Here is a 67,660-nt window from a genome sequence, read left to right as displayed (position 1 = left end):
ACTATATGTGACAACTATTTTAGGATGGAGTTAGTACATGTAACCACAGGGGAAAAAAAATAAGTTGGGCTGGGCCCATTCTTGGCCCAAAAAAGTGTTCATTCTGTCATCCATAGGTACTAATGAATTCTGCTGCGCTCTATTGTTGTTCTGGTCTCTCTAGATCAGCTTATCTTCCGTAATTCCGTAAAGCAGTCAGTCATTCAGCCCCATTGATTTTCCTTGATCAGAACTGATTTGCATCATCTTTCTTCTTTTTTTCTGGGAACATCTTTCTTTCTTTCTTTCTTTCTTTTGACAAACAAGATGAACTATTCTGAAATTAATGGAGGATGAAAAGGGCTTGTCAGTGGCTGGCTCAGTTCAGGATGGCTGTCTTTGCTTCATATTGTTGCAAAGTGTTTGTATAGTCTTCACCTGTGCTATCAATGTATTCATTCTGCCACGGAATCGTATGCTGACCAATTACCGGTGTCGGATGAAATGAAGGGCACATGATTTGTTCAAGGACCACAAGCAAAACAACGTGCAGAAAAAAGTGTTTGTTAGGAAATTATGTGGTTGTGGCTAACTGGTGCCTTTGTAGTTTCTAGTTGCACACTTAGCACAATTGTACTAATTCATTAACTACATCACCAGTCAAAAGCACATGCGCTTCGTCGATGACTGAATGATTCTATGTGAAACCGTTCACAGACCATCATAATAAAATAAAGAGACAATTAGCACCGAGGGTCCAGCCACCAATAGCATGTCTTATAAAATGGAGTAAATTTCACAAAACTACAAAACTACAAAACTACAGATACTTAGATCAAATTATCATAAAACTATAGATTTAAGAATGTATTACAAAACTACAGATTTAGCGTCAAATTTTTCACGGAACTACAGATTTAATGCACCATATCACAAAACTATAGATTTAGTGATGAAGTAATCAAAGAACTACATATTCTAGAGTTTAGATCATAGCACTATTATTTATTTAAAGTTATAAAAATATGTAGTTTTATGATAAAATAGTTTTAAAATGTGTAGTTTTGTGATAAAATAGTTGTTAAATCAATAGTTTTGTGATATAATATCTTAAATCTGTAGTTCCGTGATAAATTTGACTCTAAATCTGTAGTTTTGTGAAATACATTCTTAAATCTGTAGTTTTGTGATAATTTAATCAAAGTATCTGTAGTTTTGTGAAATTTACTCTATAAGATACCGTCTCTCTTTAAATATAGAATAAATTTTAGAAAATCCTATATTTATAAGTTAAAGTTGTAGAACATCATCTCTCTCGTTTTCTATGCGCACGCTTTTCAAACTGCTATACGGTGTGTTTTTTTGCATAAGTATAAGTATTACTATGACCCATGGTACATAGTATTATGATTATAAAGCTTCACAAAATCTCACCTTTGTGTATGTTGAGTCTGATTTACTTACAATTCTAAAATATATAGTGCATATAATTCTTTTAACTATTAAGTTCTTGAATAAAGATGATAATAAGGTTGTTAGTTTAACTCTTCTTTACTTAAAAAAAATTATTTCAAATATACTGAAACTAATCAAGATTTTAATAACGGTGGAGTTCTATGAAACATATATACCATAAAACTTGTGGTCATGTGCTACACGTCATAATACTTGTGGCTTTGTACAACTTTAATTTTCTAAAATTTGCTTTTAAACATTGACTTTTTGACATGTTTGACTACTTATCTTATGAAAAATAAACATGAGAAGAAATCATGTTTTAAGTATATTTAATAATAAAATAATTCGTAGTATATTTAGGAATACATAGTTTTTTTAAAAAAAATGATTAAACGTCATATCAAAAGTCTATGGTGACTTTATTTTTCAATTTTTATATAACGTTTGACTCCTCGTCTTATTTAAAAATTTTCTATGATTAATAGTTTTATTGTTATTACATGATAAAACATAAATAGTACTTTATGCGTCATAGTTTATTTAAATAAGACGGACAATCAAACGGTGTACACAAACCTAAAAATGAAGGTTTTTTTTTGGGCTGGGGGAGTACAAGACAATGTTGTTTACAAATTGTACTAGTACTGATATGATTTGATACATAGTATAATGAATTTGGCCAGAGGTATGTCTAAATTCGTAGTACTATGATGTGTCACATTCAATTTTAGATTGGTTTTTTATGGAACTGCGAGAGGAGTACAAAACAACAGAGGAAGTAGTACAATTATTTATGCTGAACCAGCTTCAGTAATAATCATGCAGTAATCCCCAGAAGCAGTTATTCCAAACAGGCACCAGCAACAAATAAACACATCCAGTCATGGGGGTCAGAACCACCACCCTGATGGATCTTGGCTCTAGCTCCTGGTTTTCTTTCTTTGCTCCCTCCCTGCCTGTCACCCAGTCTTGGGATCCTCCCTGTTCTTCTCTCCCTCTTGAATCCCCCAAGAGCAGATAAAGAGAACTAGTACTAATACCACTACAGTTAATCCTTAAGCACACTGTCATTTGCACTAATAAAAATCTCATTCTTGTCAGGCTAATAATCACAGTGGAGCTAGATCATCTCGTTTTCAACGGTTGGTAGACTGTAAACAAAGTGCAAGGCCGAGCTGAGCTGAGCTGAGCTGCAGCGAGTGACAGCTCCACAGAAAAGCAAAGCAAGCAAGCTACCTCTCTCTCTCTCTCTCTCTCTCTCGGTAGCTTCTCTCTCTTGCTGGCTGGCTCTCTGCGCGTGGTGTGTACTCCTGCTGTCCCTGCTGCGGCTACAGCTACTGTTGCAGCTCGAGCACCCAGAAGGCCAGAAACCCAGAACAAGTCTCACACCCTCCTCCTCCTCTCGTCCATACTAGCACCACCGCTGCTGCTGTTGCTCCTGCTGCTGTGCTGCCGCCGCCTGCTCGTCCAAGAATCTTCCAGCTTTCCCCAATACTGAGCAGCCAACTCCTGCTACCGCTTCTTGATCTGTGGGATTTTCTTCTTGTTTCGAATCCAAGATCACTTCCAATCCATAGTTTTGGCTTTTGGCTTCCCTCCAGCATCAGTGAAAATTGGTTCTTTGGAGGGGAAGAAATGGATAGCGGCTGGATATGCTTCTTGAGCCAGATTGCTGATTTGATGCAATAAGGTAAACTTCCTCCTTTTTTTTTCTTTTTCTCTTCTCACCTCTATTGGATGGTTCATCTCTTGAATTAGTTTCTCTCTGTCTCTCTCTTTTATTGATGAAATGAATTAGTTTCTTGTTTTTGTTCCTATCTTTTGTGGGTTAGTATATTGGTTGATGTATTCCAACCTGAGTTTAATGGGGATATTTGTTGTCTGAACTTGTCAAGTTCTATGGATCTCAATATGAGACACTTCATTTATGCTTAATAAATCGATTCCCCCAGAGATATCTGATAATCTGAAATATACTGTTCCAATAGCTTGTTACAGTAAGAGTAAGTTCTTGTATGCTTTTCTTGCAGATTTCTATCTTATTTCTTGCTGCAGTATCACAAATCAAACTAGGAGAACTGACTGAGAAGTGAAATATTCTGCTTCCAAGAATCAATCAGATAAACTGATTCCAAGAAAATAACAAGAAGTAATCAGATAACAGAAGCAGCTGCAGCTGCAGCAGTAGCATCTTTCTGTTCCCAGTAATTGCCCAATCCAACTCCAGCTAGATTTAATCAGATAGAGAAGTAATCTGCTGGATTGAAATCCATGGGTAGGGGAAGAGGCAGAGGGAGGAAGCTCACCAATGGCAGGAGCCATGAGGACAAGGGCAGCAGCGGCGAGGAGGTTGTGCCTGCGAGGAAGAGGAGGGGAAGGCCGCAGAAGCGCATTGTCGACAAGGTGGTGGATCAAGCAGAGGCCAAGAATCTAACCGAGGGCGACGACGGTGATGCTGACTACCAACAAGGCGAAGGAGAAGACGGCGGTGCGAAGCCGAAGGTGTCAAGAACGGAGAAGAGCTCTGCAGGGAAGGGCAACAAGAGGAACAGGCTGCCCAAGGAGGAAGAAAGCTCAAACCTTGACCTTGAGGAGAACAGCTCAAGCACCCGGTCCAGCAACGATGAATCCACCAGGTCCAATGGCTTCCGGCAGAATGGCAGCCGGCGTAAGAGCACGCCGCGGCGAGCCGCGGAGGCGGGGATATAGCTTGGAAACTTTGGAATAGGGTGGGGAGGACAGTTTCATCAGGGATTGGTTCTTGGGTTATATCATCAGTTAGGCAAGCTGCTCTTCAGTTTTGTCATCTTCAGATTCGGCAAGTTTTCCTTCAAAATTTTGTCATGTTCATGTTTGCTAGGCACCAACATGAATGTAATGTAAACATATACTAATCCGCGAGACATCGGAGTTTTGCTTCTGGTGATGAAAATTGTATGAACTAGCATCGGCTTATGGTACTACTATAGCTAGCATCACCAATCTTGTTGCAACTTTGTTTCATCTCATCTGCTTTACTTTTGCCATTTCAGAGATACATCCATCGGAGTTTTGCTTCTGGTGATGAAAATTGTATGAACTAGCATCGGCTTATGGTACTACTATAGTCTATAGCTAGCATCACCAATCTTCTTGCAACTTTGTTTCATCTCATCTGCTTTACTTTTGCCATTTCAGAGATACATCCATAGCTTTTTTTTTTTAGATAAGAGTATTTTTACCTGGCCTCTACATTCAACTGGATATATGCAGTTTTTTTAAATTAGGAACTTAGCCCTCAAATAACTCAATCTAAAATTCGCTCCTGTGAAGATTTGAACTCAGAACCTTGGGGTGTTACTCAGGTCACTGCAATCATTAGGCTATATGCCCTTTCATCAGTGTTGGCTGTTACTCCTTGTTCTTGCCAGATCAAGATAGGTTGACTGTTGATCGATTGCTGCACTTTGTCTTGCTCTAATCAAGATAGCTTGATTGCTGATCTATATTGCAAAGGCCAAATGACTATAACATGTTCATTCTGTTCACTGGTGAAGTGCAGACTTCATGGAATTCAGATGTCATAATATCTTTTTGCTGGGCATCTAGGGTTCCTTTTGCTGGATTCAGGATACACTATAAATAGTGAAGCATAGTATCCTGTCTTAGATTGGTGAAGAAACAGTGCTTTTGTGGACAATTTGCACACCATGATGGATGTTTTCAAATGATGTCAAATTATCAATCTAGCATACAATAAAGGAAGATTTTCAGGGTATTTGATTCTGCAGTGATGATGCTGTCGAACCATATTTCTGCCCTAGCATTTTTTTGGCAACTGGCCTTGAACCATTATCGACCATATTGTAACACAAATTGTTGCCTCCTGTCTGGATCAACAGTAAGTCTAACCACACTAAAACCTAATCTACCACTCCTAGTATTTATCATCATGGAACAAAAAGATTCAGACACCATGATAGTATCTCCACTGAGCCATGTAAGAGCAAGTTTAATAGTATAGCCAACTATTGGCTCTAAAATCAATTATAGTTAATTTAATAGCTAATTCATACAATAGTTACCTATAAACATGTACTATATAATTAATATCTGGTCCCACCTATCATGCACACATGCATATTGGAGTCTGTGCTACAGCTGGCTACAAATGTGTAGCTCGCTGCTTTTATCTCTCATCTTTTATCTTCTTAAAATATGTTTATAGCTGACTTATAGTATGCTACTGTACTTGCTCTAAATGTGATCCCTCTGCATTGTTGGCTGCACTTGTCAGAATTCGTTTTTTGTGTAGATTGCTTCTCTGACGACCATCTAGAAAGCGTTTCAAGTGGAGACTGAACTTTCAATTTTGCCATTTCAATTTCAGGTTTCAACAAGGCTTAACAAAAAATTCAGTGCCTATTGCCGGATTTGGCATGTACGATGGGCCTAGGTACACTCGGACCGTTGAAATTGGTGGTTTGTGGATGAGCATTTTGTTTTGTGGTTCCTTGCTAGTTGCTCCGGCAAGCCGTAGTGGTAGTGCCGGTGACCTAATCTAGAACCAAAGATGGGTCCTCCTGTTTTTGGAATTTGTGTAGGTTTAGTTTATCATGTATATATATGGGAAGGATAAGTTCATGGGTGAGAAAGTTGAATCTTGCACTTTCTGCCAGCACAAATAGTAGATGATTCCGATTTTCTAGTATTTTCCTTTTAAATAGAAGTTGTTTCGATATTGGGCTTTTGATATTGTAGAGAATTGTATCGACTATCATCCCATGTAATCGGATAAGAGATGTAAAACAATCTTATTATGATTTTTATAACGTGCATGAGCGAGAAACAATCGGAGATAGAAACTGTTAAGGCCCTATTTGGTTCAAAGTATTTTTCAAAGAAATTGTAAGGTTCCATTTCCTTCAAGGAAAAACCGTTGTAGCAGCGTTTGGATTAAGGTTTCATTTTCTTCGAGGATAATGTTTGGTGAAGCACTAGGGTTATGTGAAAAGACAAATGATTAAAAGTCATGGTAATTAATATATTTTTCTCAAATTCCTCCATTTCAAACACAAATATGCCTATATTGCCTATGTTTTTTCATTCCTTTGTTTTGCAATTATGCATTCCTAAGTTCTTTCCTATGCTTAATTCATGTGGTTTGTTTTTCTTAGTTTCATACAGGCATGCAAGCGATGGGCTTGGTATGTGTTTTATGATCTAACCTCAATAAAGTATTGTATGGTACTTTTCAAGAGATACCACCGAAAAAAAAACATGGTAATAAAAAGGTAGAGAAATTCTGTTATTTGTAGCTGTTGAAGCAAGAGTAAGGACTCTGCCTATAATTTTTTTTTTGGATGGTAATCCCCAGCTCTCAGCATCAAGCGTAGATTCTCAAGCATCGGTCTTGAGTTAGAATGGGTTTAGTGACGTGGCGATAATGTGACACCGTATCCCAGGGTGTTTTCCATGGATGAAATAATTTTTGAATTTTCCAAATTAGTAAACAGCTTTAAAAATCATGAATTCCACTATAGAGTATTTCTAATATAGATTAGTTTGTAGGTACAAAATAAAACATAATTTGTCTGCAAAATATAATTTAAATGTACTAAAAACCATTTTCGTGCGACCAATTTTTTTCACTACACCTAAATTTATTTAGGTTTAAATCAAATGTGCAAATGAAGTGGGAATTGTTCCATAATGTTTTGAGTTTATTACTAACTTTTAAAATTCACATTATTAAACAAACTATTTAAAAAAAACTAAGTCGCATATTGTGGGTTTTAGAACCTAGATATTTTGTCTACAATAGACTAGGTTGTCATCTATAAGATATTCCACTCTAAAGAATAAAACTATTCTAATGCCACTCAAAAAGATGTAATGCTGTTTTTCCACTTTGAAACCTTTTGTATTAGTTAGTATGGATTCACCATTTATTGACCATTTTGCCCCTGTGCTTTTAAAAAAAATCCCCCGTGTGCATTCCCTCTTCATCTAACAGAATATGGCAAAGCTCAGAAGCTTGGAGTGGCAAAAACAGAATTACAACTTTTGAAAATAGCATGATAACAATTACATTGGAGTGGAACTCTTGAAAATGATAAATGTTCAATTTTCTCTTAGAATGAAGGTTACTTGCATAAACAAAATCATAAAGAAAAAAAGAGTTGGATCCATAATCAACTTACCTCCCAAAGGGTATGTTTCTTGTAGGAAGCAATTCCCAGTCCTACTTTAGCCACATTTTTTCACTAGAACCAAACACAGTTTTACGGGGGATTTACAATTATGACATTGCAATTTTTTACATAAACAACCAATACTTAAATTGAAAAGCTCCACACTTTGCCCTGATAGCAAAGCCTGATATATGACACCTGGAAGTACACCTGAAGCACTAAACAGCAGACAAATTATGCCCTTTTTTATTTGTAATCAGAAGGATAAGCCTTCACATGGATTTTGTATCAGCAAATGCCAAGATCTCGCTGTTCCCCGGTGGCATCACGGGCAGCACGACTTGTAAAGCAACTGGACATAATGAATTCTGTTTTTTTTTTCTTTCTCCAAGCACCAAATCTGCCTATAAATACACAAACCTTAGTGAGAACAGCAGCAGGAGAAGAGTCAGTGGAGAAAGATCTACTGCTGCAACAAAGAACAGCCATGGAGCTTCTCTGGCTGCTGCTGTTGCTGCTCATGGCTTCCTCAACATCGTCGCGGTCCGAAATGAAGGCGGGAGAGGTGATCAGGAGAAGCCAATTCCCTGAGGACTTCTTCTTCGGCACAGCTTCTTCGGCATACCAGGTATGTTCTAGAAGCTTCTGGAGAGTACTGGAAGATGTGTGTATCTGTGTGTGCATCACTTGGCCCTTTGTTACAAACTTTTTGATGTTGCAGTATGAAGGTGCTGTGAGGGAAGGTGGCAGAGGGCCCAGCATCTGGGACACCTTCACCCACAATCATCCAGGTCTCCTTGCTCCTATGATCCTATCCAAGATTATGTTTTTTACTGTAATCTTAACCCTTATCTATTCTTAAGCATATCAAATTTATCAATCTGACTGTTACATACTAGGATATTTAATGTGATTTAATGTGTCGACAATAGTAAGATTTGAAACAGGACTATGCAAAATTTTAACCTGTTGTCAACTTGGTGAATGACAGGGAATTACTTTGAACAATATCATAGCAGCCTTCTGACTAAGGAAAAGGCAAGCAAAGCTAGACAAGATCAAGTCAACTGAGTTATAACACAGACACACAGTAGCCAGTAGGACCTTCAACCTTAGAAGTCAAAACCCTCTCTGAATTATGAATTATGACAAAACTTCGTACACAATATTTATGCTTTTTAAGCAGTTGCAAATGTGTGAATCACGCAAAAGTTTCTATTTGAAAAGGAGGTATAGGAGATCTGCGCCCTTGATTAATAGTGGAAGAAAGGATAGAAATTACATACTCCTTCTGTCACAAGATAAGTTGACTATTGGAGTTCAAACTTTGTCCCAAAATAAATTGATTGTTACCTTCTTGCCTACCACGGTCCACAAATCAAAGACAGTCAGACTAAACATTTCCAAACTGGCAAAACAAAAAAGGAGAAAAAAATGGTTACCAAACTTCCAAACAAGCAAGCACAGACAATCCTGTGATCTTCTGGTTGTCATAAAGTAATACCACTTGAAAGATGCCAAGATCAGAGGCCACTCCAGAAAGAGAACCTAGTTAAGTGCATTCCTTCCATAGCATGTTAGACATTGGTTAATTTAGTGAAACACAACATCAATGTACCAACCTGTACCACAAAACCTCCTACACTAGACATTGTATATTCTTTAGTCTTTTGACCCTTAAAACAATTAGGGTAGAAGGCACATAAAACACCAATCTAATGCTTGATTGGGACTTTAAAGCACTTCAGTCATATGGTCAATTTGACCTACGAGAAACCAAAAGTAGTAAATTTGTTATGTAGGTACTATAAATCTTCATTCTAACCTACTAACAAGATCAATTTTACGGTCCTTGAGGAGGTACCATGAGGTACAAAAAATTTAGTGTAAAATTTGGTATCTCATAGTATCTAGGTACCAAGAGGTACCAAATTTACAATAGAAAAAGGCGGTACCTCATAGTATCTCCTCAAGGACCGTAAAATTACTATACTAACAAAGGAAGGGGAGAAAGAAGAAGCAAAAGGCTAGTGAAAACAAATTTTCAAGCATCTGATGATAGATTGGAACTTTTCTTAAGTAGTTTAATTTTTGTTAGATGATGGCTTAAGTAGTTCAATGACCGCTATTAGCTATCACTACTTTATTACTCCATGTAACCACAAGCAAATAAACAGCTTAGTTTTCGTGTACTTAAGTTACAGTCCACATGGTTCAAAAGATGTCTATAGAGAACCTAATTAATAAGCTACTGGCTATTTATTTTTCCTTATATACCTCAAGCACTTGGTTATTAGACAACTCAAGGATGTCATGCATGAAAGAAGCATGTCTAAATCATGTTTAATTAACTGACATTCAGATACGGTGCTTCATAATCAAACTACCAATAATTTGTTCATGCAGAGAAGATAGCAAATGGAAGCAATGGTGATATAGCAATAGATTCCTACCACCGGTACAAGGTAATGCTTTTAAGATAACATGATCAACTTGTAATATTCTCTACACAAGACCTAATGTTTAGAATATGCTAATATGTTATTCACTAAGTGCAGGAGGATGTTGGAATCATGAAGGGTTTGGGCTTGAACGCGTATAGATTTTCAGTTTCCTGGCCGAGAATTCTTCCTAGTAAGTGATTCCTCCTTTATTTTACTCTATTTTTCGTTGAGGCTTGGAGCATATTCCAGGTACCACTTATCATTATAGCTGCTCAAACTAATATTTTTCCATTGATCTGCAATTGAACACTATTGTAACTTAATTTGATAGCTGTATAGATTAAGGAAAGAAAAAGAGTAAAATAAGTTGATCGCAGGTCAGTACCTTATGCAATGATGATATTTATATAGATGGAAAACTGAGTGGAGGGGTTAACCTAGAAGGAATCAAATACTACAATAATCTCATCGACGAGCTAATTTCAAAAGGTAGAGATTACATATTTCCGCAGTGTAAATTCAAAACAAATTGCTCTTATTACTATATGTTTACATCTTAATAATGCCTAACAAGCAAATACAGGTGTTGAACCGTTTGTGACCCTTTTTCACTGGGACTCTCCACAAGCTTTAGAACAACAGTACGGTGGATTCTTGAGTAACCTCATTGTGTAAGTAAAGCATATGACTCTTCCTATATGTACCCGAAATTTACTGATACTCCAATTACTAATAAGAACCATGATGAAATGACAAAACAAAACTGGAATCCCCTCCCTGTGTGTATCTTCTTATTACTAATGAAATGATGCGCTCTCATGCGTGTTCGGAAGAAAAAAAGATATGACAAGAAAAATAAAGCATAGGAGTTAATTAACAGCTTGTGCCAACATTATCAGGGAAGACTTCAGGGACTATGCAGACATCTGCTTTAGGGAGTTTGGTGACAGGGTAAAATACTGGATTACATTCAATGAGCCTTGGAGTTTCAGTATTGGTGGCTATTCCAACGGCATATTAGCACCTGGAAGATGCTCCTCTCAGGGAAAGTCAGGTTGCAGCAAGGGAGACTCTGGGAGGGAGCCTTATATTGTAGCTCACAATCAACTTTTGGCTCATGCAGCAGTAGTTCAGATTTACAGAGAGAAATACCAAGTATGACCTAGTTTTCTTTACTGTGAATTTGTGGTTATTTTCAGTTAAAAAAACAGAGGTAAAGATCAATAATATAAAATGCATTTTTACAGACGAAGTATGTTAATAGATAAAGACCTTTTAGTTTTTTTTTTCTCGAACATGCAGACTTTTTACTAATGAAAACATTAGATATTAATGGTAAAAGAAAAGGCAGATGTAGATAGATAGTTCATTTCCGTAGTTTTTGCTAGCTTATTTGTTGAAACTTGAATGTGATAATCATGTAATCATGCAGGGGGGACAAAAAGGGAAAATCGGGATTGCTATTGTTAGCAATTGGATGATTCCCTATGAAGATTCTAAGGAAGACAAGCATGCTACCAAACGTGCATTGGATTTCATGTATGGATGGTGAGTTCTTGTTATGTGCAGTACGGCAAAGAGCTCAGCTTCATACTTGAATTTTCAGATCAATACATACAGTATTTTTTTTCTTTTTCTGATCATCAAATTGAATAGGTTCATGGATCCTTTAACCAAGGGAGATTATCCAGTCAGCATGAGAACATTGGTTGGTAACAGATTACCAAGATTCACAAAGGAGCAGTCAAAAGCTATAAATGGATCATTCGACTTCATCGGTCTCAATTACTATACAGCAAGATATATTCAGGGTACTAAACAAGATAGTAACAGTCACAAAAGTTACAGCACTGATTCACTGACTAATGAGAGAGGTAATCATTCAAGAACTCTGTTTTCTGTTCTCCAATTAATTGAATTACTTTGTTGAGCTAGCTAATGGTTTTCTGAACATGCAACCATAGTGGAAAGAAATGGAACAGATATTGGTCCAAAGGTATGATTTAAATCAGACATCATCATGTTCTTCATATGTACGAGCTAGTTCATATTATTACACATTCAATATATAATCCGTTGTGGTAATCAGTGGATAATAAAGAACACATATAGTTAATTAAACATAGAAGGAATAGAGTTAATAAATAACACATATATAGTTAATAAAAAAACATAAATATATTTAATTTGTATCCAGGCTGGTTCATCTTGGCTCTACATCTATCCAAAAGGAATAGAGGAACTATTGCTATACACCAAGAGGACATACAACAACCCTACTATCTACATCACAGAAAATGGTACGGCATTCTAACTGTTTACCAAAAGTTGTTCTGCTGCTTATCAAAAAATAAATAACACTCGTGTTACAGGTGTTGATGAGGTTAACAATGAAAATTTATCTCTTAAGGAGGCCTTAATTGACACTACCAGAATAGAGTTCTACCGGCAACACCTATTCCATGTTCAGAGAGCCCTAAGGTAATTTTGATGATCAATTAATTGCTTGACAATATAGTGGACGAAATCACAACAAATATCTCATTGTTTCAATATAATTTGGATCGAAATGGTTAAGTATCTGCGTCAAAATAAAAAAAATACTGTCATGGAATGTCAGGCAAGGAGTTGATGTACGAGGATACTTTGCATGGTCACTGTTCGACAATTTCGAGTGGATGGATGGTTACAGCGTTCGATTCGGCATTAACTACATCGACTACAAGGATGGACTGAAGAGATATCCAAAGCGATCCAGCCAATGGCTACAGAATTTCCTTCATAACTGAAGTGTGCGTTGTTAACAGTATGAATCTATACAGCTTTTGAGGGAGAAATATTCCTAGTGTAATGTATAAATTGGAGTAAATTTATGGTACTAAAAAGTTACCGGAAAATATCACAGATTGTAGTGTTAAACTGTTAATATGTGGTAGTACCTTGACACCGTAGAGGTGCCAGAAGGTATCAAAATTTACACTATATATATATAGATCGTGTTGTGTTGTCCAAGCTTCAGCAGTAGTACCAAAGTAACTCTCTTTGTGGTAAGATGCAGCAAACTGGACTGTAACATCGCAGAACTAGCTACTTTTTCTAACACAATACTGGAGCGGAACTTCATAGAATTCTAATTTTAAGATGTACAATACTAGTTTGAAGTATCAGATAACCACTTGCTATTGTACCGTGAAATTTATAGTAATTTTAAGATGTACAATACTAGTTTGAAGTATCAGATAACCACTTGCTATTGTACCGTGAAATTTATAGTAGCATGTATCTAATTAACCCCATAGGGGGGTATATTCTACACAAACTCGCTACATAGCACAGCAACAAACATAAACTATTCAAATCATTGATATTAAGATATCGATTATTTGATATTCAAACCATTGATATCTGCTTGTTAGCAATGGAATTTTTCTCCACAACATATTTAACTTCGCCATCTTCAGTCTTTATCACCCACTCCGGGGCAGCAATCATACACAAAAGAACATTTGATTCAGGCAGCAAAAATAACCCAAGTACAACCAGACAAGTTGTTAAAGTATGAACCTTGATGTAATCAACCAGCTTTCAATCTCATCTTATTTCAGGTACAGTCATCCGGCTAGTACAGTCATCCAGCTAATTGACTAACACTCGAACTTAGTAAAGTATTGATCTCTCCAATTATATGCACCGGCCTGCCATCAAATACAGTTGATAGCGTTGTCTCGCAGAGCTTCTTGAGTTCCCTGGTTTTTGTAATTGCTGCCTCCTGTCACATTACAAAGCTAATCACTACCAAATCTTTTTGGCTATAGAAAGCTTCTGAAGAATATTGGTGTTTTGCCTTATCACACATGATGGACAGTAAAGGAAAAAAAAAAGAACTAGTATCTCGGTATGTTGAGAGCACGAAAGGGAATGCCATTGTTCAAAAAAAGTGGTATTTTCACCCAATTACTGATATCATTTATAGTCCAGAATCTGTTTAGGATAAGCATATACATGTAACCAGACACTGATGGAGAAATAATAACTTACTTGCTTAGGCCAGGATGACGAAAGTGCATTTTGCAGCTCCATTCGCTTAACTGACAAATCACCTAAGCCTTCTCGTAGTTTCACCTCATGATGCTTCTTGTCTTCTAATGTTGATACTAATCTGTCTAAAAACCTTTGAAAGACAAAAGAAATATCCAGTTAAAGAAATGTTAAAAAAAATGCATATATTGATGGCATACAAAATTATGTACTATTTAAGTCTTCGAGTAAATGTTGTGGAATAACTCTTATACCTTTTTGAGTTGAGAATCATTATAAGGTCAAGAGTTTTCTGGTTACTGAGCAAAGATATAGCTGATGAGACCTCTGCAAGCATATTCTCTAAATTTTCAGGAGCATACTGCTGCAGAACAAAAGGTGAGACAGCTTGCACTTGATGCTGTAGAGATGATGTATCAGCATTCCTCATCTCCCCTAAGCGTTGGGTCAAAAATGCTCTTACCTGTTGAAGTGTCAGAAATTAATGGAAATGTAGTATTATTAAGTGAAAGAGGATAGGCTGGCCAAGCAGCCTAATGCAACATGCCACTCAAGTGTTCATATTAGTAAAAGAGAGACTTTGGCATAAAAACATAAGGATGTTCATATTAGTTAGTAATAATAGGTACAATTGTGCAACATGACACTCAAGTGTAGTTATAGTTGGAACTCACAGGATAATGCAACAATTAAAAACTGCACAAAAGCATACCTCAAGTAAATCATCAAGAATATTATTTCTATATTCCTTCTCTAGTAACTGGCTTCTTTCTTCAGCTAAACTTTGAGACTGTCCTGATTCAGGAGCATTCTGTATACTAGCATTTTCTTCAGGATTAACATCAGTGATGTCCCAGCAAATACCAGGCTCAGATGAACTAGACTTGTTCACAGATGGATCATCTGAAATACCAAAATTATAATTTTCAGAACCTGCCAACTCTACATTGGCATCAATAATTTCATACGATCCAAAACCATTGCCAGATTCTTCTACAGGTTGTTCAACAGCACCAATGTCCCAATCAATTCCATTATCATCCAAAGAGATGTCCCAATCAATGTCATCTGCAGATATATTTGAGTCAATGTTTTCTGCCCCAGTCACATTAGACTCCAGAGCTTTTGATGTCTCTCCAAGAGAAGATTCAACCTCATTGCATACTGAGATATGAAGGGAGGGAGGATTAGCCTGCAACTGTTTCAGATTCTGTAGCACAGATTTGCAGTTTTCCTGGATTCAGAAGAACAAAGCGTTAAGTTCACAAGAAGTTCATTTTGTATATTTATATATTCAATATCTGATATGTCCTGATTATACCTTATCCTCAGTATGGCATTCCCTTACGAAAGTTGTATAGTACTCGGTAGCTATTGAGACAGGATCACTGTTCAGAACCTCCAAGATTTTTGTAAACGTTGAAGGAAGTGTTTTTGCAGACTCTATCAGTTCTTGCCGCACATTAATTCCCTACGGCCAAGAAAAAGCAAAAGCGGCATGCGCACATCAGTATAACACCTCATACAGCATACTAGTCAGGAACACACAACTCGCACGGTGCTACATATAGATAGTGAAATGGAGAAGCTATAACCTGCAGACCAAGCTCCTGGCAAGCCTCTGCATATCTGGTTGCGGACAGAGCTGCAAGTCGCTTAATGTCAGCCTCCCTTCTATCCAGCTCTGCGAGCTGTTGTTGAGTCTTTTGCATCTGCTTCCTCTGATAAGGACTACATCCAGTCAGAACAGCAAGTAAAGTTAGCCATTGCAAAGCTAGTTCAAGCACAAATACAGTGAGCGAGTAGTCAAACCCATGAATGAGGAATGGGCACCGTACATACATGTCATAGTTCACATTCTGGACCATGATCTGAGCTGCCTCCCCGAGAAAAACATGGTCCTTCTCATAAGCTTTAACAATGGCCTCCCATTCACCCTGGATACAACATTTGCATAGATGTGTATTCAGTTCCATACACATACACACTAGTGTGCTACAACCTACATCTAATCTAACTCTCAGAAGAATAGCAGTTCTTGTTGCTTACCGCTGAGCCAGTCAGGCGGCCAAATATGTTCCTACTCTCCGGGTTGGATTCCAAGAGGATGCCGTATATTTTCTTTGCTTCAAGATACCCAATTTCTACTCCAAGAAAGTGATACACACAATTACATTCCACACAGGAACAACCAAATCGCACCAGCAGCAGCAGATAAAGGAATCTACAGGGGAAGGGCTCTATAGCCCCCAATTCGCCCAAATCTACACTGCGAGAGGAGCAGAGCGCGGAGGAGGAAGGGTGGGGGTTTAGGAAGCGGGGATGCGGGGGTTTTACCGTCCGGCTCGAGGGCGAGGAGGGAGGGGTCGAGGTCGCGAGGGAGGGAGGCGAAGGCGGCGGCGAGGCGGGCGCGGATGCCGGCGAGGCGCTTCCTCCAGTCCTGCGGCACCCGCTTGCGGTCCACCAGCCACTCCTGCAGGCGGCCGAAGGCGATGTCGATGGGGAGGCTGCAGATCTCCGCCTGGTCGTGCATGGCTGACGCCTTCCGGCCGCCGGATCGCGCGGCGGCGGAAACGAGCGGCGAGCGGCGGAGGCCGGAGGCGATCGGGGAGACGAAACCGTAGAGGCGTGTGCGTGGAGTGGAGTTATCGGGCCAGACTAGACTAGAGCACACACGCGTCTCACGTGGAGTTCGTGGGCCGCGATTAACCCAAATCGACGACTAATGACAGATATTAGGCCCAGCAGGCCAACACTGTGATCATGATTAGCCGTAAATGGAATGAATTAAAACTGGTGTAAAATAACTCTCTCGTTAGTTCTTCTAGAATGTAAGCGGTATTGCGGAGGCTAAAGGAAGGGAGACACTAGTGGTGTTCGTTGAACCTCTAAAGGAACAGCAAAGATGTGGAATGTTGCTCGCTTGTTGCCGCCACCACTTGTTGTTGCTCGCATCGCATACTCCCATAGCAACTCCCGCGGCGAGAGCCTGACCAGGTGTTGTCACTGTGAATGACAACACATCAAATACAATCTAACCAGATTTAGCCCAAGAACAACACAATACACAATCTAGTCAAATTATCAAACGAATTACTAGTGTTCTACATTAGAAGAAAATACAGAGGTAGATATTTCTTACGTAACCATATGTTGTCACCGTGCGTACAACCCTAAATTAAATCTGAAGAGAGATAAACAACTATAAAACATGAGAAAAAATGATCGATACAATAAGCTCAATCCACAACGAGAGAGAGCACTCACAGGAGAGATAGCAGATTAGCAGCATACCATGATACTGGTAGCGAAACCGACGATGCCAACTCCTACCCCCGCATCCTCTCTGACCCCTTTCACACAGCTCCAATCCACTTCCCTATTGCCCCTAGGAGCCTCACGAGTCGCAAAGGCTCGCAGGATGAAGGTCAAGATATGCTGCTCATCGGCGGCCGGGACGGTCCCCAGGGTGTCAACGATGGTCTCCGGCTCATCGTCATTCAGGTCTAGCTTGCTCCCGACCTCCTCACCCAAGCCACAGCTTTCCTAGAAACATCCAGATAGAGAGAAAGGAGTTGGTGAGGCTGAACTTAACGTTGGTCTGCTTCTATTCTTGATATCCATGCCACCGTCGCCGCCCCCTTCACCCCTCCCCCCTCCTCCTCCTTTCTCCCCGTGGTTCCGAAAAAGCATGACGACGATAGGCGTTGAGCTCTTGTTGGAGGACAAGGATATGGCTTGTGAAAGAATACTAGCTGACATGTAGGTCTAATCGATATTCTTTTTAGTTTTTCTCTGATATTACTGTCATGTATATGCCATATCAGTATAGATGGACTAAATCAACGTGCCACGTCAATGAAACTACTGAGGGAGTCATTTTGCGCTGGTTTTAATATTTACAGGGTCGAAAAAATATAGTATTATGGTTGAGGACACGAATCAGACCTATACTTGAGAGAGTCAAAATGGACTTATTTTTCCTTAAATCCACACTGGGCCCTTGCATGGAGCATGGGCCGAATAACGGATTCAAGGCCCAATTATGAAAGATGTGGATTCCCCGGCTCGCGCGGCACGCGCACCGAGCAACAGTGTGGGAAAGGAGAGAAGGGGAATAAAAAAAATCGAGCAAGGCATCGTGACGTCACGCACGCTCTCCCGTAATAACGGGGGCAGATAAAACGCGTCGCGGCGAGGTCGCCTTCTCTCCCCAATCTCCAATTAATCTGCTCCCCCTCCCGCCGCCGCCACCGCCACCGCCACCGCCACCGCCGAGGAAAGCGAGGAGACGAAGGGCGGACATGACGGTGGAGAAGGTGGACGCGACCGTCGCCGACTTCGACGCCCACTTCGACAAGCTCTTCGCCGCCGGGGACGACGCCGAGGGCAAGGTGAAGCTGCTCCTCTTCCTCGCCGACCGCGACGCCTCCTCCAACCAAACCTGGTGCCCCGGTAAGCAACTCAAACCCCCCCCCGGTGGTACTTCTCTTCTGGGATTCCGCCGGTGCTTCTTCTGATGGCGGCTGCGGCGGGCGGGTTCGATCGCGTGCAGACTGCAACGTGGCGGAGCCGGTGATCTACGACAGGGTGGAGGCGGCGGCGAAGGGGAAGGAGAAGGACGTGGTGCTGCTGCGCGCGTACGTCGGCGACAAGCCGACGTGGAGGGACCCGGCGCACCCGTGGAGGGCTGACCCGCGGTTCAGGCTCACCGGCGTCCCCACGCTCATCAGGTGGGAGAATGGCGCCGCGGCGGCGCGCCTCGGGGACGACGAGGCCCACCTCGCCGACAAGGTCGACGCCGTAGTCAACGCCGCCAATTGAAACCAAAGGCACAGCTTCTTGTATGATCTCTGCTAATATCTCTCTGATCTCGAGTGAATCCAAGTGATGAGAAAATGATGGTTATTGCGATGGATGAACTTGCTTGTAACTTGGAAATGGAAGAATAAAACAAAGTTTGGTGTTCAATTTCACATAAGTTAGTTCCAATTCCTTGTAAATTAGGAGATTTTCTCGAATGCCAACCAGGCCCCTTCAATTCAATTCAGAAGGTCACTGTGGTTAAACACGCGTTCTTTCCGGCGAATTTATTCTTTTTAAGGCTAGGAGGAAAATCAAAGGAAAAATGGAGGCGAATTTATTTTCCCCCTGGCGTAAAACATGCGTTCTTTTTAGGGCTAGGAGGAAAATCAAAAGAAAAATGAGGATCCGGTGATTGTAACACCGTTTGTTTCAACAGGATTTGATTAAATTTCCTTTAACGTGGTTTCTATATAGAAACAAAGGAAAATTTACATCGACCTCAACCTCTTTATTTTATATTTTACGTTTTTCCTTTGTCATGTTCGAACACATATTTTACAATCTTACATAAAGAATTCGGTGTTCCTGTGATTTTAGACTGTTTAGTCCGGAAATACGATATGCTGCTGAAAATTAAATGAACTCAGCAACATTTGCAAAATATTGTGCACGACGATTGAAAACGTCATTGTTAGGGCGCCTCCAACGCTAAGGGCTTAGGGAGGTGCTTAAAAACATGGTTAAACTAAGCACTGCACTTAGAGCCTGATGGTCCAATTCTGAAAAAATTTGACAACATTCATACAACACATATATACAACTCCACAAAATCTTAAGTCCAAACTCAACTCACACGTCGAGATATAAAAAAGACAAATTCAACGTATAAATACTAGCGTACTGTCTATATCTAAATTTGTCTTTTTTTTTTGTTTCTCAATGTGTAGATCAAATTTGAACTTAAATTTTGGTAGACTAGTAGGTATCATTATACTCTACATTGTCAATTTTTTTTTAGAAATTTTCACAAATGTTTGCATCGAATTTGGAAGAAAAAGGTATACGAGGGGATATCCTCGAGGGATTAGAATCCACTCGCGTTCCATCAATAGCATCCGTGCAAGTACATCCCAAGCATCGGCGCCGCACGAAGCAGCGGCTTCCTGCGCTAAGGGTCTCATTGATCTTACGTGGCAAAAAAAAGTCAGTTTTTTTATAAGCGTCTCCTTTCAACTGCGCGTTGGAGGTGCCCTTAAGTGGAACCGTGAGAAATTAAATCACAGTAATCGGCTGATGCTGCTGCTCATTTTGTGGCTTAGTGGCCGCTGCTGCACAGATCTTCAAAAAAATCCAAACCGTTCAAGATCGAATGACTCGATAACCAGCAAAAGATTCAGATCATTATAAAAAAAGAAAAAGACATGGCAAGTAAACGGCTCGCAGAGCATAGGAAACAGGGGAATTCTTTATTCAAAAAACTTCTTTAAACCATAAACGCAGCATAGTTTTTCCTCCTCTAGAACTGCAGGTGATTGAATTCCCCCCTAAACTGCACTGCATCCGATGTGAATCACCCGATCATCGGGACGGCAGTGACGCTGGCGTCGCCGCAGTCGCCGCCGCCGTCGCCGCAGTCGACGAGGATCCGAACGCGGTTGCAGCAGTAGTCGTCGGTGATGACGGCGTCCTGCGGCACAAGGATGGCCCTGGTGATGTCAGGCCTCTCCCTCAAGATCACCGCCATCGCCTCGCTGCCCTTCTTCCCCACCAGCTCCGACCACGACGACTTGCCATTCGCTGCAATGCGATTCACACATGAAATAATTCGAAAGCATTGTTTCATTATCAAATCTGATCGGTGAATGATCACACAATTTACGATAACGTAATTTCGGATAAAGAACTTACGGCAGTTAGGCAGGGAGCGACAGGCCCATGACATGGTTCTTTTTTGTTGTTGATGAATGCTGAACTTTGTGTATGTGTGTGTGTTGGTGTGGAGGATGACGGGGGTGGAAATCGTCGTATTTATATGCAGAAAATTGTGATTTTGAATCGCTAATGGCGGTACCGAGATTTATTATGATTGATTGACGGGATTAAATGGGATGCAATGAATCGAATTATATAAAATAGAAATGCGGATGTGTTTCTCCTGGCGTATGATCCGCCTCTGAATATAGAATTAAAATGCATCGAAAGGCAACTAATACAGGTGACAAAATGCAACGAATCGAATTAAGAGAGTAAATGTATCCTTCCTGCCATGCTAAGAGATGGAAACGATGCATATGTTTCCCTGTATATGATTTGTCATTCCAGCTATGAAGCTCTCATTCCGGCTTGACAAAGATGTGATATCCGATCGACAAAAATAACATATATGCATAATTTTGGCATGATGCAGACATGATATTTCAAAAACCGATGAAGCATATAACCCCAGAGAGATACTCTCTCCATCCCAAAATGTTTGACGCCGTTGACTTTTTTAAAAATGTTTGACCGTTAGTCTTATTCAAAAAATTTAAGTAATTATTAATTCTTTTTCTATCGCTTGATTTATTGTTAAATATACTTTTATGCATACATATAGTTTTACATATTTCACAAAAGTTTTTTGAATAAGACGAACGATCAAACATGTTTAAAAAAGTCAACGGCGTCAAACATTTAGGGAAGGAGAGAGTATTATCATTGCGATTTGGGCCTTTGGCCTAAGGCCATCTACGTAAGTAATATGTAGCCTTGCATTTAGCAGCGATCACCGACTTTACCAAATTTTGTACTCTAAAAATATGGCAACAATTAATTTGAATTATAAAATTTTGAATATGTGTAATAGACATGGTCCAAATATACAAATCAATATATTAAAACTAAAAGACCACTATTTTCTTTATAATGTGAAAACGATATAGGTCCTATTTTGAGTTTCTCCCTAAATTCCCTAAATTAAAAGCTCCCTTACATATTGATAAGCTCTAATTGCGTAATCCAAAAATAAAATATAAGCAAAAAGTTAGTTTTCCCAGCTTCTCCATATTTTCATCAGCTTAATTCCGACATTTTCATCAGCTTAATTCCTACCAGCAGAGGAATAGTTGCCTCTAAGGGCAACACAACATTAGACCAAACAATTGTATCCAAGTGCACATGCTTCATCAAAAACCATATTAAAAAGAGATAATCCAAGAATACTATTGACAAGCGTCCAGATCCAAAAAATACCATCGACAATTGTGAGTTCGAAGAAATGTCATCGTACAAATGATTTTATCCCAAAAATATCCTCACCGTTAGGGTTTCGTCCATCTCGCGCCGTTAAGTGCTATAGGATGAACAATGTATTTAACGACGCGGGATGAATTGAACCCTAACGGCGATAATATTTTTGGAACAAAATCGTTTGTACGATGTCATTTCTTAGAACTCACATTTGTCGATGGCATTTCTTGGATTAGACGCTTGTCAATGGCATTTCTTGGATTATCTCTATTAAAAATAGGGAAAAATTAGGCCATTTGCCCTTGTCTAATACTTCTTCCATCCTAATTTGATCATCCTCTAAGCAAATAGTACTAAGACCAAAAACACCAAGACATCCATCATTCTGAAATTAATCCTCATAAGGTGCTCCGTCGCTTCATGTCTAACAAAAATTAATTCACACTTTAAGTGTTGCATAGGTTGAACCAATAAAAATTATCTTTGATTGGTTGCATGCATGGCATTTCACGATGCACGTGTACTCTTTGCATAAATAATTAGAGGTACTTTGTTAGTGATGATTATTTTGGGAAAATCTCAAAAATCTTAGGTGATGATTAAATTGACATAGAGGGAGTATTTTATACCACTACACACCAACTTGATACAGAGGGGAAATCAAGCGAATATTTTTATTTCTTTTATATGCTACATATTCTCTCTTTGCTCATATTTGAAATTTCACTATTTGATCTTTACATGTTTTTTGAGTGAATTTTATAATGGACTAGTTATTATTACCTAAATTGTATGTTGGTCTAGGGTTAAACTAGCATTTTTCTCTTTGAACCATCTATATTTGTAAAAATGATTCACTTTGAGCCAACTCTTCTCCTCCCGCAGCGCCTTCTTTGAGAGGCAAGTAATTCGAGCTCAAGCTCTATCCCCACCCATGATCTGTTCACCCGGTGGTAATAAAAATGTGAAAGGGACATCTCCAAACTCTGCTCACTCACTAGGCCAACATGGACGAAAGAAAATCTGGACTCAAGCTCGAACTACTCCTCTACCCCCTAAAGCTCAAGCTCCAACCGCTTTGATCCCAACTTCTGAGCTCAACCTACATCCCATTCTCCGCTACTTTGATCTTGGACCCTATCTCTCTTTTTGTTTTGGCCTTGACGTCGTGTTCACCGCCTCTACATCGTCTCACATGGAGTGCACTCGAGCTCATTATGCTGCAGAGCGATGCAAGATAGTCACACTCACACGCGCGTATGGAACAAAACCTCATTGACATGGGGAGAAGTGCTGCTCGCCATCGTGGTGTGGACTAAGGAATGAGGATGGCACTTTGAGGAATAAGGGGGGTGTTTGGTTGCTCGCCAAAGTTTGCCTCAATTTGCCACAAGTATAGCAAATATGTTTGACCAATTTAGTGTAGTGTTTTGTTCTGGTCACAAGTTAGTCATGCCAAACTTTCCTTTAATTTGGTCCAATATTTCATAGAGACAATAATATGTGGCATAGAGGCTAAGGTGTGGCTTCATTTTTCTTGGCCATAACTTTGGCAACTTAGCCACAGATGGTTAGCTAACACTTACATATGGGTTTACAAATTTAACATGAAAACTTGGGTACAAAATATGGTGCAAAGTGAAAAGATTTATTTTTACCTAGTCCAATATATAATAAACGATAAAAACAAAGTGCTGTTCTCTCCATATAGAGTATTAACTTTTTTTTATTCGTGGCGACTTACTGGTGTAAAAATGAGTGGAAAAAAAAAAACCGGGTTGCACTTTGCAGCACCATCATACACTAGTGTCTGTCTCGATCCACAGCGTTAGAGATAAGATGACGCGCGCTCTCTAGTCGACTCCCAAACGTGGCTCTCGCCATGGAGCTGCCGCTCGGTCCAGCGCGCGCGCCCGCCGCCGCCGCTCTCCCATGCCGTTTCTCCCCGACGTTCCGGCCACACGCCCCTCCGCCCGCTCCGAGCAACAGCCGCGCGCACCCGCCGCTCCTCGCCCGCGCCCGCAGGAACAAGAGCTCCCGGATCGACGCGGACGCGGACGCGGAGCCCAAGGTCATCACCATCGGCCGCCCCGGGAAGAAGAGCAGGCGGCGCCGCGGACAGCCGCCGCCGTCCAAGGAGGAAGGCAGCGAGGAGGAGGACGAAGAGGAGGAGGAGGAGAGGGACGTGGCGATCCCGGAGGTGGTGACGAACCGGATGATGCGGCGGGTGGGGGTGTCGGTGGGGGCGCCGCTGGCGGTCGGGGTGGCGTTCCTCCCGGCGTTCTACTACCTCAAGAAGGCGGCGAAGGTGGACGTGCCGACGTGGATCCCCTTCGGCGTCTCCTTCCTCTTCTTCGGCGCCGCGCTGCTCGGCGTCAGCTACGGCATCGTCTCCGCCAGCTGGGACCCCGCCAGGGAGGGCTCCCTCCTCGGCTGGAACGAGGCGCGCCGCAACTGGCCCGTCTTCTGGGACTCGCTCCGCGGCGGCGGCGGCGGCCCCTCCTCTCCGCCGCCTCCTCGCCGGAGATAGCCTTGCTCATGCTTGGTTCTTGGCTAGAATTAGCTACAATTAGTGTTGTTTCGCGTTCATCTTGTATGTAAGAAAAAGCGCACCCAGAATCAGTAGTCAGTAGTTTGCCCATAAAGCAACGAGAAAATGTTTTGTCTCAGAATTTCGACATCTTTTGTTTTTGAGATTTTATTTAAATTGTTTCTTTTCATCTCAAAACTGGGGCTTAAGGCCAGTCACAATGGGTGTTTCATTTGAGTGTCATGCGCATTTAATACAGTGACAAGTCAGCAAAAGAGCAATATTTGCATGAAATGGGTAGGAGAGAGAGTAAACTCGTTTCACCATGGTGACACGAGATAGCGCCGTTTCCCAGGTCACTGAAACGGGGTGAAACAGCATTGAGAGTTCATCGTTTCACCTCCGGGATCCCGTGCGAGCGCTGCTCTTCGCCATCTTCGCGCGCATCGCCGGATTCTTCCCGCGCGAGTCCCCCATCTTCCCGCGCAGCACCTCCATGTTCCCGCCCCCAAAGCACTGGCTCGAAGCTTTTTTCCCCAATCTCACCTGCAACCCTAGCGCCAGACTCAGTCCCCATCGCCCCGTCCGTCCCATACCCTAGCGCAAGAACCACGAGCGGAGATTGCGGAGCTGGATCCACAAGTAGGTGGTGAATCCTGTCCATCTGCCGCCGTCCGCCGTCCAGCAGCCATGGATCCACAAGGAGGTGGTGGATCCCGTCTGAGCGCCGCCGGCAGAGGAGGGAATAAGCGTGGGGGCAAGCAGCTGGGCCTGAAGAGGTCGTCGGCGCCTGCTCCATCACCGGCAACAGCTCAGCCACCGCTGCCTGCAAGTTCCCCTCCTGAAGCTCCATCGCCGGCAACAGTTCAGCCGCCTACTCCATCGTCAAGTCCTGCTGTTGCTGCCCCCAGTTCATCCCCTGCTGTACCGATGTCAACCATGCCCCCATGGCCACCGCAAGGAGCAGGATGGGGCTCTGTACCCCCCAATTTTGCTTTTCTGCAAGGAAACCAACAAGGCCCAAGTTCATGGTATTTTCTCCTTGTCACAGATTATTCATTGTACACTATGATACATGATATGACTCTCTTCTTCATGCATTAGTAATTAGTTCCTGTTTATGCTCAATGAAATTTGTTAGAATCAGTATGTCAGTACATTGGTAATTTGATATATGCCTGAGTAATGAATAGAAAAAATGTAGTATTCAGTATGGATTGCAGTAATACTTTGTTAGTGAAAATTCAGTATTCAGTATGCAGTATGGATTGCGGCTTGTATAACAGAAATTGAAAGCAAAAGATTCAGTTTGCAATCTGGACAGTGTACTGTACAACATGTAATTCACATACGTAAAGCTTGTTAAATATCTCCTTGTCAGTACATTGGTAACAAATGCTTTGAGTGTAAATGCCAAGGGTATCATCCTAACATTGGTATATATTTTTAGCCTTCTGTATGGAATGCAGACATGGTCTTCTTTGCAACCACAGCAACAGCTTGCCCTACACTCTGTGCTGTCGTCATAGCTAACCAAATAACCTGTTAGTACTGATATATATGGTCTTCTTTGCAACCACAGCAACAGCTTGCCCTACATGGTCTTCTGTATGCTTGACTAAACTTGTTACTTGACATATATGCTTGACTGAACTTGTTGCTTGACTGAATTATTCCTTACACATACTGTAGTACTTGCTTGACTGAACTATGTCAGGATCTTATTAAAAAAAATCTATGTCAGCACTGCTACTATGTCAGGATCATCAGTATGATGCTTAAGTAACCTGTTAGTATGTCAGTACTTACTATGTCAGGATCATCTTCTGGAACTTACTATGTTTGATTTTCTTATGCTGCCATCGGTTTCAATTGGATTTGCTTCTTATGTTTTCAGGTTGTATCCTACAGAAGGCTTCGTAAATTTTCTCCAACAGAACTGTCTGCCGCAGCCACAAGAAGGTGAAAATTTTCACCTTGTTGGTCAGACTACCAACACAATGTCTACTCCACCACCAACACCCCAAGCTGCAGCTAACAATACAGTCCAAATTGATATTCATGAAGATGCAATCAATGATGCAAGTGCTAAAAAGAGAAGTTTGAGATATTGGACTCATGATGAGGAAGAGAGATTGGCTAGTGCTTGGTTGAATGCTTCTAAAGATCCCATTCATGGGAATGAAAAGAAAGGTGATACGTTTTGGAAAGAGGTTACTGATGAGTTCAACAGAAAAGGGAATGGGAAGCGTACAAGGGAAATAAATCAATTGAAGGTTCATTGGTCACGCCTCAAATCATCGATTGGAGAATTCAATGATTACTGGACTAAGGTAACTCAAATGAATACAAGCGGATATGACGATGACATGCTGGAGAAGGAGGCACAACAGATGTATGCAAATACATTTGGAAAGCCTTTTGCACTTGTGCATTGGTGGAAGATACTGAGAAAAGAGCCCAAGTGGTGTGCAATGATTGAGAAGGACAAAAACAAGGCTGAAGTGGTTGATATTCCAGATGAACAAAAGCGTCCCATTGGTAGAGAAGCAGCACAAGCCGAGCGCAATGGAAAACGCAAGAAGGACAGTATGTCAGAAGGAATTGTCATCCTAGGGGACAATATTGAAAAAATTATCAAAGTGACGCAAGATCGGAAGCTGGAGCGTGAGAAGGTCACTGAAGCACAGATTCACATTTCAAACGTAAATTTGAAGGCAGCAGAACAGCAAAAAGAAGCAAAGATGTTTGAGGTATACAATTCCCTGCTCACTCAAGATACAAGTAACATGTCTGAAGAACAGAAGGCTCGCCGAGACAAGGCATTACAAAAGCTGGAGGAAAAGTTATTTGCTGACTAAGGTTAGATATCTAATCTAATCTGAGCTGCACTATTATTTATAATAATTAAAGAATGCTGCAATATTTAGTTATATTGTCTGTATATCTGTGCTGCACTATGCAGTCAGCTGCATATCACGAATTTGTCAAATCTGAGCTGCATATCTGTGAATGGTGCAATATTTAGTTATATTAATTACCCAGTGTGAATGATGTATTGCTGTCAGTTTCACATATAGTATGAATGCTGCACTATGCAGTCAGTTTCACATGCAGTGTGAATGCTGCACTAGGCAGTCAGTTTCACATGCAGTGGGCGCCTATTTATGCAGAGTTTAGCCATCTCTCTACTCCTCTCAGAAACTCATTCCCTCTTTTCTCATACGAAGACCTCCTCCCTTTTATCTTTACTGTTTCTCTCTTCTTCAAAGATGTCTGAGCAAAATACTGATGGAAGTCAAGTTCCAGTGAACTTGTTGGATGAGTTCCTGGCTGAGGATGAGATCATAGATGATCTTCTCACTGAAGCCACGGTGGTAGTACAGTCCACTATAGAAGGTCTTCAAAACGAGGCTTCTGACCATCGACATCATCCGAGGAAGCACATCAAGAGGCCACGAGAGGAAGCACATCAGCAACTAGTGAATGATTACTTTTCAGAAAATCCTCTTTACCCTTCCAAAATTTTTCGTCGAAGATTTCGTATGTCTAGGCCACTTTTTCTTCGCATCGTTGAGGCATTAGGCCAGTGGTCAGTGTATTTCACACAAAGGGTGGATGCTGTTAATCGGAAAGGACTCAGTCCACTGCAAAAGTGTACTGCAGCTATTCGCCAGTTGGCTACTGGTAGTGGCGCAGATGAACTAGATGAATATCTGAAGATAGGAGAGACTACAGCAATGGAGGCAATGAAGAATTTTGTCAAAGGTCTTCAAGATGTGTTTGGTGAGAGGTATCTTAGGCGCCCCACCATGGAAGATACCGAACGGCTTCTCCAACTTGGTGAGAAACGTGGTTTTCCTGGAATGTTCGGCAGCATTGACTGCATGCACTGGCATTGGGAAAGATGCCCAGTAGCATGGAAGGGTCAGTTCACTCGTGGAGATCAGAAAGTGCCAACCCTGATTCTTGAGGCTGTGGCATCGCATGATCTTTGGATTTGGCATGCATTTTTTGGAGCAGCGGGTTCCAACAATGATATCAATGTATTGAACCAATCTACTGTATTTATCAAGGAGCTCAAAGGACAAGCTCCTAGAGTCCAGTACATGGTAAATGGGAATCAATACAATACTGGGTATTTTCTTGCTGATGGAATCTACCCTGAATGGGCAGTGTTTGTTAAGTCAATACGACTCCCAAACACTGAAAAGGAGAAATTGTATGCAGATATGCAAGAAGGGGCAAGAAAAGATATCGAGAGAGCCTTTGGTGTATTGCAGCGAAGATTTTGCATCTTAAAACGACCAGCTCGTCTATATGATCGAGGTGTACTGCGAGATGTTGTTCTAGCTTGCATCATACTTCACAATATGATAGTTGAAGATGAGAAGGAAACCAGAATTATTGAAGAAGATTTAGATCTAAATGTGCCTCCTAGTTCATCAACCGTTCAGGAACCTGAGTTCTCTCCTGAACAGAACACACCATTTGATAGAGTTTTAGAAAAAGATATTTCTATCCGAGATCGAGCGGCTCATAACCGACTTAAGAAAGATTTGGTGGAACACATTTGGAATAAGTTTGGTGGTGCTGCACATAGAACTGGAAATTGAGAATCAGTAAATGTAATTATTTTATTTTTCTTGTAATTTATATATCTATGGTCCACTTGTAAATTTCTGAATGCTCATCGCCATATTTTTTAATCTCTGCAGGTTCCAATCTATTTACAGGTTCCCTAAAAAAAAATCTATTTGCAGGTTCCAGTCTGTTGTCTTCACAATGTAAGTTCTGAGAATCAAATCACTATGTTTTTCTCTTTTTTGGTAGCTACAGGGTGTTAGAACATGTGTTATTTTCTTTACTATGCAATTGTGATCCTCCAATATTTATCTACTGCATGTGTAAACCTGTTTGTCATGTCTGAACTACTTTCATTTGTACAGGGTGAAAGAATCAATGAAATCTATGGGTGCATCGTCAATTTGCCTCCAGTTACCTGCTTGTCATCGTCATTTGTAGCTTAGTTCTGTCATATTTCACCTCGAGTTAACATCTATTCAGTTATCTAAACTTTGCTATGTAGTGAACTTGGTTGAATGGTCATTTAAATTTATCAAGTGAACAATCGTACCTATCTGTGCTGAATGCATGTATTTTGTTTTGTGTTCAAGTGGCTACACACGTTTGTGTTAGGCCATTCACAATGCAGTGTTTCATTACACTGTTTCCCAGACGCCACATCAGCTGAAACGAAGATGAAACAAGTTGAAACGTACAATGAAACAGACCTTCTCAATGCTGTGTTTCACTCTAGCGTTTCCAATGCAAATTCAAGGCATTTAATTCCAGCCACATAGTGGGATCGTATGTAACACAAACGTGTGTAGCCACTTGAACACAAAACAAAATACATGCATTCAGCACAGATAGGTACGATTGTTCACTTGATAAATTTAAATGACCATTCAACCAAGTTCACTACATAGCAAAGTTTAGATAACTGAATAGATGTTAACTCGAGGTGAAATATGACAGAACTAAGCTACAAATGACGATGACAAGCAGGTAACTGGAGGCAAATTGACGATGCACCCATAGATTTCATTGATTCTTTCACCCTGTACAAATGAAAGTAGTTCAGACATGACAAACAGGTTTACACATGCAGTAGATAAATATTGGAGGATCACAATTGCATAGTAAAGAAAATAACACATGTTCTAACACCCTGTAGCTACCAAAAAAGAGAAAAACATAGTGATTTGATTCTCAGAACTTACATTGTGAAGACAACAGACTGGAACCTGCAAATAGATTTTTTTTTAGGGAACCTGTAAATAGATTGGAACCTGCAGAGATTAAAAAATATGGCGATGAGCATTCAGAAATTTACAAGTGGACCATAGATATATAAATTACAAGAAAAATAAAATAATTACATTTACTGATTCTCAATTTCCAGTTCTATGTGCAGCACCACCAAACTTATTCCAAATGTGTTCCACCAAATCTTTCTTAAGTCGGTTATGAGCCGCTCGATCTCGGATAGAAATATCTTTTTCTAAAACTCTATCAAATGGTGTGTTCTGTTCAGGAGAGAACTCAGGTTCCTGAACGGTTGATGAACTAGGAGGCACATTTAGATCTAAATCTTCTTCAATAATTCTGGTTTCCTTCTCATCTTCAACTATCATATTGTGAAGTATGATGCAAGCTAGAACAACATCTCGCAGTACACCTCGATCATATAGACGAGCTGGTCGTTTTAAGATGCAAAATCTTCGCTGCAATACACCAAAGGCTCTCTCGATATCTTTTCTTGCCCCTTCTTGCATATCTGCATACAATTTCTCCTTTTCAGTGTTTGGGAGTCGTATTGACTTAACAAACACTGCCCATTCAGGGTAGATTCCATCAGCAAGAAAATACCCAGTATTGTATTGATTCCCATTTACCATGTACTGGACTCTAGGAGCTTGTCCTTTGAGCTCCTTGATAAATACAGTAGATTGGTTCAATACATTGATATCATTGTTGGAACCCGCTGCTCCAAAAAATGCATGCCAAATCCAAAGATCATGCGATGCCACAGCCTCAAGAATCAGGGTTGGCACTTTCTGATCTCCACGAGTGAACTGACCCTTCCATGCTACTGGGCATCTTTCCCAATGCCAGTGCATGCAGTCAATGCTGCCGAACATTCCAGGAAAACCACGTTTCTCACCAAGTTGGAGAAGCCGTTCGGTATCTTCCATGGTGGGGCGCCTAAGATACCTCTCACCAAACACATCTTGAAGACCTTTGACAAAATTCTTCATTGCCTCCATTGCTGTAGTCTCTCCTATCTTCAGATATTCATCTAGTTCATCTGCGCCACTACCAGTAGCCAACTGGCGAATAGCTGCAGTACACTTTTGCAGTGGACTGAGTCCTTTCCGATTAACAGCATCCACCCTTTGTGTGAAATACACTGACCACTGGCCTAATGCCTCAACGATGCGAAGAAAAAGTGGCCTAGACATACGAAATCTTCGACGAAAAATTTTGGAAGGGTAAAGAGGATTTTCTGAAAAGTAATCATTCACTAGTTGCTGATGTGCTTCCTCTCGTGGCCTCTTGATGTGCTTCCTCGGATGATGTCGATGGTCAGAAGCCTCGTTTTGAAGACCTTCTATAGTGGACTGTACTACCACCGTGGCTTCAGTGAGAAGATCATCTATGATCTCATCCTCAGCCAGGAACTCATCCAACAAGTTCACTGGAACTTGACTTCCATCAGTATTTTGCTCAGACATCTTTGAAGAAGAGAGAAACAGTAAAGATAAAAGGGAGGAGGTCTTCGTATGAGAAAAGAGGGAATGAGTTTCTGAGAGGAGTAGAGAGATGGCTAAACTCTGCATAAATAGGCGCCCACTGCATGTGAAACTGACTGCCTAGTGCAGCATTCACACTGCATGTGAAACTGACTGCATAGTGCAGCATTCATACTATATGTGAAACTGACAGCAATACATCATTCACACTGGGTAATTAATATAACTAAATATTGCACCATTCACAGATATGCAGCTCAGATTTGACAAATTCGTGATATGCAGCTGACTGCATAGTGCAGCACAGATATACAGACAATATAACTAAATATTGCAGCATTCTTTAATTATTATAAATAATAGTGCAGCTCAGATTAGATTAGATATCTAACCTTAGTCAGCAAATAACTTTTCCTCCAGCTTTTGTAATGCCTTGTCTCGGCGAGCCTTCTGTTCTTCAGACATGTTACTTGTATCTTGAGTGAGCAGGGAATTGTATACCTCAAACATCTTTGCTTCTTTTTGCTGTTCTGCTGCCTTCAAATTTACGTTTGAAATGTGAATCTGTGCTTCAGTGACCTTCTCACGCTCCAGCTTCCGATCTTGCGTCACTTTGATAATTTTTTCAATATTGTCCCCTAGGATGACAATTCCTTCTGACATACTGTCCTTCTTGCGTTTTCCATTGCGCTCGGCTTGTGCTGCTTCTCTACCAATGGGACGCTTTTGTTCATCTGGAATATCAACCACTTCAGCCTTGTTTTTGTCCTTCTCAATCATTGCACACCACTTGGGCTCTTTTCTCAGTATCTTCCACCAATGCACAAGTGCAAAAGGCTTTCCAAATGTATTTGCATACATCTGTTGTGCCTCCTTCTCCAGCATGTCATCGTCATATCCGCTTGTATTCATTTGAGTTACCTTAGTCCAGTAATCATTGAATTCTCCAATCGATGATTTGAGGCGTGACCAATGAACCTTCAATTGATTTATTTCCCTTGTACGCTTCCCATTCCCTTTTCTGTTGAACTCATCAGTAACCTCTTTCCAAAACGTATCACCTTTCTTTTCATTCCCATGAATGGGATCTTTAGAAGCATTCAACCAAGCACTAGCCAATCTCTCTTCCTCATCATGAGTCCAATATCTCAAACTTCTCTTTTTAGCACTTGCATCATTGATTGCATCTTCATGAATATCAATTTGGACTGTATTGTTAGCTGCAGCTTGGGGTGTTGGTGGTGGAGTAGACATTGTGTTGGTAGTCTGACCAACAAGGTGAAAATTTTCACCTTCTTGTGGCTGCGGCAGACAGTTCTGTTGGAGAAAATTTACGAAGCCTTCTGTAGGATACAACCTGAAAACATAAGAAGCAAATCCAATTGAAACCGATGGCAGCATAAGAAAATCAAACATAGTAAGTTCCAGAAGATGATCCTGACATAGTAAGTACTGACATACTAACAGGTTACTTAAGCATCATACTGATGATCCTGACATAGTAGCAGTGCTGACATAGATTTTTTTTAATAAGATCCTGACATAGTTCAGTCAAGCAAGTACTACAGTATGTGTAAGGAATAATTCAGTCAAGCAACAAGTTCAGTCAAGCATATATGTCAAGTAACAAGTTTAGTCAAGCATACAGAAGACCATGTAGGGCAAGCTGTTGCTGTGGTTGCAAAGAAGACCATATATATCAGTACTAACAGGTTATTTGGTTAGCTATGACGACAGCACAGAGTGTAGGGCAAGCTGTTGCTGTGGTTGCAAAGAAGACCATGTCTGCATTCCATACAGAAGGCTAAAAATATATACCAATGTTAGGATGATACCCTTGGCATTTACACTCAAAGCATTTGTTACCAATGTACTGACAAGGAGATATTTAACAAGCTTTACGTATGTGAATTACATGTTGTACAGTACACTGTCCAGATTGCAAACTGAATCTTTTGCTTTCAATTTCTGTTATACAAGCCGCAATCCATACTGCATACTGAATACTGAATTTTCACTAACAAAGTATTACTGCAATCCATACTGAATACTACATTTTTTCTATTCATTACTCAGGCATATATCAAATTACCAATGTACTGACATACTGATTCTAACAAATTTCATTGAGCATAAACAGGAACTAATTACTAATGCATGAAGAAGAGAGTCATATCATGTATCATAGTGTACAATGAATAATCTGTGACAAGGAGAAAATACCATGAACTTGGGCCTTGTTGGTTTCCTTGCAGAAAAGCAAAATTGGGGGGTACAGAGCCCCATCCTGCTCCTTGCGGTGGCCATGGGGGCATGGTTGACATCGGTACAGCAGGGGATGAACTGGGGGCAGCAACAGCAGGACTTGACGATGGAGTAGGCGGCTGAACTGTTGCCGGCGATGGAGCTTCAGGAGGGGAACTTGCAGGCAGCGGTGGCTGAGCTGTTGCCGGTGATGGAGCAGGCGCCGACGACCTCTTCAGGCCCAGCTGCTTGCCCCCACGCTTATTCCCTCCTCTGCCGGCGGCGCTCAGACGGGATCCACCACCTCCTTGTGGATCCATGGCTGCTGGACGGCGGACGGCGGCAGATGGACAGGATTCACCACCTACTTGTGGATCCAGCTCCGCAATCTCCGCTCGTGGTTCTTGCGCTAGGGTATGGGACGGACGGGGCGATGGGGACTGAGTCTGGCGCTAGGGTTGCAGGTGAGATTGGGGAAAAAAGCTTCGAGCCAGTGCTTTGGGGGCGGGAACATGGAGGTGCTGCGCGGGAAGATGGGGGACTCGCGCGGGAAGAATCCGGCGATGCGCGCGAAGATGGCGAAGAGCAGCGCTCGCACGGGATCCCGGAGGTGAAACGATGAACTCTCAATGCTGTTTCACCCCGTTTCAGTGACCTGGGAAACGGCGCTATCTCGTGTCACCATGGTGAAACGAGTTTACTCTCTCTCCTACCCATTTCATGCAAATATTGCTCTTTTGCTGACTTGTCACTGTATTAAATGCGCATGACACTCAAATGAAACACCCATTGTGACTGGCCTTACATACGATCCCACTATGTGGCTGGAATTAAATGCCTTGAATTTGCATTGGAAACGCTAGAGTGAAACACAGCATTGAGAAGGTCTGTTTCATTGTACGTTTCAACTTGTTTCATCTTCGTTTCAGCTGATGTGGCGTCTGGGAAACAGTGTAATGAAACACTGCATTGTGAATGGCCTAATGGTATGGATCTAATTAACCCAATAATAAAACCTTGCTCAGTTGTTTTCAATGTCTTTTATAATACGTATACTACGTCAATATGGAATTTCTTTCAACTATTGACAGCACTCCTTAGCATATTACCGATTAATCGAAGTGTTGTCGACTGAACTGTGAAATCTAATTGAACAAAGAGAAGCTTGATTACTTGCAATAGCGACCATTGATCTTATAGATCTGTACTCTTTTATCAACACAATTCAACATTATAAATTGCAAGAACTAATAATGTTCGTTATGAGTTGAATTTACTTGAACACTTAAAATTCTAGTAGTAGGCCTCCTGATGATTGCGACAACTATAGAGATAGTGGTCATGGACAATGAAATCAGACACAGCCACATTCGTTCGAGTTCTGATGTTTTTGCGGAGGTTTTGGTTGCCGCAATGAAATCATACCTGACTAAAGAGCAGCAACATCACTGATCAAACTAAGCACCTGACCTCAACAATATGGCAACCAGAAACAACTGCACTGAATAACTCATAGTTCAGTACCAAAAACCTCTGCTAGTTTACTAATCAAGATCATTCTAGTTCAAACAACTCGTGAACACAAAATTGCTTTGATGCAGGTAAGATCAAAACCTAGGCATATTTACTCATCGTCCTCGACAAGCTTGGTACCCAGGCCCTTCAACCCCTCTTGGGGAACCTCAGCAACAGTGACCAGAGAGTAGAGCTCCTCCTTCGCATCCTCCTCGTCGTTCCTCCTGCGGGCAATTCTGACACGGACACGCCTTGGAACGCTCCGGATACCGCTGCTCCAGATGTGCTTGTTGAGCTTCACATCAACCCTGACGTCAATGGTGCCCATGGCCTTCTGTGCAAACTTCCTGATCTCCTTGATGGCATTAGGAGCCTTCTTCTTGAAGGTGCTGTGGATTGGGTATGGACAAGTAAGTTACTGATTGTTGCATTAAACAAATATCTTAGTACTATGTAGTTAGCTGTCTACTTATTTAACTATGTAGGTGTCCTAATAACAATAATTTACACACTTCAAAACAAGAATATGTATAGGCCTACATGATGCTGAATTACAGTGTAAAATCAACCAGTAGGCCACAACAATGTACATTACAGACATTAACGAAACTGGTACTTGTATGTATGATATCACTTCAGATCTATTTGAACCAGCTTTGAAAGGGGGATATTAACATATGGCAGCATATTCTCCTGTTCTGAAGAAAAAAAACCATTTGGAGCAATCAAATCATTGCATCATCATCACTCAGAAGGAAAGTTCATTAAAATAAGGATGAAAATGGTTGTTTCTGCTGAGCAAGTGATCATAATGTGCATGGCATAAGTGACATGATGAATGTTATAAGTGATATAATGTGCATGTTATAACCACCTAAGTTCAAACCCCTAGTGAACATGGCACTATTATTGTGACATAATGTGCAGGCTATAACTGCACAAGTCCAATTCCAGTGATGAACATTCAATTTGTGATATAGTGTGCAAGTTATAAACACCTAGTTCAAACACAGTGGTGAACAGGCAGTTGCAACCTTGTGTCATCACAATGAGACAGCAATATGCTCAAGAATGAAAAGCATCGACATGCCAGGAATGTACCTTCATACATGGTGCATGAATATGACATCACACGGCACAAAGCACAACCTAAAAAAACATAGTTCTAAAAATCTGAAGGCACGCCGTGAAAAGTTGGAAGGCATGAACCCACATGAGGGCATCAAGTCGGATAAAATGTACCACCCAAATGGAACACAAGTTAGCACATCAAGAAGCAACACGTGTAACAATGAGAGGAATCCATCTCCCAGGCATGTAACTGTGCACAGCCACGATGTTCAACGACAGGCACCTGACTATACCCGGTTTGACAACATTGTCGGCAAGAATACCACCACGCTGATGATTGCAGCAACGGCGGCAGGTGATAGAAGCATGAATCGGTACTTGTATGTATGATAATCACTTCAGAACTATTTTGAATATTGAGCTTTGAAACGCAAAGATTAGCATATGCCAGCATATTCTCAATTCCAAAGAAAAAAAGAACATATGGAGCAATCAAATCATTGCACCATCATCACTATTAGGGAAGTTCATTAAAATAAGGATAAAAATGATTGTTTGTGCTGCATAAATGGTCACATACTCACATAGTGAACATGCCGTAAGTGAAATAATGTGCACGTTACAACCACCTACTTTCAAAGCCAGTATCTGTGAACATGCCACTATTACTAGTGATATATGCAAGTCGTAAATGCGTAGTTCAAACACAGTGGTGAACAGTCAACGAGTTGCAACCTTGCCTCATCTGCCTGCCAGGAGTGTACCTTCCTACGTAGCACATGAATCACAACCTAAAAACATGGCTCTAAACACTTGAAGGTAACAAGGCAAAAACCTGGAAGGCATGAACCAACACAAATGACATCAAGCCAGATCAAATGTACCACCCAAATGGAACACATGTTAGCACGTCAAGAAGCAACGCGTGTAACGATGAGCGGAATCCATCTCCCGGGCATGTAACTGTGCGCAGCCACGGTTTTCAACGACAGGCACCTGACTATACCCGGTTAGCTAACAATCTCACCAAGAATTCCACGACGCAGATAAACTACTGCAACAAGTACTTCTGCAATCCTAGGTTCCATGTGATCAGAAGAACGAAACAATCTCACCAAGAATCCCACAACGCAGACAAACTACTACAAGTACTACTGCAATTCTAGGTTCCACCGGATCGGCAGAACGAAATGCGGAACTAAGACATGGTAAATCAAAACCTACATGATCCCCACGCACAAATCGGCTACGATTCATTCATTCATCAATTCATCCATACGGGAGCAGCATACATTAGGGCGAGGGAGAGGGGCCGTTACCATCCGTGGAGGCGCTTGTGGAGGTTGATGGTGTACTCGCGGGTGACCACCTCGTCCTTCCTCGCGCCGCCGGGGCGCTGCTTCTTCTCCGCCATCCCTCCCTCTCTCTCCTCCTCCTACGGCTTCTCGCGGCGGCGGCGGCGGCGGCGGCGGCAGCGAGAGACGTGAGAAACCCTAGCCTACGACCACACAAGCCTCTTGTTGGATCGCGTCGTTATATGGGCGGCGCTCGTGGACTACACCGGGCCGGGCCATGTGTGGGGTAAGGGCTGGGCGTTGGGCCGGGCCTCGCGCAATGGATGCGTTTAGGAATAAGTCTATACTGTCTCCCTCATGTTTTGCAATGGGTCGTATGTGATGTCCCCTAACCTCAAAATAGTGTCTCCCTTGACTAACAAAATTTAATTTTATTTCGACTCTCGCAACAGTTTTGAGAGGGGTTTTGTCGTATGTGGCATACCAATTAGCAAGAATAAATAAAATATACAGTGGATCCTATATGTAAGTGATCTTTGTCTCCTCTCAAGCCATCGCGTTACGACTCACGCCGACGACAAGCACCGACACCAGCCTCCTCTTGTATGGTGTTAAATAGGCTGCAAACAACGTCGAGGAGGTGACGGTTGCGGCGGGCGGAGCTTGGGTACATGCGTAGATCGAGCAACTGCAGGCGGATCTCGGCGAACAAGCGGCTAGCCGTGGAGGCCGCAATGACGACCATGGTGATGGCAAGGCGGAAACGGAAAGGTGGCAATGGTAGGTGGCTGTGGTGGAAGTGTGTGTCGATTACGACGGAGTGGATGCCGCGCGTGGCTAGCGGTGAGGAAGATCTGGTAGCAAATGCAGCGGGAGGGAGAGGGAAGAGAAGAGAAAGAGAGAGAAAGGGGTGAGGAAAAAGATGAGGAGAACTCGTTGGCACGTGGGTTCCATCTGCTGACTCAGCGAGTTGACAGTGATCAATGTGTCATGCCAGTACAAACCGCTTCGCTAACCACTAAAGATGTCTATTTGCACTGGCTTTTAAAAATGAGAAATATGTTATACCCGATTTTGCGACAGGACCAAAATATGAGGGAGAGAAGTATACTTACTCCATGCGTTTAGGCTTTGGAGTTTGGACGCCCATCTTTCTCGTTTAGGCTTTGCGGCAAACGGTACTTAGTAAATGGGTTTTCTTTTATTAATATTTGGGGTATGTTTGTTTAGATTGTTGTTAGCATTTTAGTAAGTTAATAATATTATTAAATTTTGGTAGGAAAGATTAATATATTGTTGCCAAAATTTTCTAGACACCAATATTTGGTAACAAACTAAATGGTTCAACACTAATTTGAACGGGCCTTCCATTTGTTTATTTATAAAAGAAAAGTGAACTTCCATGCGCTGATATTATTTCAACAAAGTAATACTGCCGCCGCATTTCAAATGGTTATTTAACTCGCACGGTCCACCTATTTTTTTTTCTGACAAATACAAAGTACAACGCAGACACTCACAACACACGCGCACTTACCCTTATAAACATACGCACGCACGTAAACCCTGCCTTCATAAGCATCTTCGAAGACTGGGCCGGATATAACCGGATGAAATGGTTACTTGAGGATCTATAACCATTTCAAATGGGTGGCACTGATATGTGGGCGTTCGTGGTGCCTTTGTGCCCTAATCGGTCTGTTTGCATGCTTCTTCTTCTCCCTAATGCACATTTATCCAAACCCACGCCGCCACGTGTACGGTTCCGGATTTTGGCTAGTACAAATGATAACCCATGTGCACGAAAACATATTCCAAGCCCACCGGCGTGCCTATGCATTTTCTAGCCCTAGTGAACGTATCTACATGTAAATTTTGTATAACAACAATGAACTTTCTACATAGAAATTTTACAAATGACTATTGACCGTTCTATGCAAAAAATTCGCACGAGTATTGAACTTTCTAAGCAAAAACTTTCTACTCGATAACTTTCTATATGAGTATAGAATAACTATATATCCAAATTGCTTTTTCTTAATACAACAAAGTCAGACCTTCTACAGATGTATTACAAAATATGTAATAAATCCTTCTAAGATAGACAACGAAAATAAAATTATGATAGAAAAGAGGGCACCAATGACCGTGGCCATTGGGTTTCTAGTGTCTTTATGGCCCATATTGCTCCCATTAGAATTCTCTATAAAAGCCCCCTGTCATGCGATAGAGCTCCTATCGCCGTTTGAAATGATAGTTGAACAACTTTGAACAAAATCATTTCAATATAAAAAAAACTAGTTCTTGTTCACACGCATTCCATAGTTCCATACTTCCATCTCAGCGAATAAAAAGAGCAAGATACAACTCAAAAACACAAAACCCAGGGGCAAAACACGATAATTTTATTAGAACTTGGAATTTTGGATTTTACATCAATATTTAGTTTACATGTTGCTCTATTAGACATTTCAGTGCCTTTTTCCTGCTACCGTTACACAGCTCTACAGGACCGGATAGCTTGAGGCGGCCTCCCTCCCTTGAAGAGAATAATCTCCATGTCTCCAAGCAACTCGATTCATGAAGTTCCTTCAGCAGGTTTGGGTTGCACCACAGTTGACAATCTCAGTCTTGAAAAAACAATTTGTTCTCAGAACAATATATTACAGGTAGGAATTGACAAAAAGAATCAGAACCATCAAATGTACAGATTCATTAGAAATTGCACTGCATTTAAATGAGGAATATATGGACTATTAAACTGTGCAGTAAGAAGTACCTCAAGGGCCTCCTCTGGGTCATGGACGTTGGTGCAGGAGGGCGAACTAGTGGGGCAGCAAGCTCAAGTGGCTATTTTCAAACAAATGAACAAAACCAGCATTAACATTTAAATGTGTAATATAACAGTAGCAGTTAATCGACATGAAAAAAAGAGAGAATTTTACAGTGTAAGAATGTAAAACAGAAAAGCCTTCATTATAGCTGTCGCAGTTAATCAACATGGGAAAAAAAAACCAAGAGAACTTATTCAGTGTAATAAGAATGTAAAACAGGAGCCATCATTGACGCCTACCAGCCAAAAAGCATTTCCAGAAATACAATAGATGTTTTCCAGTATAAAGATCGAAACAACATGCCATAGAAGACACATGATAGGCCTTTCTTCTACTTGTATACATAGCTTGACAAATAATCTGTTATGTAATTGATCAACACTGCTTTCTTACAAGACAACAGAAGAGAGGAATACAGTGTGCAAATCAATAAATTTTTACACCCATCTTTAAATTGTCTGCTCATGAAAATTGTTACTTACTATGGATACAGCCATACATTTTTTTGAAGATATATTCTTAACAATTTTAGTATAATTCCTTCAAGTACAGTTTTGCTCACTGCCTTCGCAAAGAGGTATAAATGGGAAGATATCATCCAATGTGACAGCGACATGTGGCCCTGGGAACCATCTGTCATCCTCATATGGATAGTATTTTTCTATTTATAGCTCTTTGTGCTACTAAGTACTGAGCTAATCTCTCTTCATTTAAGTAAGACTGGACAGATATATATATATATATATATATATATATATATATATATATATATATATATATATATATATATATATATATATATATATATATATATATATATATATAAATAAAGTTGTGGAATGAAAATTCAAATAAATACAAATGCATTGTAATGTACCATTAAGAAAAACATGACTAAGCTACAAAGTTAAAAGTTTCGAATAGATTACATGTACAGCCTAACTAAAACTAAAGCAGTCTTAACATGCAAAAAAGGCACTTAAACAACAGTTCTGTTCTATTAGAAAAACAGAACACATTAACATTCTAAGAAAAGAAAAGCACCATATTACTTCATCCCTCCTATTCTCATAGATATGTGAATACAAGCAACCAAACATTAAAACTTTCACCAAAATAATGGCAAATCTTAAGGTTTGTCATGTGAGTATGGCACTTTTATTTGTAATGAAGAATGATTTCATATCATTATATTTTTTTAATACTAATTTGTAATAAGAAATGGTTTATTTCATTATGTTTTTAATAGCTTTTATGTAGTATTGGGCAAATATGTGCATTGGAGTCCATGTCAAACGGCAAGTAAGAAACCGGACACAGTAAAAGCATAAAGACAGTACAAACAACCATGATGCGCCATGAAGTAAAGTAAATAAGAAAAAAAAATGCTTTCCTGGAATAGGAAGTTTGCAAACAATTGATATAGAGCAATCAATTCTAATAGAGCAGCATTAGGAATCACAGGTAACATCTTATTAAAAAAGTAAAAAAGCATTCATCATTTACCCAAGTATATATGGCGTATTTCTACAAAAAAAAATGTATTAAAATGCAGGTCAGAATAAAATATAAAGTTAAATCATAAGCCACTATAGTAAAATGCGTAAAACATAATATATAATTGCAGCCTAAAGAAGTAATTCAGATGTGAGGGAACAGACCTCAAGCTCTTCCTCAGCTTTACGCTTCAGATGATTGTTATCAGGTGAACCTGTGGTTCCTGCTTTGCCCCCATTACTTCCAACTTTATGCTCCAAAGATAATCCTTGATCTACTGCAGTTAAATCTTTCTGATTTACCTTCACTTGATGAGAATCCAGCTCATCAAGTTCATCAGGTACTGCTAGGACAGCTGAAGAGAAATTTGTGGTTTTATTTACAATGATGTCTGCTGGTTTTTTACAAGAACTATCTAAAAGATGGCCCAATCCATTTGTTGGACTTGGATAAACATGGATTGAGTTAGGTGGCATGCTCTCTGGTGGCTTGACTAAATCATGCACAACATGGTTCTCAGGAACAGATGTACTTCCCTTGTAGCTTCTCAAGTGTTCCAGCTCAACAGATTCTGTATGGAGATTTGCATACCCATTGAACATATGGCCAGTTTCTTCACAGGGCAAACTAGAGACCACTGCATTATTTCTTTCTTGCGACTGATAGCCACCATGAGGATCTGACGGAATTTTGTTTACTTCACTACTCTTATATGGCATAGGCTGGGCCATGCTTGGAACATTTCTTTCTTGAACATTAGCTGAAATATTACTTCTTGAAACAGCCCGAGCTTCCTTGCCAACTGTTCTTGATGGGCGAGAAGGACGGATTCCACCAGGAAAAACAAATGATGGGATATCTTTTCTTTTTACATGGGAAACTTCAATTTCCATTCCTTCTCTCCAGTGTTGATATGCATGGATATTGCTTTTAAATTCATTCACAATTGCTCTAATGTCATACTGCTCAGCTTCTTGAGCTTGGCTGATTTGTTTTTTCCAGAGACCCATAAAGTAAAAACAATGCAATGGCCTGGAGCTGTCGATGAAATCTCTAGGATTAGGATGTGAGAGGAGCATCTCACGTGTAAATCGTTCAATCTGAATAAAAGCAAATAAAGGTACATTACAATACAGCTTACTTTCTTAAAAGAAAGAAATGTTTCAGTACATCACCTTTAATACAAGCGTACGAAGCCGGGATTCTACCCAACCTTTCCAATTCCTGAGGTCATCTTCATTTCTTGCTGTGATCTCAATCTTTAGATAATTTCTATACGATTCAAAAAATGGATATGGCTCAAACAAAGCATCCCAGTCTGCTTTCCTTTCGTCTATTGCCTACAATAAGTAATCAAACAGACATTAAATGCAAACATGAAATTTATTTGCAGCGATGATCATTTAAAAAAGTACTGTTTGCTGCAAATATATCACAACATTTAGAAAATGTATGAATCCTCCGACAAGTACTCTCTCTGGCCAAGAAAACATGTTGTTTCAGACATCTGACTCAAACTTTTAAAACTTTGAACATCAATATGTTTTTAAATATTTAGATTTGATTCATGAAAATCGTGTCTAGATTTTTCTCAAATAGCTTCCAAGTATCACAAATTTGTCAGGTTTTACAAATATTCGTAGGAGAAATTAGTTGTCAAAGATGCATTTTGAAAACCATGTTTTCTTGACCATAAGTATTTCAGATGCTTCGTGTTTTTTTCTTTTAGAAACATGGTCAAATGCTCTCATTATATAAAGTAGCGGGCACTGTATCTTAGACTTGTCAGTTTGCCTTTCAGAATTATGAATTTAGGACTGATGCATCAGAAAAAAAATTTATGCTATTTTGCACCTTGGGTTATCCAACAGATCAAAATGATTGACCAGCAGTAAGGCTCCTCTACCAGTTAGCAGCAATTCATGTTTACTACTAAAATAAAAACAACTCTGCAATGAGATGTACCTGACAGATATCAGAAGCTCGTGTGAATTCTTGGACCATCACATGCCTAGTACTGATAGATACATTATAGCTAGAATTCATACTAGGATAAGCAGGTGTAATTATAGGCATATGATGACCCCTGTCTCTAAAATTTCTCCTTGGGTCCCACACAAGAAGACCAAGAGAACCCTCTTCAATATGGCAAAGCATAACAGGATTAGGCCACTTCCACTTGCTGTAGACTTTGAAAAAACGAGATATCAACATGCTTGGTGATGCATTTGGGTACAGTTGACATATACGAGCAACAAGAAGTGCCCAGTTTATACCACCAAGAAACCCTATAACCTGGAAAGAGACATTAACTTTCGTTAAGAAAACATGTAAAACAAAAAAAATCCACACGCACACGCACATACGCACACATTATGTCTATGCATAGGCCACGAGCCCACAAATAATAAATATGCGAACAACTGTTGATCAGATACACATGGAATGTAATATTGCATGAACAGACAAAAGTCCAGGTCATACATTTGAGTAGACTCCACGGCGTTTTGCCCAAAATCTCATGAATCTCAAGGTTGTCCGGAAAGTCTGCATTTGGAAAGAATGGGTCATGCAAAGTTACTTACTGAAGCGAATAAACGGCCATCATACCGTATCCACCAAAGAGCATTTAGCATATCATCTGAAAAATAGACAATGCAGGAGGTGCAAACCAGAATATTTGGAACCAATCGTAGAATTTTATCAGTAACTCGGCATCCATTAAGACTTCGGACAGTTTGTTCGTCAACATTGTGCAATATAGAGTCATGCGAAAGATCCAGGTCCTGCAATGAAATGATATAGCATTATTAGGGATGCTTATAAGAAAATGATGGAGCAACCAATGTTAAAAGGAAGTGCCATAAAAAACATTCATAAGTGTAATATTGTATTACATCATAAGATATAAAATGAATAAATATAAGAAGTGAGCACTTCCATACAGTCAATCTAGTTATGTAGCATGCAAGAAACCCCAGACTACTGCCTGTTACACTAAGAAAGATATAAAACAGAACTTACCTCAGGAATAACAACATGTGTAAGATTAGCATATAAAAGATCAATAGAAACCCCATTAAGTTTGAATTTCAAAACAGGAACATGAGCATCTGGCACTGGATGTAACTCTGTGACCTCTGGCATATCAACTAGCATATCATAAAGAGCCTGGAAAAAGTATTCCTGCAAAAGAAGTGCATTTTATAAAGCAAACTATGCAATGCACTCAAAATTCCACGAAATCCACAGCAGTTCCTCTTACAGTTCGAGTTGCATGCCTTGGACCCACACAAAGCGTATCAATATCTGCACCGGGGCCATGAACCTAGGAAAATACCAAGGAACAATGTTCACAACTCTTGGCATAGATGGGTACCAAACCAACAAAAACTGCCAACAAGCAAGAATGTCTCAGGTATTGCTAAATTTGAACCTTCATATGCATGCAGCAAAACAGTGTACCTATCAGTGAACCAAAACGAACAGATGTATGTGCATCCAATCATACTGATATCTAATGGCAATGTCAGACAAAACAAGAAAGCAAAAGGATAGTTATCCTATATTTTAATGCAGGACACTTTTCTATTAAACAGCATCAAACCATATAACACAAAAGGTAATGGCTATATTAATTGAACACGATCTTTTACAATCTGAATAAAATATGCATGAGGTGCAGAGTACCCCTAGTCGGTATGAGCCAAAAGTAAAAATCTTTGCGTTTGCTTCTTGCACAAATTGGTCGCCAAAACCACTAGCTCGAGTTGCCTTCTTAATCCAAGCCTTGACAATCTGCCAAAGACAAGGGTTACTAATAATTGCACATCACCTACACAAAGTACAATCAGAAAAGCACACAAAGGACATATGCTCAACCTGGTCCAGTTTGCCTAAAACCTCTTCTCGTGAGACAGCTTCCTCTTGGCTTTCATACAGGCCAGCGTCAGCAAGACACTGATCAGAATCAAAATCACAATACCATTACAAACATAGTGATCAAACAAGAAATTGTCAAAGTCACTTATCGACTAGCCATCCAAACTCCTACCTTCTCAACCTCCTGCGTACGGACAACATCCTTCTCAGTTGGACCACTCAATGAGATTGGCTCAGTCACACCGAGGTAGCCATTACCATTGTTACTCTTCGCCATAGAGACAGGTCTACAATAAGCCCCACAGGAATTCTGCTGCCTCTTACTAGCTAGCTCAGAAATTTATTATTTCACTTGCTTTTAACCTTCTTTACAACGTAAAATTCAATCTTTTCCCGAGTCTATCTTACAAACTCCTCTTTCCTATTACCCTAAACCCTTCCAAACATTACAGGAGGAAGGGGAGAATTACATGAACCATCAACAAACAAGAGCACAGCAGCAGCAGCAGCTAGCATCCAGGGATTCCAGGCAGGGGCAGACCTAACACGGGGTTTCAGCTGAATCCCCCAATTTTTATTGGAAACAAACTGTAGTTAGTACCAGACCACGCATCAAATAGGAGCAAATGAATCAATCAATCAAATTCGGAGGAGGGGAAGGCTAAGAGAGAAGATGTAATACCTCCAATCCGACCCGAATCGAGACGGAATCGAATGGAACGAGGTCGGACGCGTCGGCCGCTCCCCCTCCAGACCCGGCCGTGCGCCGTCCCCCACCGTGCCCACGGGCCCGCTCGCCCCCGCGCCGCGCCGCGCGCGAGAGCAGGCGAGAGCCCTACCCTACCTCCGGCCCTGCACAGATTGGAGAGGAGAGAGGAGGAGAGGTTGAGGGGGGGGGACTGGAAGAGAGCGGAGCGATCTAGGGTTCCCGGTTCCTCGCGACGACCAGCGGGCGGCGTTAAGGGCGGTCAGGCCCGAGCCGACGGCGAGCGGCGGCCGGGGGAGGAGAAGCTTCGCGGCGAGCGGCGGCGGCGACGCGCGTTTTTTTTTTTTCCTTCGCCGCCGAGGAGAGACGAGCCGACTTGTTTCGTCGAAAGCGATGATGATTTTGGTGGGGTTGGGCCGTTTGGGGGGGGGGGGGGGGGGGGGGGATCAGGTCGACCAGGCCAGGCTGTGGACGCTGCCCCAAACTGCGACCGATGATACGCTCGACACCGTAGCGTCCTTTCCGTTTCTGCGATGAGAACTGTAGTATCGTTTCCACCAGAGTGGTAAAGATTTTGTCCACCCTAAAATTTTACATCCTGTTATATCGAATTTTTCAACATCTACGTAAACTATTAAATAAGTGGAGGGAGTATATTTAAAATTTAGGAGTATTTATTGTAGGACTACTGACTATACTTTTCGGCTGAACTTTTCACTTATTTAGCAATGGAACATTTGGTGTTGGCATGAGTGCATTTCATCAGTGTTAGTTCTATAAAATGTCTTGATAGAAATCTGTCAAATGATCTTCATCTCTGGCAAACAGTAACATGTCATACGTAAAGACAGCCGTTGAGGATTTAAATTTTTATTACAACATTGGTAGCTGCAAAACTGAGTTGGACATCAGAAAGCCAAAGAACAGATTTAAATCTCTTGCGAATGCAAGGAATCTTTGCAGCTACATAACAAGCCATGATGCACAGGGAAGTAGAGTAGTAATGTGTCGACGGTGGATACCTGTAGACCGGATATAGAGGGTATTGGGGTACGCTGGTACAAGGATCTATGTAGTACGACATCAAACAAACAGGAAACAAGGATTATACTAGTTCAGGCCCCTTGATAGGTAATAGCCCTAATTCAGTTGATATGGGATTATATAGTGGAAACCACATATTACAAAGGGAATAGCAGAACTCGACGATACCGACAAGACCGTAGTCGAGTTGGTTCGACTAGATCACCCCGGCGACTTGGCTCCTGAAAGCTCCGACTTCGTAGGATGTGGTGGTTCTGTTGGCGGTGAGATTCGATGCCTTAGGTCCTCCCCGGAGGTCCCTTTTATACCGCGGGTCAGTTGGTCTCCAAGTAGAACTCGGAGACATCAGACCCCACACGATACAGTAACGACCCAATTTTGTCCGAGTAGGAGTCCTTCCATCTGTGGACTCCATAATGAATTTCCTTAACGTGTACAGGAGACATCCATATATGCGCAGGTATACCATATCAGTGCAGGACGTATATACAAGGGTAGAGGGTATACCTTATCCGTAACCCTGACAGTAGCCCCCGACTTCTGCTTAAATGAACTCATGTAACCGATCGTGACTTCTGATGTCGAGGTCGTTGTCGTTCTCGATTGGTCGATCTCGGTGTGAGAACCGTAGAGACAAGGAGTAATCGACAACACCATGCGAAGTTCAACGGTCATGAGTGAATTTAAATTGAAGTCCGAAAACTGCTGTGTGTAACGGACCCTGAAATTTCCGGCGGCCATCTCTCTCCTTTCCTTGGAATTCGTACCGTCGGTAGTGCGTCTATTTAAGGGAGTTTTGGGGATCCATTTTGAAGTCCGCCTGCTGCGAAAAACTTTCTAGCCTCCAAGCGCTCCTCGTCTTCTCCGCTCCCGCAAAAAACCCTAGCTTGCTCGTCTCGATCCCTTCTCCGGTGATCTCCGGCGGTAATGGATCTCGACAAGTCCACTTCCACCAGCGCGTCCCTGAAGAAGCTGCAGGAGGATGGTGCTCTCCCTGGCCGCGGGACTATGGAGAGAGAACCAGGAGGTGTTGGACCCGAACCTGTCCTAGGCTGCATGGTTGCGGTTGAGGACTATATTATTTGCGGTTTTCTTCCTCCGCCCTCCGAGTTTCTTCTTCTCGTCTTGAATTTCTACGGTCTTTCTTTGCTCCATCTGAACCCCAATTCCATCGCCTTCCTTAGCATTTTCTCTTATCTTTGTGAGGCCTACATTGGGGTAGAGCCCTTTTTGATCTTTTCCGCTTCTACTATGAGTTGCGCTGGATGTAACTTAAAAAGGTGTCCGGATGCATCGGCTTCCGGCTTCGGGATGGCCTGAAGTCGCGATACATCCCCTTCCAGTGCCCCTCTTCTCGTAGCAAATGGCGGGCGAGGTGGTTTTATCTTCAAATAGAAAATTCGGATCCGGTCTTTGTTGTTCCTACTCTAGGTTTCAACGCTAGGTGTCATCGTGGTAAGGGATCGTCGGGAAGAAACACTTTGATTGTGATCTTTACCTGAAAATGAACTTTATTGTACATCTTACAGATACAATAAAGTTCATTTTCAGGTAAAGATCACAATCAAAGTGTTTCTTCCCGACGATCCCTTACCATGATGACATTACGTAATTGATCAATGTTCCAAGAATTTACTAACTCGCGACCATCGCCGTATGCAATCTTGAATGCACCTGGCCGCAAAACTTGCGTGATCGTGTACGGTCCTTCCCATTTGGGTGAGAGCTTGTTACGCCATGCTTGGCTTTGAACCCGTCAGAGGACGTAGTCGCCGATTGAAAGTGTGCGTGCTCTGATGCGCTTCTCGTGGTATAGCGAAGGGCCTGTTGGTAGCTGGCTGCTCTGACGGCAACTCTTTCTCGATGTTCCTCAAGTAGATTCACGTCATCGTTTCGCTGCTCCTTCTGATCCTCGTCGGAGTACTTCTGTACTCGTGTACTTTGATGTCGTAGCTCAGTGGGGAGCATGGCTTCTGAGCCGTACATGAGGAAGAAAGGTGTCTCCTTGTTGGACGTTGTCGGTGTGGTACGCACCGCCCATACTACAGAGGGAAGTTCTTCGACCCACTTCTTGTCATGTGACATCAGTCTGTCGTAGACACGGTCTTGATTCCTTGTAGTACTATGCCGTTTGCCCTCTCGACCTGTCCATTGCTTTGAGGGTGAGAAACCGAGGCGAAGCAGATCTTGACTCCCAATCCGATACAGTAATCCTGGAAGTCGGCACTGATGAACTGGGAGCCGTTGTCCGTTATAATGCGGTGAGGCAATCCATATCTGCAGAATATCCCTTTAATGAATTTGATAGCGTTGTCGGCCTTGATTTCCCCCGTGAGTGTCGCTTCGATCCACTTGGTGAACTTGTCAATCGCCACGAATAGGAACCTGTAGCCGCCCTGTCCTCGTGGGAATGGTCCGAGTATGTCGAGCCCCCAGCACGAGAAAGTAAGAGAGATAGTCTGGAGCGCTTGCGCTGGTAGCTTTGCGTGTTTAGTGTGAAATTGACAGCCTTCGCACCACTGTACCATGTCACAAGCTTCTTTGAGTGCAGTCAGCCAAAAAAACCCTTGTCGAAAAGCTTTTCCAACCAATGTGCGACCGGCAGCGTGTGACCCACAGATCCCTTCCTGTATGTCGATGAGGAGATGTTTTCCGTCATCGAACGAGACGCATTTGAGGAGTACCCCGTTTGGCGCCTTCTTGTATAGATCGTTGCCGATCATACATTAGATTTTGGCTTGACGGGTTATTTTCTCGGCCTCCGCATCGTCTTCGGGCAACTCGTCGCTACTTAGGAATTTGATGAGTGGGGTCCGCTAGTCTTATGTGGTCTCGATGTCGGCGACGACGTGTTCTGCCTCTATAGCCCCCGAGCTGATGTCGGGGACAACTGTGCTATCTTCGCCGTTTGCCTCTTTCACCGATGGCTTTGTCAGGATGTCTAGGAAAGTGCTAGGTTCGAGTGGTGTCACGCCCGGAAACTTACTAGTAATTTCCGAACTTATTTGTGCATAAGACCCTCGTCCAGGAATCAGCCGAGGTACACAAACTGACAATTTAATATACAAATCCATCATAATAACATCGTTACATACTTACAAAATAAAAGAAAACAGCAGCGGAATTAACGGTCTAGCGATGGCTTCAGCTCCACTCCCACAGGCAGCTCAACTGGGGTATAAGCCAAACGTCTTCTCCTTCTGGATCCTGCTCAACTGGGGTATAAGCCAAACGTCTTCTCCTTCTGGATCCTTTTTTCTTCAACTGAGGTTGATTGATTATTGCAAGGTGAGCATATGACATACTCAACAAGCTACACAACAAATATGCAAGTGTACAAGGATACCAAAGGATGGCATAATATAGGCTCATTTGCAAAAGCAGCATTTAGCAAATATTTAAGAATAGTAAAACAGTAGAGCAATCATCAATTTTAATTAACACTGAACAATACACCCATGCTGCTCAAGCCCAACTATTCTAAACAACCAAACCCGGCTGCACAGATCTAACTCCAAACCAGTAGCTAAGCAAATTATTACCAATTATAGCATCAATAATTATTGTGAGAGGTGTGAGACTAATCACGAAAAATATTGCTCAACCCGCCCATGACCGCGGGCACGGCTATTCGAATAGTTTTACTCTAGCCAGAGGTGTATCACTGTACCCGCAAGACACAGCCTCAACATCATGTCTACCATGCGTCGTGATACTGAAAAGTAGCCGAATAGAGGCTGTGACAATACCCTCTGCACAACACAACTCACCACAGTGCACCATTCCTAGATCATAATCACCCCTCTATAAATATAACCAGAGGCATGGACTCCCCAGCGACCCCCACGGACTTCTCGCCGCTTCTCAGTCTGGCACCCCGCAATGAATCATGATACAGAAGATAAAGCCGTTGCCCACGCTGGCTTGTGGTTGGTACGGTTAATGTCTCACAACAGTAGCTCGCGAACCGGTCCTTAATTGTCATGAGCACGACGTTCAAAACCATGTGCTCACAACCCACCACTGATAGGTTTTAATTATCAATTAATTATCATAACACGATTAACCATCGTGAGCTACCATTAAATATAATCATAAATAATAAATAATAATGTAGTATGATTCATCCCATTAATGAGCTAATGTTTCTAAGCATGGCTAAGCAAATATATATATATATATATATATATAGCTTTTAGCTGAACCAAACAAATATATAAGATTCAAGCTCATCAATTTGTTACCCAAAGTATCAGGGAATAGACTAATCAATGCAAATTGGCCATAACAAAGGAATAGGTTCACACCACCTGGTGACATTCGAAAATAAATACACAATTGAAATAAATAGAGAATTTAAATATAGGATCAACATGCTCAAAGGATTGTGTTTGGGATCAGTGTGACTTGCCTTGAGCTTCCTCAAACGCTTCTAAACCTTTCTTAACGTAAACGCTCTCCTCCAGAACGTCGGAAACTAAAACAAATAAATAAAATCAACAAAACAGTACAAAAATAAGTATAAGCAGTACATGTGGATATTTTTAACATGTAGATCTCGATTTTACATGAATTTAGCAACTTGAACCACTTGAATCCGAGTTACGATGATTTAGTTATGAATTTCCGAAATTTAATCAGATTTCATCTAATACAGAAAAACTAAAAAAAGATTTATGATGTCACGATGACATCATCGCAGCCATGGCACTGGACCACAACTCCGCCGGCGATAGAGAGCTCGGTTGGGCTATCCGAAGACACCAACACGAAGAGGACGACGACGCGAACTCACCGGTGCAAAGAACAACGACGAACGACGACAAACGACGGCCGGCGACGAGGTCCCAAGGCGGCACGGTTTGGCTCAACGTCGACGGCGGCGCTCCGGCGGTCTTCGGCGGCTGCAAAGGGGCGGCCGGGGTGCTCCTCCTCCTCACGAACCCGACGGTGGCGACGGAAGGCGGCGGCGACGACCACAGCAGCGGCGCGGCGCGGCGACAACGACGGCGGCGGCTAGGGCTACGCGGTGGCGGCGCTAAGGGCAACGGTAGAGCTCGGGACTTGGGGGCAAACGGAAGAGGACGACTAGGGGATGCTTTATATAGGCATGGGTGAGAGAGATCGAACTCAAAACGAAAGGATTTGAGCCGGAAAAATCGAGGGTTAGGTGGAGAGATAAACTCGAAAACGTTATCCGGGCAAAATTGATCTCTGAAACTTTAGGGGAAAGAAAGAGGATAAGGAGGAGATAATTTCCCTCAAATAATTTTAGGAAAACACAAGAGAAAAGGTCGGATTTGGAGGGGAAAAACCGAGCCAATTCGGTCTCAGGTCGGCTGCCAGAGGTTGAAGACGATACTGTAGCGACAGGGAGGGAAAGTAGACTTTCCGTCTTGGGCTGGCTGAAAACAAAGCAAAGAAAGAAAGAGAAGGAGGAGCTCGGCTGGGCCGATTTGGGCTGCACAGCCGTGCACACAAAGGAGGGAGATGGGCTGGAATCAGCCCACGGCTTAGGGGAAGATTTAAAAGTTTTTCCAATTAAAATAATCACTGAAATGATTTTTGAATTGTTAAAATTACTTCCAATGCTCAAATAATTTCAAGAAAAATCCTGAAAATACTTGGACACTCAAAGTACTTAACAAGATTATAATCAGACCATTTAATGATTAATTTAATATGTGGGTAATTACTGAAATGTTCTTTGTATGATTAAAATTAGGAATTGAGCTCCGAAAAATCCGAGAAAATTCCAGAGAGTATAATTAACCATGGAGAATTTAATAAAAATTAAATCCATTAATGCTTAATATTTAGGAAATTTTATTTCCCACATTTAACTTCACTTGTAAATTAATGAACATTTAATATAAATTCTAATAATAATTTATTAAATAATTTATAAATCCAAAAACGAAAATCAGGATGTGACAAGTGGCTCTCGTCTAGACATACGCCGTGCTAGGTCGTCGGGTTCGATGTTGTTCTTGCGATATACGTGTCAGATTTCGATCCCGTCAAACCTTTTTTTCAGCTTCCTAACTTCTGCGAGGTACTTGAATAACTCGGGGCTATAGCACTTGTAGTCTTTCTGCACTTGTTTCGCGACTAGTTCGGAATCTCCTTTCACGATTAGTCGTTTGACTCCTAGTGCGGCTGCTGCTCTTATCCCAACGAGTAGTCCTTCGTACTCGGCTGTGTTGTTGGTTGCCCTGAAGTTGAGGTGAATTGCATGCTTGAACTGATCTCCCGAAGGTGATGTCAAGATGAACCCTGCCCCTGCTCCTTGGCTGTTGAGTGCGCCGTCGAACGCCATTGTCCATGTTTCGTCTTCGGTTTGACTGTTCGACCTGTTTTGAGGCATAGTCCAGTCAGCTACGAAGTCGGCGAGAACTTGGGACTTGATGGTTGTTCGTGGCACAAAGTAGACATCAAACTGGCTTAGCTCGACTACCCATTTCGCAATGCGGCTGACAACGTCTTTATTTCTCACGACTTCACCAAGAGGGAAGAAGGAAACAACTGTGACCCTGTGGGCTTGGAAGCAGTGGGATAGCTTTCTTGATGTCATGATTACTGCATAGAGCAGTTTTTGGATCTGTGGGTATCTTGTCTTCGCGTCATGGAGAGCTTCGCTGACGTAGTAGATTGGTCTTTGCACCTTCTCTCTCTCGACAACAATGATAGTACTCACAGAATATTGCGTGGCGGCGATATAGAGGAATAATTCTTCATTAGGTTGGGGAGCAACAAGTACAGGAGGATTTGACAGGTAGCGCTTGAGAGCGATGAACGCCTCTTCGGCTTCCTGTGTCCATACAAATTTGTCTTGTTTCTTCAGCAGAGCGAAGAAAGTTTGTACTCGTTCTCCCATCCTAGCGACGAACTTACTCAGTGCCGCCATGCATCCAGTCAGCTTCTGGACTTCCTTGAGTCTTGTGGGCGACTTCATGTTCTCGATTGCCTTGATCTTCTCGGGATTTGCTTCGATCCCTCTTCCGGAGACGAGGAACCCAAGCAGCTTGCCCGATGGTACTCCGAACGTGCACTTCTCTGGATTGAGCATGAGGCGATATCGTCGGAGGTTGTCGAACGTTTCCCGGAGATCGTCAATCAATGAGTCGCTTGTCTTGGTCTTGACTACAATGTCATCGACATAGGCCTCGACATTATTTCCAAGCTGATTGTTAAGTGCCCCTTGGACCGTGCGTTGGAAGGTGTTTTCTGCGGTTATCAGTCCGAACGGCATCTTAACGTAACAGAATACACCAAACAGCGTGATGAATGTTGTCTTCTCCTCGTCCTCTTCGTCATGCTGATTTGGTAGTAGCCAGAGTAGGTGTCAAGAAAGCTTAACAACTCACAACCAGCTGTTGAGTCCACCAATTGGTCTATTCAAGGAAGGGGGAAGTGATCCTTGGGATACTCCTTGTTGAGGTCGGTGAAGTCGACACACATCCTCCACTTCCCGTTGACCTTCCACACCATGACTGGATTGGCTAGCCACTCTAGATGGAGTACCTCTCTGATGAAGCCAGCTTTGAGAAGCTTGTCAAGCTCTTCTCTTATGGCATGTTTTCGATCTGGTGCAAATCTCCGCAGTTTTTGTTTTACTGGCTTGGCATCGGGTCGCACTATGAGTTTGTGCTCAATCACCTCCTGGGGACCCCCGGCATGTCGGACGGCTGCCAAGCGAACACGTCTGTATTGTCGCGGAGGAAGGTGATGAGCGCGAGTTCCTATTTCTCGTCCAGCGATGCCCCGATCTTGACGGTCTTGTCAGGGTTGGCACTGGAGAGTGGAACGATCTTGATTGCACCGTCTGGTTTCGGCGTCTTATTTGTTTTGCTCACTTTCTTGGGTGGCTCAGCTGTGGCGGGTGGGTTGGGCGTGTGCTCGACCATGTTGAGGCTCCGCTTGTCGCATTGCACCGCTAGCTTTGTGTTCCCCTGAACAGTGATTGTTCCGTTCGGCCCGGGCATCTTGAGCACTTGATACGCGTAGTGAGATGCGGCCATGAACTTCGCGAGTGTAGTTCTCCCGATGATGGCATTGCATGTTGTATCAAATTCAGCGACATCAAAGGTGATCTGCTTTGTTCAGAAGTAATTTGCTTAGCCGAAAGTCATAGGCAACGTAATCTTGCCCAATGGCTTGGATGATGATTGAGGAGTAATTCCATGGAAGGGTTGATAGGTGGGCGTCAACTCGCTTCGTGGGATCCCCATCGCGTCCAAGGTGCTGGCGAAGAGTAGGTTGATGGAGCTGCCGCCATCGATGAGGACCCGCGACCTTGATGTTCCGAATAGTGGGCTCAACCACGATCGGATATCGTCCTAGGGTGACAGCAGTTTTGGGGTGGTCTTCCTCTGAGAATTCGATCTTCTGCTCAGACCATTTCATCTTGGGCGCAGCCCGTGCCATGTCGAACAAACTTCACGCTCCACTTTCCTGTACTCTCGCTTCGAAGAGTACGCCGTAGAACCTCCGAAGATGTGCGAGACATGGAGATCGGAATCTGGGTATGCTGAGTCCGAGTCCTGAGTAGCTGCCTCAGCGGCCTTCTCGACTACACGTACTTGCTTTCCCTTCTCCAATGCCAGTTGCTTTGCGAGTGACTTTTAGAAGAGGAAGCAATCTTCCAGAGAGTGTCTGTCCGACTTGTGTATAGGGCACCATATTTTCTTCGTGTCGTTGCCTTGTGGGTCTGGGTGCTTGGGAGGGTCCGCGTACTTTGCCGCGAGGACTTCCTTTTGAGCTTTCCTTTTCCCACTCTTGCGACTCTTCTTCTTGCTTGATTCAGGTGCGTCCTTGGCTGGTTTCTTCTCTCCTCCCGTCTTCAGCTTGTCGTTCTTGCGTCTCAGTGCGTCGTCCGCGTGAGTGCATCGATCGACAATCTCAAATAGTTTTCGAGCAGTCGTGATCCGCCTTGTCGCCAACTCTTGGGTGGTATAGCGATCTCTTATACCAGTCTTGAAAGCATGGATCACAGAAGCATGGGTGATTTTGGGGATCATATTTCTGCACTCATTAAAGCGCCGAACGTAGTCCCTCAATGATTCACCCGGATTCTGCGTCAACGTGTGTAGGTCGTCTTCGATCGCGTGGCGCTTGTAAGTTCCTTGGAAGTTAGCGACGAACTGCTGCCACATATCTGCCCACGAAGAAATCGAGTATGGCGGGAGGTGAACTAGCCATGAACGCGCAGATCTTTTCAATGCCGCCGGCAAATAATTCGCCAACGCGTTGTCGTCTGCTCCGGCAGCGTAGAGTACTGTGAAATAGACCTGAAGGAATTCTTCTGGGTCGGTGCTCCCATCGTACTTCTTTATTGCTCCCGGTCGGAATCTCTCAGGCCATCGGACATCACGTAGAGCACGGCTGAAAGCTCTACACCCGCCGCCGGGGGCGGTGGGCTGTCGGCGATCGTATGTCCTCCGTGAATGTCTGTCTGACGATGAGGATGATGAGGATGATGACGATGACGACGAGTCACTCGATTCCGGTGTACGATTACGAGGATGACGTCCGGGTTCTCGAGAATCCTGTCGTCGCTCCCCGTTGTTGTCCCGGTGCTGATCTCCGTCGTCGTCATCGTTATGGCGGCGTCCTCGACCAGTATCGCCTGGCATCCGTTGTTCGCGATCATCGCGTTCGTGGCGGCTGTGGCGGTTATCACGGTCTCGGTTCTCGCTCGGATGTCCTTCTCGCTCTTCGTTTCCTCGACGTCATGAAGAGATACGATGTCGGGAACGATTTTCGTTGTCTCGTGCACGTCGTGCTTCTCGGCGGCCATTCAAGTGATCACGGAGATCGCTGGTGCCGCGAGGTGGAGGAGTGGCTTGTCAACGTGATGTCCGCTGCTCAGGTGGTTCGCCAGCTGGCGGTTGCTCTGGTTGTGCTTCGGCGGCGGCCTCCTTGAACGCGTTACTGAGATTAGCCACTGATTCCCGTAGTCGTTCTGTCCACCGTGCGAGGTCATCGTTCAGAACGGGATCATAAGGGGTTTCCCTCAGTATTGCGTTGATGGCCCCGATATGCTGGGCCGGTGTAGTTACTTGATCCTCCGCTTCTACGTTAGCGCGCGCAAACGTCCTGGTCCCATCGATAGCAAATACATCGCGTGGTGTACTCGTCGATGATGAGCCCTGGTCTTCGAGCAAGTGTAGAACTGACAGCTCATGGGGATCGATGTCGATTACCCCAACGAATCGATCTGAGATAACCGTCACTCCTCGTTCCTTGTCTGCATCTCTGAGAGAGATTTGTGACTGTTGGACCTTAGGCAGTGACGTCCTCATGGCGCTGAGAAGAACCTTGCAGCTTGAGAGGTCGTGATTCTTTGTCTTGTGAATAGGACAATAGACATCACGGGTTGAAGAAGTACGTTGAATTCCACGCTCTTTGCAGGCACGGATCTCAGCTTGTACGTCGAGAAAAACCCAGCAAGCTTGCAAGGTGTGTTTCTTGGTTTTGTGAATAGGACACCAGAACCTTGTCGCCTCGGAAGTTGTCCTTGTCGGCTCGTGATTCTTGTCGGAAGGACAAGATTTGGCCGCACTAGGATCCTTCTCAGACTCGGATGTCGTCGATGTTCCGTTCTCCACTTCTGCGGGAGGATCCTTCGACATGGAGTCGCCCAGGGTTGTAACCACGGTGTTCTCGTTTCCGGTCATCGATGGACCAGTCGAGATCGGCACTGTGGTGTAAACCGGGAAGACGATCTCGCCGACTTGAGTCCAGACCAGCATTGTTGAAGTAGGAACTCCTTGGTTGATGCCGGGGTTGACGCTATTGTCGACGAAGCTTGATGATATAGTAGTAGAACCTTGAGCACCAAGTACCCCTACCTGGCGCGCCACTGTCGACGGTGGATACCCGTAGACCGAATATAGAGGGTATTAGGGTACGCTGGTACGAGGATCTACGTAGTACGACATCAAGCAAACAGGAAACAAGGATTATACTGGTTCAAGCCCCTTGATAGGTAATAGCCCTAATTCAGTTGATATGGGATTATATAGTGGAAACCACAGATTACAAAGGGAATAGCAGAACTCGACGATACCGACGAGACCGTAGTCGAGTTGGTTCGACTAGATCACCCCGGCGACTTGGCTCCTGAAAGCTCCGACTTCGTAGGCTGTGGTGGTTGTGTTGGCAGTGAGATTCGATGCCTTAGGTCCTCCCGGGGGGTCCCTTTTATACCACGGGTCAGTTGGTCTCTAAGTAGAACTCGGAGACATCGGACCCCACACGATACAGTAACGACCCAGTTTTGTCCGAGTAGGAGTCCTTCCATCTATGGACTCCGTGATGAATTTCCTTAACGTGTACAGGAGACATCCGTATACACGCAGGTATACCATATCAGTGCAGGACGTCTATCCAAGGGTAGAGGGTATACCTTATCTGTAACCTGACATAATGTGTGCATCTACTCCGGGAATTCAGACACATCAAAACAAGTAGCCTACTATTGCAGTTTTTCTTTTCTCCAAGTATTGCAGTCTAGCTATCTTTCCTCCCATTGATAAGTGCCAGCATTTCGCATAAATTGTTTGCGTAGGGCATCTCTTTTGAGGTAGTTAGCTATCTCGGTTTCACTATCGTAGCAATGAGATACAACTTTTCTGTGAGCTTGCTCTTTTGTAATACATGATTGTCGAAACACACGAAAAAGAAAAACATAAAATGGAATATCATATTCATTGGATTCATGTAGGATTTAAAACTCTTAAAACTGCCGGCTGTATAGCACATAAGAAAACCTTAGGAACTAAAGACACATGAAAAAGAAAACATGTTGTGAGACCTCACACTTATTTCCCCCTAAATCCCTCTAGAATAGTCCATTATATAGGATTTTCAAAAGAATCGGTAGGGATTACTCATTTGTTTCAAATGGCCCTACAGGATATTTCCTATAGGAACAAATCCTCTAGAATAACCGTGTTTTTCCTTTATTTTACTGCCACGGAGGGGGGGGGGGGTTGTCTAAATGCAGTACAAAGTAGAAACTCTTGTCACCTTTCATTTGGATTTGAGAGATTCACTAGCACAGTTTAATCAATCTATAATCCTAAACATGATGAGCCTGTAGAGTAATTAAATATGTACTTTACGTAAACATACAGATAACCATAGACATTAAAATTAATGCTATTTTGTCTCTATAAATAGCCACTGGCAGTGAGATGAAGATGCAAGCCAAGTCATCTTTCTGTTCTTCACTCCATGAAGTTTCAGAGCCCTTTCCTCTTGACACACCCATCCCAGTACCCAAATCAACCACTGAATCACGTTGAAGAACATGAAGTTTCTCTCTGATTTCTGAAGTCCCAAATGGCGCTATCCTGCATGAGCTTTTGAATGAGTCTTACATATTTGTTCTGCCCTGCCATCTTAAGAAAGGGATGTTTCATCCTTCTAACATGAGGATGGGAAAATCCTTATGTTAGTGGCTGTCAGATTCTTGGTCTTGCATGGCCAAAACTCTGGCTTGTTGGTAGGTAGGCAGTGTTCCTGGTCCAAGAATATAGGTGTCGAAACATGAATTCGGCAATAATAAAAGGGGGTAGCGCACGAGACCTAAAAGTGGATGGATGCGGAGACAAAGGATTTAGACAGGTTCAGGCCCTCTCAATGAGAGGTAATACCCTACTCCTGTTTGGGGATTTGAATCCGCCGAGTGTGTATTGATCTGACGATCAGGTTGTCTCCTCATGCCCCTAGAGGGGCTCCCTGCCCTCCTTATATAGGTTGGGGGGCAGGGTTACAAGATAGAAACCTTAACCAATACGGTATCGGTTTCCTAAATCTACTTTACAATCTTATCAAACCAGGACTTTAGGCCGTTCCATAATATACAGGGAAACGTAATACCCAAGTCATGATCTGTTACATATTCCATAGATATAAGTTATCCCCTATAGCCAGTCGGATAACTATGCCATGTAGGTATGGGGTACCCATAATCTCCACAGTAGCCCCTGAGACCTTCACAGTCGAAAAGATAATCTTCTCTCGAACTAGATTACTCCAAAGCTGAGTGCTTCAATCATCTTCGCCATGGTCTCTGAAGTACTTTTACCAAATACGAAGACTGTGGAGGGCTGAAAAATAAAGTCAGGTGCATCGACTAGATGCACCTAATAGGTGTAGCCCCCGACTATGTGGTTAATTGAACAAACCAAGCATATAGTCAAGGAATAAATAATCCAACCAACCGAGTGGTTTTGATAATCGTAATCAACCAAGTGACTTGATATCAATATATAGCATATGCGGTGTGAATCCCCGAATAATATGATCCAAGTGATATACCGACTGTTTTGTAAAATATGATGAATGTAACCTAAAGTTGGCTACATTATTGAAAATTCACATAGCAAAACAACTATAAAGAAGCTTGAATGCTGTGAATAAAGAAATTTCCAAAGTATTGGGCATACGCCATGCGCACACTGCTTTAACAGATGTACTTAAGTCTCTAAAAGACACATGGTTTCACCACACCTGGAAATATATGGCATATGTGGTGTAAAATCCGAGTAAGTAAACTCATAAAGGATTTACCAACCGCCTGAAAAATGACCATAATATATAATCAGCCTAAGCCATAATATTGGTCAATAAAAATGCACACTTACGTGGCAAAAAGCAATGATATTGTATCCAATCAATTGCTTGATAAACTCAAACAGCACCTTGACTATATAAAAAAGTCAGCGGGGCAGCTATATAAAGCTTTACTGTTTGACACCTTTTAAGATGCATTGTACCAACTCCTAAAAAGTCGAGTAACTGCGGTATAAAAGGATTTTAAGGTATTGGGCACTTGATCACGCGCACTTTGGCCTAAGCGAAAAGTGCCTAAGTCCCTAAAAGAACGTGACAGGCCACACCTGAAAATATAGGCTGCAGACATATTAGGCCTAGGCCAAAAAATATGTCTTCGACACCCTTTAAAAGATGACGCATGTAACATGCTCCCGAGTAATAAATCTTCTGGGTAATATAGACCAAGTGTAGCTCATATGAATAGCTTCTGATCTGAATGATTATCCCTTATGGGATACTCCAAAATAAATATAATAATTGAATCCCGACTGGCGCAAGTATTCGGTTGATAACCCTTACGGAGAATAATAAATAGTCCAGTCTCTGAGCATAGAAAATAGACCCATGATCATGAATTCATGTTGCATGTAACCGGAACAAGTCCAAATTGAAGGTATGATACTTGTGTTTGAACTAGTAAGCCTCTGAGCATATAGCTTGTCCTTCTTTGTAGTCACAATTGTCCATCGATGGAAGCTGACGCAGTTGGCATAGAGACAAGACGACCAATATAGAGATAATATTGCCCACCAGAGGTGGCAAAAATATTGGTGGTAGTGAAGATAGTGATACCAATCAAAGGTAATGAAGTTGCATAACCATGGAGGCGAAGAAACCAGTCGGCAACAGTCAGGTCAGCAAGCAGTGAAGATGTAGGCGCCCAACAACAACGAAAGAACAGTCGGTGGTGACAAAAGCAAACCGACGATGAAGACGTAGACGCGCATCAACGGTGATGGCGAAATCCACCAATCATGAAGATGAAGAAAATAATCGGCGGCGACAAACGCATCCGACGGTAATGATGATTAGCGGTAACAGAGATAGCCGACTATGATGACGAAGTTTCCCATCAACGGCAGCAGAGTTGGCTATGTTGATGAGGCTTGACAAGATGTTGATGAAGATGACGATGTCGGTGATCTAGTCAATAGCGATGTAGCAGCCGATGATAACGATGAGATCCTCTATCGGCAGTTGCGTAGTAGGCCAACCGTGAAGACAAATAATTGGAGGAGAGTTGATGTTGTTGCCCAACTCGTCTAAACCGAAATATTTGAAGTTGTTGAAGTAGAATGTCTGTTCCGAATCAAAGATGAAGATAATGACTCCTGGAGTTGACTCGTTGGTTGATGAATTGATTTCTTCAGCTTGACATAAAATTTGTCAAATTTTGAGCCTTGTATTTGTGTAGCCCCCGACTCTTTGGTTAGTTGGGAAACAACTGAACATAGAGTCGAGAATTATAGCTTCTTGTCGTCGAGTAGTCATTGCTTGATTGAAGATATGTGTTGAAGATGTCCAAGTAGAAATCCTGAATATTGGAGAGCCTCTTGTTGTAATAAAATAACATGGCATCGCATGCCGAGATGTCGAGGCTCACAAAGACGTCGTGGTTGGTGAAGTAGCAAAACTTGCGAAGTAGCAACAATAGAGTTTGCCAGTGCCGAAGATAATAAAGATGAAGTCGCTCTACCATGATGACAAAGTTGCATTGCCGTGATGAAGTGAACACGAGTCGTCGGCAACAGAAGCAAACTGGTAGTGAAGACGCGCAGTTGCGAAGATAAAAGCACTAGTCGGCGACAGCATAACCAGTCGGCGACGGAAGACGATGATGTTCATAAGTAGTGGTAGCTGTATAAACCAGATGTAGAGGCGAGGGCACTAGTCCGCAGCAGACGAGACGAAAGGCGATGAAGATGGTAAGGCCAATCAACACTGGCAGAATCATGCAGCCATGGAAGTGAAGAAACCAGTCGGTAGCCATGGCAAACGTAGGCAGTTTGTGTTGAAGATACTGATGCCTATTAGTAGTGACAGCGATGTAGCCAGCCGTGAAGAAGATAGCATCAGTTGGCGTTATAACAAGCCAGCCGTGCAGGCGGAGGCACCACTCGGCGGCGGATGCGGCGGCCGGTCGGTGAAGACGTAGACGCCCAACAACGGCAGCATAATAGGCCAGCCGTGCAGGCGGAAGCACCAGTCGGCGGCGGACGAGGCGGCCGGTCGGTGAAGACGTAGACGCCCAACAATGGCGGCATAAAGGCCAGCCGTGCAGGCGGAAACACCAGTCGGCGGCGACGAAGGCAAGCCGGTCGGTGAAGACGTAGATGCCCAACAACGGTGGCATAATAGGCCAGCCGTGCAGGCGGAAACACCAGTCGGCGGCGGCGAAGGCAAGCCAGTCGGTGAAGACGTAGACGCCCAACAACGGCGGCATAATAGGCCAGCCGTGCAGGCGGAAGCACCAGTCGGCGGCGGACGAGGCGGCCGGTCGGTGAAGACGTAGACGCCCAACAACGGCGGCATAAAGGCCAGCCGTGCAGGCGGAAACACCAGTCGGCGGCGGCGAAGGCAAGCCGGTCGGTGAAGACGTAGACGCCCAACAACGGCAGCATAAAGGCCAGCCGTGCAGGCGGAAACACCAGTCGGCGGCGGCGAAGGCAAGCCGGTCGGTGAAGACGTAGACGCCCAACAACGGCGGCATAAAGGCCAGCCGTGCAGGCGGAAACACCAGTCGGCGGCGGCGAAGGCAAGCCGGTCGGTGAAGACGTAGACGCCCAACAATGGCGGCATAAAGGCCAGCCGTGCAGGCGGAAACACCAGTCGGCAGCGGCGAAGGCAAGCCGGTCGGTGAAGACGTAGACGCCCAACAACGGCGGCATAAAGGCCAGCCGTGCAGGCGGAAACACCAGTCGGCGGCGGCGAAGGCAAGCCGGTCGGTGAAGACGTAGAGGCCCAACAACGGCGGCATAATAGGCCAGCCGTGCAGGCGGAAGCACCAGTCGGCGGCGGACGAGGCGGCCGGTCGGTGAAGACGTAGACGCCCAACAACGGCGGCATAAAGGCCAGCCGTGCAGGCGGAAACACCAGTCGGCGGCGGCGAAGGCAAGCCGGTCGGTGAAGACGTAGACGCCCAACAACGGCGGCATAAAGGCCAGCCGTGCAGGCGGAAACACCAGTCGGCGGTGGCGAAGGCAAGCCGGTCGGTGAAGACGTAGACGCCCAACAACGGCGGCATAAAGGCCAGCCGTGCAGGCGGAAACACCAGTCGGCAGCGGCGAAGGCAAGCCGGTCGGTGATGTTCTGACTGATCCATTCCTGGAGCGTAAGAGATAAGCTTAAAGCCATGAATCCCTTTTATGCATATCTGGATCTGGATCCTGCAGAACAAACATATAGGATGAGTAGTATCTGATATAAATATAATACTCGAGAAAAAATCAAGTATTTTAAAATATTTATAAATATGTATTTCTCCTCTTGTCAATTTTGATTTCCCCGAGCAGATGACTCTGTACGTTTAAACACTCTGCCCGACTAGTCATAACCACCAAGCATCGGGAGTCGGCCTAGGCACTTCCCAAACATGCATATGAGTGATATGAGTTCGTCATTAATGGAACAAAGTTTCACGGATTAGAATTTACTACTCAGGTACTTTTGCAATTATTAAGAGCAGAAAATAAATTATCTTATCTCTATGCTTTTGATTTATTCCGAATAATACTTAGCACCTTGCGTTACTCGGTCCATCCAACGAGCCCCCGGGTGCTAGGAATCGGCCCAAAGGCAACCATCCATTGGCAAACCAAACGGAAAGCATAGGAAGATAGAACTCCATAACTCGATAGGTACTTTTGTACTCAGATTATGTCGCAAGCAATCAAGATAAATATTATGAAAAATATGATATAACATCTGTAGCCCCCGACTCACTACTCAATGGAAGACCAATTGGTGTAGTGAGGCAGAGGAAAAGGAAAAATATCATATAAAGAATAAAATAAATGATGACTTAGCTTTGTAATATTCCCCTTGGTGATGGCAGAAGTGGCCAATGTGGGAACAAAGTCGTCCATCAATGACAATGAAGACACCAGTCGGCGGCGACGAAGGCGGTCGACGGTGAAAGCGAAGATGCCCACTAACGGCGGCATAATAGGCCAGCCGTGTAAGCGGAAACACCAGTCGACGGCAACGAAGGTGAGCCAACGGTGAAGATGTAGACATCCAACAACGGCGGCATAATAGGCCAGCCGTGCAGGCGGAAACACCAGTCGGCGAAGGCCAGCCGGTCGGTGAAGACGTGGACGCCCATGAACGGTGGTGTGACCAACCGACCGTATAGGCGGGGACACCAGTCGGCGGCGACGGAGGCAGGCCGGCGGTGTAGATGACGATGCCCATCAACGGTGGTGTGACCAACCGACCGTATAGGCGAAGACACCAGTCGGCGGCGACGACGGCGAGCCGGTGGTGAAGTCGTAGACGCCCAACAGCTGCGGCATAATAGGCCAGCCGTGCAGGCGGAAACACCAGTCGGCGGCGGCGGAGTCAGGCCAGTGGTGAAGTCGTAGACGCCCAACAGCGGCGGCATAATAGGCCAGCCGTGCAGGCGGAAACACCAGTCGGCGGCGGCGAAGGCCAGCCGGTCGGTGAAGACGTGGACGCCCATGAACGGTGGTGTGGCCGACCAACCGTATAGGCGATGACACCAGTCGGCGGCGACGGAGGCAGGCCGGCAGTGTAGATGACGATGCCCATCAACGGTGGTGTGACCAACCGACCGTATAGGCGATGACACCAGTCGGCGGCGACGGAGGCAGGCTGGTGGTGAAGTCGTAGACGCCCAACAGCGGCGGCATAACAGGCCAGCCGTGCAGGCGGAGACACCAGTCAGCGGCGATGAAGGCGAGCCGGTCGGTGAAGTCGTGGAAGCCCAACAACGGCGGCATAATAGGCCAGCCGTGTAGGCGGAGACACCAGTCGGCGGCGACGAAGGCAAGCCGGTCGGTGAAGACGTGGACGCCCATGAACGGTGGTGTGGCCGACCAACCGTATAGGCGATGACACCAGTCGGCGGCGACGGAGGCAGGCCGGCAGTGTAGATGACGATGCCCATCAACGGTGGTGTGACCAACCGACCGTATAGGCGATGACACCAGTCGGCGGCGACGGAGGCAGGCTGGTGGTGAAGTCGTAGACGCCCAACAGCGGCGGCATAATAGGCCAGCCGTGCAGGCGGAGACACCAGTCAGCGGCGATGAAGGCGAGCCGGTCGGTGAAGTCGTGGAAGCCCAACAACGGCGGCATAATAGGCCAGCCGTGTAGGCGGAGACACCAGTCGGCGGCGACGAAGGCAAGCCGGTCGGTGAAGACGTGGACGCCCATGAACGGTGGTGTGGCCGACCAACCGTATAGGCGATGACACCAGCCGGCGGCGACGGAGGCAGGCCGGTGGTGAAGTCGTTGTTGCTATCAGCAATGGCGGTGGCGAGGACAAGCCGGCGGAGTAGACTCGCGGCCGATCGACCGGAAAGCTGAGACGCCTCGAGTCCATGACCAGCGTCAATCGCCTCAATAGTGCCGCGTAGTTATATGCGAACAACAAAAAAAAATAGCAAGAAATTAATCTGAGATTAGAAATCAATCTAATATATATTGATAACAAATTGAAACGAAAAACTCAAGTCGAGCAGTGAGGCTGGATCATGAGTGATAGCCGGCGACGTGCCATGCAACATGTATAAGCCCCGGCAACTAACAGCTAACTCGATGTTCTTTCGGCATGATGCCATCATCGGAGGTAGCCGGCGGAGCCCATCAACCATCATACATGCAAACAGGAATCGAATCCTGGCGGCCTATGCCACTCCTGCAACACGTCCATCTGCAAGGAAAGGAAGAGAGGAGCACTCGGACACGGCAAGGGCACCCAAGTAGGCGACGATGATGGCCGTGTTTC

At 43.1% G+C, this 67,660-nt stretch overlaps 10 protein-coding genes and 1 long non-coding RNA gene across 14 annotated transcripts; 5 read left to right on the top strand and 6 right to left on the bottom strand.

Annotated features, from left to right (window-relative positions):
• Window positions 1-2,776: 2,776 nt before the first annotated feature.
• LOC4340891 (pre-mRNA-processing protein 40A) lies at window positions 2,777-4,430 on the top strand. Its single transcript, XM_015785523.3, has 2 exons — window positions 2,777-3,127; window positions 3,468-4,430. Exon 2 carries the CDS (start codon window positions 3,709-3,711, stop codon window positions 4,144-4,146), a length of 438 nt encoding a protein of 145 aa, XP_015641009.1. The 5' UTR covers window positions 2,777-3,127; window positions 3,468-3,708; the 3' UTR covers window positions 4,147-4,430.
• A 3,619-nt stretch (window positions 4,431-8,049) lies between these two features.
• LOC4340890 (beta-glucosidase 24-like) lies at window positions 8,050-13,157 on the top strand. The gene is made up of 13 exons (NM_001421596.1): window positions 8,050-8,238; window positions 8,332-8,401; window positions 10,017-10,075; window positions 10,169-10,244; window positions 10,466-10,543; window positions 10,638-10,725; window positions 10,954-11,209; window positions 11,487-11,602; window positions 11,711-11,928; window positions 12,019-12,050; window positions 12,252-12,354; window positions 12,427-12,535; window positions 12,675-13,157. The coding sequence occupies exons 1-13, from the start codon at window positions 8,098-8,100 to the stop codon at window positions 12,841-12,843; spliced, it is 1,515 nt and encodes a 504-aa protein (NP_001408525.1). The 5' UTR covers window positions 8,050-8,097; the 3' UTR covers window positions 12,844-13,157.
• A 248-nt stretch (window positions 13,158-13,405) lies between these two features.
• Window positions 13,406-16,727, bottom strand: LOC4340889 (CDK5RAP3-like protein). Its single transcript, NM_001421597.1, has 9 exons — window positions 16,430-16,727; window positions 16,142-16,236; window positions 15,935-16,029; window positions 15,688-15,823; window positions 15,414-15,563; window positions 14,805-15,326; window positions 14,347-14,555; window positions 14,093-14,225; window positions 13,406-13,823 (listed from the first exon to the last, which is right to left on the bottom strand). Exons 1-9 carry the CDS (start codon window positions 16,623-16,625, stop codon window positions 13,683-13,685), a joined length of 1,677 nt encoding a protein of 558 aa, NP_001408526.1. The 5' UTR covers window positions 16,626-16,727; the 3' UTR covers window positions 13,406-13,682.
• A 1,561-nt stretch (window positions 16,728-18,288) lies between these two features.
• On the top strand, window positions 18,289-19,076 carry LOC4340888 (thioredoxin-like protein Clot). Its single transcript, NM_001421595.1, has 2 exons — window positions 18,289-18,547; window positions 18,648-19,076. Exons 1-2 carry the CDS (start codon window positions 18,397-18,399, stop codon window positions 18,914-18,916), a joined length of 420 nt encoding a protein of 139 aa, NP_001408524.1. The 5' UTR covers window positions 18,289-18,396; the 3' UTR covers window positions 18,917-19,076.
• A 1,200-nt stretch (window positions 19,077-20,276) lies between these two features.
• LOC107277756 (inhibitor of trypsin and hageman factor) lies at window positions 20,277-20,921 on the bottom strand. Its single transcript, XM_015787287.3, has 2 exons — window positions 20,807-20,921; window positions 20,277-20,695 (listed from the first exon to the last, which is right to left on the bottom strand). Exons 1-2 carry the CDS (start codon window positions 20,838-20,840, stop codon window positions 20,469-20,471), a joined length of 261 nt encoding a protein of 86 aa, XP_015642773.1. The 5' UTR covers window positions 20,841-20,921; the 3' UTR covers window positions 20,277-20,468.
• A 3,032-nt stretch (window positions 20,922-23,953) lies between these two features.
• On the top strand, window positions 23,954-24,854 carry LOC136351098 (protein PAM68, chloroplastic-like). Its single transcript, XM_066311501.1, has one exon. The coding sequence runs from the start codon at window positions 24,009-24,011 to the stop codon at window positions 24,654-24,656; it is 648 nt and encodes a 215-aa protein (XP_066167598.1). The 5' UTR covers window positions 23,954-24,008; the 3' UTR covers window positions 24,657-24,854.
• A 173-nt stretch (window positions 24,855-25,027) lies between these two features.
• On the top strand, window positions 25,028-29,826 carry LOC9267628 (glutathione S-transferase T3). Of its 2 annotated transcripts, XM_015788484.3 has the most exons (4): window positions 25,028-25,687; window positions 26,554-27,518; window positions 29,375-29,443; window positions 29,606-29,826. In XM_015788484.3, exons 1-2 carry the CDS (start codon window positions 25,347-25,349, stop codon window positions 27,515-27,517), a joined length of 1,305 nt encoding a protein of 434 aa, XP_015643970.1. In that variant the 5' UTR covers window positions 25,028-25,346; the 3' UTR covers window position 27,518; window positions 29,375-29,443; window positions 29,606-29,826. The 2 variants fall into 2 exon arrangements, with proteins under 2 accessions (XP_015643970.1, XP_066167597.1); XM_066311500.1 differs by lacking the exons at window positions 25,028-25,687; window positions 26,554-27,518 and adding an exon at window positions 27,686-29,284.
• Window positions 29,827-30,059: 233 nt separating this feature from the next.
• LOC107281449 (glutathione S-transferase T3-like) lies at window positions 30,060-34,858 on the bottom strand. Of its 3 annotated transcripts, XR_003242847.2 has the most exons (4): window positions 34,199-34,858; window positions 32,368-33,332; window positions 30,443-30,511; window positions 30,060-30,280 (listed from the first exon to the last, which is right to left on the bottom strand). XR_003242847.2 is itself a non-coding variant. In XM_015788481.3 (2 exons), exons 1-2 carry the CDS (start codon window positions 34,537-34,539, stop codon window positions 32,369-32,371), a joined length of 1,305 nt encoding a protein of 434 aa, XP_015643967.1. In that variant the 5' UTR covers window positions 34,540-34,858; the 3' UTR covers window positions 32,193-32,368. The 3 variants fall into 3 exon arrangements, 1 of the variants encoding a protein (XP_015643967.1); XR_010741792.1 differs by lacking the exons at window positions 32,368-33,332; window positions 34,199-34,858 and adding an exon at window positions 30,602-32,203; XM_015788481.3 differs by lacking the exons at window positions 30,060-30,280; window positions 30,443-30,511 and having other exon boundaries at window positions 32,193-33,332.
• An 841-nt stretch (window positions 34,859-35,699) lies between these two features.
• On the bottom strand, window positions 35,700-38,263 carry LOC4340887 (large ribosomal subunit protein eL31). The gene is made up of 2 exons (XM_015785486.3): window positions 38,125-38,263; window positions 35,700-36,123 (listed from the first exon to the last, which is right to left on the bottom strand). Exons 1-2 carry the CDS (start codon window positions 38,217-38,219, stop codon window positions 35,844-35,846), a joined length of 375 nt encoding a protein of 124 aa, XP_015640972.1. The 5' UTR covers window positions 38,220-38,263; the 3' UTR covers window positions 35,700-35,843.
• Window positions 38,264-40,486: 2,223 nt separating this feature from the next.
• LOC4340886 (nuclear poly(A) polymerase 1) lies at window positions 40,487-47,437 on the bottom strand. The gene is made up of 13 exons (XM_015788282.3): window positions 46,996-47,437; window positions 46,486-46,871; window positions 46,314-46,391; window positions 46,122-46,229; window positions 45,697-45,759; window positions 45,456-45,617; window positions 45,104-45,217; window positions 44,916-44,978; window positions 44,397-44,726; window positions 43,607-43,771; window positions 42,596-43,531; window positions 40,880-40,950; window positions 40,487-40,730 (listed from the first exon to the last, which is right to left on the bottom strand). Exons 2-13 carry the CDS (start codon window positions 46,588-46,590, stop codon window positions 40,679-40,681), a joined length of 2,247 nt encoding a protein of 748 aa, XP_015643768.1. The 5' UTR covers window positions 46,591-46,871; window positions 46,996-47,437; the 3' UTR covers window positions 40,487-40,678.
• A 3,667-nt stretch (window positions 47,438-51,104) lies between these two features.
• LOC136356922 (uncharacterized) lies at window positions 51,105-53,445 on the bottom strand. The gene is made up of 3 exons (XR_010741944.1): window positions 52,859-53,445; window positions 52,475-52,540; window positions 51,105-51,327 (listed from the first exon to the last, which is right to left on the bottom strand). It is a non-coding gene; the product is annotated as an uncharacterized lncRNA (long non-coding RNA).
• Window positions 53,446-67,660: the final 14,215 nt, after the last annotated feature.

This window comes from Oryza sativa, chromosome 6 (assembly GCF_034140825.1).
Source record: "Oryza sativa Japonica Group chromosome 6, ASM3414082v1".
NCBI lineage: Eukaryota > Viridiplantae > Streptophyta > Magnoliopsida > Poales > Poaceae > Oryza > Oryza sativa.
The sequence above is the reverse complement of the archived record's forward strand: the minus strand, read 5'-3'. Positions and strand labels throughout refer to the sequence as shown.

Excerpts from the sequence above, each read along its gene's own strand:
- LOC4340891 (XM_015785523.3), top strand. The coding sequence starts at position 3,709 with ATGGGTAGGGGAAGAGGCAGAGGGAGGAAGCTCACCAATGGCAGGAGC.
- LOC4340890 (NM_001421596.1), top strand. The coding sequence starts at position 8,098 with ATGGAGCTTCTCTGGCTGCTGCTGTTGCTGCTCATGGCTTCCTCAACA. Across the intron at positions 8,239-8,331 it reads CAGCTTCTTCGGCATACCAG|TATGAAGGTGCTGTGAGGGA; the intron begins GTATGTTCTAGA and ends TTGATGTTGCAG. Across the intron at positions 12,051-12,251 it reads GAACAGATATTGGTCCAAAG|GCTGGTTCATCTTGGCTCTA; the intron begins GTATGATTTAAA and ends ATTTGTATCCAG.
- LOC4340889 (NM_001421597.1), bottom strand. The coding sequence starts at position 16,625 with ATGCACGACCAGGCGGAGATCTGCAGCCTCCCCATCGACATCGCCTTC. Across the intron at positions 16,237-16,429 it reads CCTCGCCCTCGAGCCGGACG|AAATTGGGTATCTTGAAGCA; the intron begins GTAAAACCCCCG and ends TTCTTGGAGTAG. Across the intron at positions 16,030-16,141 it reads GCCGCCTGACTGGCTCAGCG|GGTGAATGGGAGGCCATTGT; the intron begins GTAAGCAACAAG and ends TGTTGTATCCAG.
- LOC4340888 (NM_001421595.1), top strand. The coding sequence starts at position 18,397 with ATGACGGTGGAGAAGGTGGACGCGACCGTCGCCGACTTCGACGCCCAC. Across the intron at positions 18,548-18,647 it reads CAACCAAACCTGGTGCCCCG|ACTGCAACGTGGCGGAGCCG; the intron begins GTAAGCAACTCA and ends GATCGCGTGCAG.
- LOC107277756 (XM_015787287.3), bottom strand. The coding sequence starts at position 20,840 with ATGTCATGGGCCTGTCGCTCCCTGCCTAACTGCC. Across the intron at positions 20,696-20,806 it reads TCGCTCCCTGCCTAACTGCC|CGAATGGCAAGTCGTCGTGG; the intron begins GTAAGTTCTTTA and ends ATCGCATTGCAG.
- LOC136351098 (XM_066311501.1), top strand. The coding sequence starts at position 24,009 with ATGGAGCTGCCGCTCGGTCCAGCGCGCGCGCCCGCCGCCGCCGCTCTC.
- LOC9267628 (XM_066311500.1), top strand. The coding sequence starts at position 27,824 with ATGCAGAGTTTAGCCATCTCTCTACTCCTCTCAGAAACTCATTCCCTC.
- LOC107281449 (XM_015788481.3), bottom strand. The coding sequence starts at position 34,539 with ATGGATCCACAAGGAGGTGGTGGATCCCGTCTGAGCGCCGCCGGCAGA. Across the intron at positions 33,333-34,198 it reads CAACAAGGCCCAAGTTCATG|GTTGTATCCTACAGAAGGCT; the intron begins GTATTTTCTCCT and ends TTATGTTTTCAG.
- LOC4340887 (XM_015785486.3), bottom strand. The coding sequence starts at position 38,219 with ATGGCGGAGAAGAAGCAGCGCCCCGGCGGCGCGAGGAAGGACGAGGTG. Across the intron at positions 36,124-38,124 it reads CACAAGCGCCTCCACGGATG|CACCTTCAAGAAGAAGGCTC; the intron begins GTAACGGCCCCT and ends CCCAATCCACAG.
- LOC4340886 (XM_015788282.3), bottom strand. The coding sequence starts at position 46,590 with ATGGCGAAGAGTAACAATGGTAATGGCTACCTCGGTGTGACTGAGCCA. Across the intron at positions 45,618-45,696 it reads CAAGGCATGCAACTCGAACT|GAATACTTTTTCCAGGCTCT; the intron begins GTAAGAGGAACT and ends CTTCTTTTGCAG. Across the intron at positions 43,772-44,396 it reads GAGCTTCTGATATCTGTCAG|GCAATAGACGAAAGGAAAGC; the intron begins GTACATCTCATT and ends TACTTATTGTAG.